General features: G+C 44.2%; 1 long non-coding RNA gene across 1 annotated transcript; it reads right to left on the bottom strand.

The window, feature by feature from the left end:
• Positions 1-60307: 60307 nt before the first annotated feature.
• LOC122482683 lies at positions 60308-63114 on the bottom strand. The gene is made up of 2 exons (XR_006297207.1): positions 63001-63114; positions 60308-61216 (listed from the first exon to the last, which is right to left on the bottom strand). It is a non-coding gene; the product is annotated as an uncharacterized LOC122482683 (long non-coding RNA).
• Between the last annotated feature and the right edge of the window lie 8975 nt (positions 63115-72089).

Below are 72089 nucleotides of genomic sequence, written 5' to 3'. Positions count from 1 at the left end.
CACTAGGCAGCTGAGTGAAGCCATTTCCATCTTTCCCACGCATGGGCCACCTCACCACACTGATCCACCCCAGTAAGCGAAGCAGCACCACCTAATGGAGGAGCCCTCCACCAAGCCCTACCCAAATGCACCCTCCAAGCACATCCCCTAGAAGACTAGCACAAGTCCCTCCACCTGCTTAGTGTACGAATTACAGACTGCTTCATAGTGTGAGATCTAGGGGAAACTGGATGTAACTGCATTCGGGTTTCATTCTGTTTGTTGGTTCATTTATTAGTTCAGGGGTTTTTTTTGGTTTTTTTTGCTTCCATTTTTGTTTACATTGTTTTTGTCTTTCCCTACTTTCTTTTATTTTTCCTGGATACAGAAAGAGAAAAATCTGTTTTTCTTTTCTTTTTTTAATTAAAAAAATTTAATGTCTTTTATTTTTTTATTTTTATTCTATTTCATTTTCTTTAATTTTATTCTATTTTATTATATAAACTTTTTTAATTTTTAAAATTTTTTTTACCTTTTTTCTTTTCTTTCTTTTCTTTCCTTTTCTCTTCTTTTAACAAGCAGACTGAAACACACCTAGTATCTAGCTTCCTTTATTTGATTTCTAATATTGCTTTTAACTTTTTATTTTATTAATTTTTTTCTCCCTCCAAAATGACAAAATAAAGGAATTCACCCCAAATGGAAGGAAGAAATGACAGCCAGGGGCTTAATCAACACAGATATAAGCAAGATTTATGAACTAGGATTTAGAACCACAATAATAAGAATACAAGCTGGGGTTGAAAAAACCATAAAGACCCTTTCTGTGGAGATAAAAGAAGTGAAATCTAGTCAGGACAAAATGTAAAATGCTATAACCAAGATGTAATCTCGAATGGTGGCCACGATAGTAAGAACAGATTAAGCAGTGCATCAAATCAGCAATATGGAAGACAACATTATGGAGAATAATGAAGCAGAAAAAAAGAGGGAAACAAAGGCAAAGAAAACAATACAAGATTTAGAGAACTCAGTGACTTATTGAAAAGAAATAACAGCTGAATCATAGGAGTCCCAGAAGATGAGGGGACAGAAAAAGGGGCAGAAGGTTTATGTAAGCAAATTATAGTAGAAAACTTTTCTAATCTGGGGAAGGACACAGACACCAAAATTCAGGAAGCACAGAGAACTCCCATTAGATTTAACAAAAACCGACCATCACCAAGCCATATCATAGTCAAATTCACAAAATAAACAGAAAGGGAAAGAATTATGAAAGCAGCAAAGGGAAAAAAGTCCTTAACCTATAAGGGAGGACAGGTCAGGTTCTCAGCAGACCTATCCACAGAAACTTGGCAGGCCAGAAAGGAATGGCAGGATATATTCAACATGCTGAATCAAAAAAAATATGCAGCAAAGAATTCTTTAGCCAGCAAGGCTGTCATTCAAAATAGAAGGAGAGACAGTTTCCCATACAAACAAAAACTAAAGGAATTCATGACCACTAAAACAGCCTTGCAAGAAATTTTAAGGGGGACTCTTTCAGTGGAGAAAAGACACACACACACACACACACACACACACACACACAAAGACCAAAAGCAACAAAGACTAGAAAGGACCAGGGAACATCACCAGAAACACCAACTCTACAGGCAACACAATTGCACTAAATTCATATCTTTTAGTAGTCACTCTAAATGTCAATGGACTAAATGCTCCAATCAAAAGACAGAGTATCAGAATGGATAAGAAAACAAGACTCATCTATATGCTGCTTACAAAAGACCCATTTTAGACCTAAAGACACTTGCAGATTGAAAGGAAGAGGATAGAGAACACTCTATTATGCTAATGGTCATCAAAAGGAAGCTAGAGTAACCCTACTTACATCAGACAATCTAGATTTTAAAATAAAGATTGTAACAAGAGAGGAAGAAGGGAATTATATCATAATTAAGGGATCTATCCACTAAGATCTAACAATTGCAAATATTTATGCACCCAATGTGGAAAAATACAAATATATAAATCAGTTAATCACAACCATAAAGAAACTCATTGATAATGACAGTATAATAGCAGGGGACTTTGAATGACACACTGGACCAGATGGACTTAACAGATATATTCAGGACATTTCATCCTAAAGGAGCAGAATATACATTCTTCTTGAATGCACATGGAACATTCTCCAAAATAGATCACATACTAGACTTAATCAGCCCTTAATAAGCACAAAAATACTGAGATCATACCTTGCATATTTTCAGACCACAATGCTATGAAACTTGAAATCAAACACAATAAAAAATTTGGAAAGACCATGAATACTTGGAGATTAAAAAACATCCTACTAAAGACTGAATGAGTTAACCAAGAAATTAAAGAGGAAATTAAAAATATGTGGAAGTCAATGAAAATGAAAACACGACAGCCCCAAACCTTTGGGATGCAGCAAAGGCAGTCATAAGAGAAAGGTGTACAGAAATCCAGGCCTTCCTAAAGAAGAAAAAAAGATCTCAAATACACAACCCAACCTTACACCTAAAAGAGCTGGAAAAAGAACAGCTAATAAGGCTTAAAACCAGCAGAGGAGGGAAAATAATAAAGATTAGAACAGAAATCAATGATATCAAAATAAAAGTAAAAAAACCAGTAGGACAGATCAATGAATCCAGAAGCTGGTTCTTTGAAAGAACTAGCAAAATTGATAAAACCCTAGCCACACTGAGCAAAAAGAAAAAGGGAAGGACCCAAATAAATTAAATCACGAATGAAAGAGGAGATATCACAACCAACACCACAGGAATACAAACAATAATAAAAGAATATTATGAGCAATTATATGCTAACAAATTGGGCAATCTGGAAGAAATGGACAAATTCCTGGAAACATATAAACTATCAAAACTGAAACAGGAAGAAATAGAAAATTTGACTAGACCCATAACCAGTCAAGAATTGAATTAGGAGTCAAAAATCTCCCAACAAACAGTAGTCCAGGGCCAGATGACTTTCCAGGGGAATTTTACCAAACATTTAAAGAAGAGTTAACACCTATTCTTTTTTTTTTTTTTAATTTTTTTTTCAACGTTTATTTATTTTTGGGACAGAAACAGAGCATGAACGGGGGAGGGGCAGAGAGAGAGGGAGACACAGAATCAGAAACAGGCTCCAGGCTCTGAGCCATCAGCCCAGAGCCTGACGCAGGGCTCGAACTCACGGACCGCGAGATCGTGACCTGGCTGAAGTCGGACGCTTAACCGACTATGCCACCCAGGTGCCCCAACACCTATTCTTTTGACGCTGTTCCCAAATAGAAATGGAAGGAAAACTTCCAAACTCATTCTATGAGGCCAGAATTACCTTGATTCCAAAATCAAAGACCCCACTAAGAAGGAGAACTACAGACAAATTTCCATGATGAATATGGATGCAAAAAAATTCAACAAGATACTAGCAAACCAGATCCAACAATACATTAAAAGAATTATTCACCTTGGCCAAGTGGAATTTATACCTGGGATGCAGGGCTGGTTCAATATCTGCAAAACAATCAATGTGATACATCACATCAGTCAAAGAAGGGTCAAGAACCACGTAATCCTCTCAATAGATGCAGACAAAGCATTTGACAAAATATATCATCCTTTCATAATAAAAACCCTCAAGAAATTAGGGATAGAAGCATCATACCTCAAGATCATAAAAGCCATATATGAAAGACCCACTCTAATATTATCTTCAATGGGGAAAAACTGAGAACTTTCCCCCTAAGGTCAGGAACATGACAGGGATGTCCAGTCTTACCACTGTTATTCAACATAGTGTTGGAAGTCCTAGCCTCGGCAATCAGACAACACAAAGAAGTAAAAGGCATCCAAATCGGCAAGGACAAATTCGAACTTCCACTCTTCACAGACAACATGACCCAAAAAACTGCTAGAACTGATACATGAATTCAGCAAAATCTCAGGATATAAAATCAATGCACAGAAATTGGTTTCATTTCTGCACACCAATAATGAAGCAGCAGAAAGAAAAATCAAGGAATCGATCCCATAACCATAAAATACCTAGAAATAAACCTTAAAAATCTACACTGAAAACTATAGAAAGCTTATGAAAGAAATTGAAGAAGACACACACACACACACACACACACACACAAAAGGAAAAAAAAATTCCATGCTCATGGATTGGAAGAACAAATATTGTTAAAATGTTGATACTACTCGAAGCAATCTACATATTCAATGCAATCCCTATCAAAATAACAATAGCATTCTTCACAGAGCAGGAACAAACAATCCTAAAATTTGTATGGAACCAGAAAAGACCCGGAATAGCCAAAGCAATCCTGAAAAAGAAAACCAACACAGGAGGTATCACAATTCCGGACTTCAAGCTGTATTACAAAGCTATAATCATCAAGAAAATATGGTACTGGCACAAAAACAGACACAAAGATCAACGGAACAGAATAGAGAACCCAGAAATGGACCCACAAATGCATGGCCAAATAATCTTTGACAAAGCAGGAAAGACTATCCAATGGAAAAAAAGACAGTCTCTTCAGTAAATGGTGTTTGGAAAATTGGACAGTGACATGCAGAAAATGGACCTGGATCACTTTCTTACACCATACACAAAAATAAACTCAACATGGATGGAAGACCTAAATGTAAGACAGGAAGCCATCAAAATTCTAGAGGAGAAAAAAGGCAAAAACCTCTTTAACCTTGGCCACAGCAACTTCTTACTTGACATGTCTCTGGAAGCAAGGGAAACAAAAGCAAAAATGAACTATTGGGACCTCATCAAGATAAAAATCTGCACAGTGAAGGAAACAATCAGCAAAACTAAAAGGCAACCTGTGGAATGGGAGAAGATATTTGCAAATGACATACCAGATAAAGAGTTAGTATCCAAAATCTATAAAGAATTTATCAAACTCAATACCCAAAAAAACCAAATAATCCAATGAAGAAATGGGTAAAAGACATAAATAGACACTTTTCCAAAGAAGACATCCAGATGGCAACAGACACATGAAAAAATGCTCAACATTTTGAGCACAACAAAAAATGCATCATCAGAGAAATACAAATCAAAAGCACAATTAGATACCAAATCACACCGGTCAATATTGCTAAAATTAACAACTCAGGCAACAATAGACGTTGGTGAGGATGCAGAGAAAGAGGAACTCTTTTGCACTGCTGGTAGGAATGTAAACTGGTACAGCCACTCTGGAAACCAGTATGGAATTTTCTCAAAAAATTAAAAATAGAATTACCCTACGACCCAGAAATTGCACTACTAGGTATTTATCCAAAGGATACAGGTGTGCTATTTCGAGGAGACACATGAACCCCAATATTTATAGCAACGCTATCAACAATAGCCAAAATATGGAAAGAGCCCAACTGTCCATCGACTGATGAATGGATAAAGAAGATGTGTGTATATATACACACAATTTATATATACAATTTAATATTACTCAGTGATCAAAAGGAATGAAATCTTGCCATTTGCAACAACGTGGATGGAACTGGAGTGAATTATGCTTAGTGAAATAAGTCAGAGAAAGACAAATATCATATGATTTCACTCATATGTGGAATTTAAGATACAAAACAGATGAACATAAGGGAAAGGAAGCAAAAATAATATAAAACCAGAGAGGGAGACAAACCATAAGAGACTCTTAAATACAGCGTACAAACTAAGGGTTGCCAGAGGGGTGTTGGGTGGGGGGATGAGATAAATGGGCAAGGGGTATTAAGGAGGACATTTGTTGGGATGAGCACTGGGTGTTATGTATAAGTGATGAATCACTAAATTCTATTTTTGAAATCATTGTTACACTATATGTTAACTAACTTGGATTTAAATTTTAAAAAGTTATTGCAAAATGGCTCATAGACCTGAATGTAAAATACAAACTATAAAACTCCTAGATGATAACATGGGGAAATCTAGATGACTTTAATTATGGCAATGACTTTTTAGATACAACACTATAGGCATGATCCTTGCAAGAAACAATTGATAAGTTGGACTTGATTAAAATTAAAAACTCTGATCTGCAGAAGATAATGTCAAGAGAATGAAAAGACAAGCCACAGACTGGTAAAAAATATTTGCAAAAGACATATTTGGTAAAGAACTATGACTCACAGTGTAAAAGAACTCTTAAAATTCAACAGTAAGACAAGAAACAACCTGATTTTAAAAATGGGCAGAAGACTTTTTAACAAATACCTCATCAAAGAAGATAAGCATATGGAAAATAAGCATATGAAAAGATGCTCCATATCATACATGATAAGGGAAATGCCAATGAAAACAACATGAGATAACACTCCATACATATTAGAATGAGCAAAATCCAGAACACTGACAACACCAAATGCTGTCTTGGATGAGGGACAACAAGATTTCCCATATGCCGTTCATGGGAATGTAAATGGTACAGCCACTTTGGGAGACAGCTTAGTGTTTTCTTGCAAAACTAAACATACTCTTACCATATGATGAAGCAATCACACTCCTTGATATTTACCCCCAGGGAGCTGAAAACTTATGTCCACACAAAAACCTACATATGGATATTTATAACAGCTTTATTTATTGTCACCAAAACTTGGAAGAAACCAAGGAAGAAACTAGGTAAATGGATATACTGCGGTACATCCAGACAATGGAATATCATTCAATACTAAAAAAAAAAATGAGCTATTAAGCCATGAAAAGACATGGAGGAAATGCAAGTTCACTTTGCTAAATGGAAGAAGCCAGCCTGATAAGGCTACATACTGTATGATTTCAACTATATGACATCCTGGGCAAGGCCAAACTATGGAAACAGCAAAAGGATCAGTGGTTGCCAGGGGTTTGGAAGGGGTGGTTCGCGGTGATGATGGCAGGATGAATAGGCAGAACATGAAGGATTTTTAGGGCACAGAACATACTCTGTATGATACCATAATGATGGATACATGTCATTATACATTTGTCCAAACCCATAGGATTTATAATACTAAGAGTGAACCCTAAAATAAGCTATGAACTTTGGGTGATTAGGATGTGTCAGTGTGAATTCATCAATTGTAACAAATGTGCCACTCTAGTGGGGAATATTGATAATGAGGGAGGCTATGCATATTTGGGGCCGAAGATATATGAGAAATCTCTATTCTATGCCCTCAATTATGATGTGAAACTTAAATTGATTAAAAAATAAAGTCTTAATTTTAAAAAGCTAGCAAATCAAATATAGTAATATATGAAACATATAATCCATCATGTCCAAGTGAGATATTTCCAAAAATGTAATAAAGGTTTAACATTCAAAATTAATCAATATAACTCATCATATCGACACATTAAAATAGAAAAACCGTATGATGGCTTTAATAGATGCATAGGAAGATTTAACCAAATTCAATACCACTCATAATTTTTAAAAATACCTTCAGTGTCAGTTTATTTGGAGTACTATAACAGAATACCATAGATGTGGTGGCTTAAACAACAAACATTTATTTCTCATTAGTTGTGGGGGCCTGGAAGTCTAAGATCAAGGTACCAACAGGTTCAGTGTCCGGGAAGAGCCTGTTTCTTCCTGTGTCCTAATACAGTTACAGAGGAGAGAGAGTTTCTTTAGGATTCATTTATGAGGGCAGTAAATGCATTCATGAGGGATCTGCCCTCATAACTTAATCATTCTCAAAGACCCCCACCTCCTAATACCTTGCATTAGGGATTAGGATTTCAACATATGAATGTTGAGGGACAGAAACATTCAGTCCATTGTACTCAGTAAACTAGGATAAAAGGAGAGCTCAATAGAAATACCCAGAGCTAGCATAGTATTCCGTGGACAAAACTAAATACATCTCCCGTAAGGTCAGGAATAAAGCCATGAGATCTGCTTTTGCAGCTTCTGTTCTCCATTTTCTTGGAGTTCCTAACCAGTGCAAAGGAAAACAAAATTCATACAATTTGAAAAGAGATAGAACTATATTTATAAAACGATGACGTGATTATTTACGCATACAATCCCAAGGAATCTGAAAAAAAAAAAAAAGCCCCTGAAAATAATAAGTGAGTTTAGCAAAGTTTCAGGATACAAGATCAATATACAAAAATCAGTTGTAGGGGCACCTGGGTGGCTCAGTCGGTTGGGTGTCTGACTTGATTTCGGCTCAGGTCATGATCCCACAGTCGTGGGATCGAGCCCCACATTGGGCTCTACACTAGACATAGAGTCTGTTTAAGATTCCTTCTCTCCTGGGGCGCCTGAGTGGCTCAGTAGGTTGAACGTCCAACCTTGACTCAGGTCATGATCTCACGGTTCATGAGTTTGAGTCCCGCATCAGGCTCACTGCTGTCAGTGCAGAGCCTGCCTTGGATCTTCTGTCTCCCTTTCTTTGCCCCTCCCCTGCTTATGTGCTCTCTCTCTCTCTCTCTGTCTCAAAAATGAATAAACATTAAAAAATTCTCTCCCTCTGCCCCTTCCCTGCTCGCACTCTCATTCTCTCTGTCAAAAAAGAATCAATTCTATTTCCGTACACTAGAAATGAATAATTGGGAATTGAAATTGAAAGCAATATAATACAGTAACAACAAAACCCTGAAAACTTAGAGGTAACCTTAACAAAATATGTTCAAATCTGTGTAGAGAAAACTATGAAACATTACTTAGCAAAATTAAAAAAGGCCAAATTTCCAGAGATGAAGCAAGAGAGGAAGGGCAAGGAAGAGAAGAAAACAACTCAACCCTTAACTCATGTCACATATCAAAATTTGACACAAACTGGATCACACATGTAAATGTCAAAAGTAAAACTATAAAAGCTTCTAAATGAAAACATAGCAGAAAATCTCTATAACGTTGGCGTTGGCAAACATTTCTTAGAACATAAAAATCACACACGCACGCACATAAAAAAGATAAAATCTCAATGAATTGTATTTCAGCTGCATTTAAAACTTAAAAGCTTTGGGGAGCCTAGGTGGCTCAGTCGGTTAAGCGTCTGACTTCAGCCAAGGTCATGATCTTACAGTTTGTGAGCTCGAGCCCCACATCAGGTTCAGTGTTGACAGCTCAGAGCCTGGAGCCTGCTTTGGATTCTGTGTCTCCCTCTCTCTCTCTCTCCCTCCCTGCTCACACTGGGTCTCTCTCTGTCTCTCTCTCTCTCTCAAAAATATATGAACATTTAAAAAATGTAAAAAAAATAAAAAATAACCACAATTTAGATAACATCATTCCCATGCTCCAAATCCTTCAATATCTTCCTATCCCACTTATAATGAAATCCTAAGTCCTTGCCCTGGTTTATAATGCTTGCTCCTACATACCCCTCTAGCCTCCTCCAACCTCTGCCCCTATGTGTTTTCTGCCCCAGTCACACTGTCCTTGGGGATCCTAACACACACCAAGCATGTTCTTCACCAGAGCATTTTCAGGAGCTGTTCCCTCTGCCTGGGATTGCCCTCCCCCTCATGTTGATTCCACGCTTCTGTTTACCTGTCAGCCCAACACAGGGCCCTTCCCTCATCATCGTTCTTAATGAGACCACCTCCTTGGGGAGTCTGGGTGGCTCAGTCAGGGAAGCATTCCACTTCACCTAAGGTCATGATCTCGTGGTTCGTGGGCTCGAGCCCCACGTCAGGCTCAGTGCTGATGGCTGGAAGTCTGGAACCTGCTTCGGATTCTGTGTCTCCCTCTCTCTCTGCCCCTCTCCCACTCACGCTCTGTCTCTCTCTCTCTCTCTCAAAAATGAATAAACATCAAAAAAATTTTTTAAATAATAATACCACCTCCTTCTTCATCACTCTCTTTCTTCTGCTTTATTCTCTTCGTCGAACCTATCCTCAGTGACATTATTTTATTCACTTATTCATTTTCTTTTCTTCATTGAATTAATTCCATGAGGGCAGAGATTTCTCAGGGGCATATGTCCAGCCACTAGCACAAAACCCGGCACAATATAGGTCCTCAATAAACACAGGTTATCCAATGAATGAAGGATAGTGAAATCTCTCCATGTTGGAACCTATGCAATGCAGCCAAGAGAGTGCACATAGAAAACTCATACTCATAAAAACTTACATTATTAAACAAGAATGAAACTGAATGAGTTAAACAGTGGGTTAAAGAAATGGAAAATTAACCGAAATAATCCTAAGGGAACCAGAAAAAGGGAACCAATAAAGTCAAAAGAGCAATAAATTAGAAAATGGACTAGGAATTGAAGTAGCAAGTAAATTCAAGAGCTATTTCTTTGGGGAAAAACAATAATGAAATAGGCAAATCACCAGCTTATTTGCTCCTGAATAAAAGGGATAAAATAGAAAACAGAAATAGAAAAAATTAAAAGATGAAAACCAGGGGAATGAGAATAGATAGAAGGGAACTTTCTTAATTATAAGAAAAATATTTGCTCTATATGAGACAAACATGTTTGAAAGTACAGAATCGCTTTGCCCCCCACACTCACCCACTCGGATGCACATTCTCTGGACCTCTTCCTAACCGCTGGCTCTCACGCGGCTTCGTTCTCTTCTGTGGTCCCTGGGCCCGTCTCTGAAACGTGGACCCAAGAGGGAGGGAGCTTAGTAACAACCGTCTTCAGTCAGGTGATGCAGGAATGGAGGATCTCGGTCGGGCTCCTGAGTCAGACCGTCCACACTCTGCCACTGACTAACTGCACGACTTTAGGGGTAGCTCCAAACCTTAGCGTCCTTATCTGCAGATGAGGTCAGAACACCTGCCTCGCAGCTGTGTGTCAGTGAGGTGGTGCAGGTAAAGCGTGTGCACGCAAGTGCTCATTAAATGGTAGCTGGAAGACAAGTACCGTGTGATATCACTTACGTGTGAAATCAGAAAAAGTGAAACCTATCACAAGCAGAGCGGAACCGTGGTTACCAGTGGATGGTGGGGAGGGGAGATAAGAGTGCTGGGGTTTAAGGGTAACTTAAACATGTACCTACTAGTGAATAAGCCACAAAGATCCAGTACACAGTATAATAAATATGGACAACACTATCGTACTATAATGGTGCATAATTATGGTGATAAATACCACTGTCTCGGCAAACATATGACAACATACAAATGTATCACAGTAATACACTGCGCACCAAAAAACAACGTTGCGTATCAAATTTATTCAGTAAATTTTAGTTAAAAAAAAGAAAATGAAAATGAAAACCTAAACGTGAAGGGGTGGGGTGCAGAAACTGGACAGGGCGGTTTGCCAGAGCTTTTGGAGCCCGTGAACAATCACACCCAAGGGGAAACCAGCGGTGTAAATGGGCAGGTCCTAAGGCTGATTCGCAGACTCCCAGCATCCTCCTGGGCCTGAGGCAAATGAAATGTTGAAGGAAAGTGCTTTTTCCATCCCAAGCAGTTTGCTGCCCCCGGGGGTTTCAAGTAGGAGTGGGTTGACTGTTCTCCGAGCAAGAATGCAGAGCAGAAGCTTCCAAAGTGACACAAGTTTGAGTGCAGTCACTCACTTTTGAACTTGACATACGGGTTCTCAGGGATGTTGGTCTCGCTTTAAAAATGAGAAATGAACTAATGAAAAAGAGAAAACAAAACAGTCGTCCCAATCCTTCCTGGAATCCCTACCAAGGAGCCTGGGCCTCAAGAAACTAAGACGCGCAGCCTGTCAAAGGTGGACGTGTCCTCAGGAAGCACCTCCTTGACGCCTCTCATTGTATAGCAGGGAGGCTGGGGCTAGAGAAGCGGGCTGTGCAGGGTGTGTGGCCGGTCAGGGACGGGACCGGGGGGGGGGGGGGGGGGGGGGGCGGGGGGGGGCGGAGATCCTGGGTCTCCCAACCCCACCGCACTGCTTCTCCAGAACGCCATTCCACAGGCCTGAGCTGACGTGGCTCAAAAACTGCAAACTGTGAAGTCAAATGACCTGAACGACTTGGGAACTTGAGGATACCAGATGTTTTGATCTTGGCCAGACATTGTCCGCTTGTTAGAGGAAGTTCTCGGTTAATCTTGTGGAGGCGCCTTGAGGCGAAATTGACAAGTGAACTGGGTGACGTTGATGGCCCCTGTATTTCCGGTGGTCCTGTACCTCAGGAGTCGGGCAGTTTCTGGCTTGCCTAGTCTGCTGTTAGCATGCTGGTGTCAGCCACCGTCGTCATTAGCCTCGGTGTCTTACTAGGATCCCACCCACCTTCAGCCGGTGCTGGACACAGTCATCAGAATGGTCCTTTTCCGACATAAGTCAGCTATGCCATTCTTCCTCCAGGAATGTTCTTAGAGAAAGAGCACTCTTCTGTGGTCATGTTTATCCTGGTGGCAGCCACACTCCCTTGTTAGGATATACCCTCTTCTGTGGTAATAATTCGCATGTAAAAGTCAGATGCTTTCTGAGCCTGAGTGGGCAATCACGTCCTTCGCTTCCTTTCCCGCTCGTTCCCTCATGTCTAAGCAGCCTGTCCTCAATGAGCTGAACGGGGGTTGGGAAGGGTTGGGGGAAGCCTGGGCTCCAGCTTTCTGACCATATTTAATAGTGTTTGGAACCCATGGCATCTACTCACTGGAGAGAATTTTTTGGATACTGCTCCATCTCGAGGTTGTCCTCTTCTGCCTAAAAGTCCAGAAAAACCTATAAAAGTTCCACCAGCACAGTGCAGCACATCGCAAAGAGAGACCCAAGCCCAGACGTGGACTTGGACCCAGCTGATTAGAGGGAGTGGAAGAGAGGGAAGGACAGAGATATTCCCATGACCATGATAAGCAGACATTTATCAGGAGATGCCCTACAGAAGAACAAATATAGTTGAAATTCTAGCATTGCTTGGATCTGTGCAGCAGAACAATCCAGAGTAGGGGCAGCCACAGCCGTTGCTAGAAAGGTTAAGCTATGCATAAATTGAGAGGTTGAGGGCAGAAAAACTGAGAATTACCTGCAATTAATAGACAGCCATGTCAACTACAACGAAGCAAGACATTCAGCTAATTTGGTAGGTGATGTGGATCAGGAAGAAGGGCTAAAGTGGACTAAACAAGAGGGAGGCAGACTGATAAGGTCAGAGGGCACACGTGGTAACGGACCAGAGCTAGGCTTTGCCCAGCGTTAGCTAAGGGTTCCACCAATACTGTGATGAGGAAGGATCGGGGGTATAAACCAGAACCACCTTAAATTTCTCCTTAAGGAGTCCCGATCCTTCCACTTCAGAGTTCTGTAACACGGTCACTGGAGATACTTGAAGAAATTCGAATTCTGGGTCTAGCCCAGAAAAAACAAATCAGACTGTCTCCTGGAATCTGTCTTGTTAACAAGCAAACCAGGTGTTTCTGAGGCAGCTGGGCTTTCAGCGGGTTGTTAGTAGACCCCCCTTGAAGACCTCTGCTCCTTGGCGTTTGTCGTCTATTATATAAATAACATGGCCCTGTGTGTGTGCTCTTACACAAATAATTGCTTTGGGGGAAAGAATCACTAAATACACCGTTTTCAGTGATGACCTTTGGGGAGATGGCATGGGGTGCAAGGGGGAAATGGCAGCGTTTTCTTTTCATCGTTTCTGTTTAGTTTGACTTTTTTCACCGCATTTATATACTCCTCACGTGGGGACAGTAGGAAGTATCTGGACAGGGAGCTTAGGGCCATCGCTTTGTTTGATTTCCTCTTTATACTTCACAAGTGGTAAAGCCACTCTAGACAATTGCTATCGTTGGGTTTTGTGAGAAGACTGTAGTTGTCAGTTTATTTGCTAGCCAGACCCAGAGGAGTCTGAATTTGTTTTTCGCAATCCAAAGAACAGCCACTTTTTCATCTCCAGTCTCTCTCTCTCTGGGTCTCTCTCTTGGTCTCTCTCTGTTTTTTTCTCTCCTCTCTCTCTTTTCTCTCCTTTATCCTCTTTTCCATTCTTCCTGTTTTCAAGGATGAAAAAATACAGGTTAGCAAAAGGTACTTAAATTGTAGATTTAACGTTTTCAAATCAAATACACCTGAATTCCCTTTTGCCTTAGAAATTTTTACCTTTTTTTAAATTTAACTCAGCACTTCCCAAATCATCATATATGAAACACTGTTCCAGTAGATATCTCCTAGAATGACCCATAATCAAATAAGTTTGGGGAGGAGGGGGCTAAGTCATGCCAGGGTCTCCTCTTGGAGCTATACTATGTACATGAACAATAAGACTCTGAGAAGTCATGTGGTAAAGAAAACTACATTAAACTCAACACTTAACTTCAAAACAAATATTTTTGGTGCCTACTATGTGCTAGGCACTCTTCGCGCTGGAAACACAACAGTAAACACGACAAAGTCCCTCTTTCCATGCAACTTAATTGTACACTAAATTTTTTTGTGATATACGAATATCTTGGCAGATGTGTTCCATTGGTCACCAGTTTTGTAAATGTCTTTCTACAAACATGTAGTATTTATGTAATCTGAGTTTAACTCTCGTGATGCTCAGATGGGGAAAAATGTCCATAGATACAAGAGATATCTTGGTTCTGTATTTATGTGGAAGATTTTTATGTGCTCATGGATAAGTACCATGTTCCACAAAAGTCAAAGAGCTCACACAAAGAAAATGAAAATTATGGGTTTTTTTTTTATAAATGAATATTAGGGGCAACTGGGTGGCTCAGTCAGGTAAGCATCTGACTCTTGGTTTCAGCTCAGGTCATGATCTCACAGTATGTGAGTTCAAGCCCTGGGTCGGTCTCTGTGCTGACAGTGTGGAGCCTGCTTGGGATTTCTTTCTCCCTCTCTCTGCCCCTCCCTGGCTTGCTCTCTTTCTCTCTCTCTCTCTCACTAAATAAAAATAAATAAAAATTTTAAATGAATAAATAAATAAACATTAAGAATAAAATTAGTCTTAAAAATAAAAATTATCAAATAAGACCTCACTGAAAAAAAATGTTCAGATGAAGGACAAAAATCACATTTGTAGCCATGCCTCATTTGTCTCTCCCTCTAATGCCTTCACTAGATGCCATGGAGGCATCTTTTTTTAAAGTTTATTTATTTTTGAGACAGAGAGAGACAGAGCATGAACGGGGGAGGGGCAGAGGGAGAGGGAGACATAGAACCCGAAGCAGGGTCCAGGCTCTGAGCTGTCAGCACAGAGCCCAATGCGGGGCTCAAACTCACGCACCGTGAGATCATGACCTGAGCCAAAGTCGAACGCTCAACGGACTGAGCCACCCAGGCGCCCCAGGAGGCATCTTATATAAGCTTTTTTTTCTAAAGCTACTTTGCAGAATAAGACATGACATTGAGTTCTTGCTTCACGATCCCTATAGGTATCATAAGGCCAATAATATTTCCTAAGAATCTTTGGATTAGACTGGCCTCGGTTTTTCTGTTATCCTTTATCTGGAAAAGTCTTTCGTTTCTAGATTGGATAATGAGGAACACTTTCCTCCCTGCTACTCTGCTCTTATTGGCCAGAATTTGTAAATCTGGGACTCGGCAGGGGCAGGTGGGTGTATAAGTGAACTATCTCTGACAACTAGGCAGAAAAGAGGATCAACGTCTACAAAGAGAATGGCCAGGAAGGATCAACAATTGATTAACAGGGCAGCCAACACCTTTTCACCTCCACCTGACGGTAACCCAAGTACATTACCCCAGGCCAGGATCCCAGTGTTCTCCAATGAGGGGCAAGCAGGGGATTTTCATGGTTGCATTTGCTTTGAAAAACGATCCTCCAGCACTTCCTTCATCAGAGGGACAGAGTGAACCTTAACTAGAGCGGTACAATGGAAACAGAAGATTCAGAATAGAGGCAGGAGGTATTTCGGTTCATTCATTCAGCTTGGAAAGCACAAATGTGTATAATGCACGACTGCCTAGTGAATATTCCTTTCAGTAAACCCTCTGACATCCAAGTCTCAAATTTAAGGATGAGAAATGCTCCTTCATATCACAGTCCCCAGAGTTCTAAACACCTGTTCTAACCGGATTCATCTAGCCTTAACCATCTTCCGAGCCAGGTTTCCATGACCCACATAGCACTCGCTCTTACGTGGTCAGCCAGTTGGTAATCCCTCCCAAGTTTAATTAGAATGCAAAAGGAAAAACTAGACCAGGAAGAGCCCAGCAGATGGGCTCAGTTTTATGTTTATTCGTTCAGTCATTCAAAAATATATATGAGGCACCTGTTAGCATCCAGATACTCTGCCAGGTGCTGGTCATGCAGTGTTAGATGAGAGAGAGGAGACCACCCCCCCCTTCTCATGCTGCTCACGTGGAGGGGAGGGCAGACATTAAACAGATGAACAAACAAGACAATTTCAGAAAGTGATGAAAGCTCTGAAGACCATCGAACATGGAAAAGTGAAGCAGAGCGTCTGGATGGGAGGCTCAGAAAGGAGGGCGCCAGTGCAGGCGGCAGGACCAGCAGGTGCCAGGGCTCTGAGAAGAGCGCAGGCTCCTTGTGCCTGCAGACCAGGGTGCAGGGTGGGCCCGAGCACATCTGAGGCTGGTTTAAGTTTGGGCTGCGAAGGCGGGGGCCAGACCACACAGGGCTTTGAAGGCCACAGTGATGCTCAGGTTTGGATTTTAGTCTGAGTGCAGGGGGTTGTTAGGAGAAGATTTTTAAGGAAGGATAGGATATAATCTATTCTTTATTTCAAAAGACCACTCTTGGGGGGGGCCTGGGTGGCTCAGTCTGTTGAGCATCTGACTCTTGGTTTGGACTGAGGGCATGGTCTCGCGGCTTGTGAGTTCGAGCTCTGCATGGGGCTGTGCGCTGACAGCATGGAACTTGCTTGAGATTCTCTCTTTCCCTCTCTCTCTGCCTCTCCCCTGCGCTCTCTCCAAATAAATAAATAAAACCTTAAAAATTATTTAAAAAAAAAAAGACCACTTTGGTTGCTTCGGGGGAAGGGGATATTAGTACTGGGAGGGTGAATGTAAGAGAAGTCAGAAGGCCATTCTTTGTGTCTCCCATAACCCTCAATGAGATAAGGTTGCCCTTAAAGTGAAACTGATTCATTAATATCAACACTGATAAGACATTTTAAACATCAGGGGTGGCCGCTGTTCTTTACTTCAGGCAAAACTGTAGCCACAGAGGCCATGAGGATAAATCTATTATTTCCTCAAGAATTTAGAGGAACTCCAAACTGGGATAACTAAGGCCTGCCTAACGTGGTTCCTTCCCAAACCTGCTTTAATGAAAAAAGAACACATTGAGTAACTTTGCTGATTTGATTCCATTATTTCCTCCTTTTCAAATAAGCATTTGAAGTGGCTTTTAGTAGTTTGTAGAAAAAAAACAGTGTTTTGCAAATCATGAGACTGGATCATTTTAAGGTGGTTGACGGGTATCTTCTTGAGCCCTTTCACGATTTTCACATGCTTGGTCATTCTTCAGGAACAATGCCGATGCAAAATTCAGCACTATGGGAGAATAAACTCAACCGAATTCTGAACTCTTTGAGTCCCAGTGAATGAGACATGGCATCCTTTACACTGGTATGGCTACATGTAGTTCCCATAGATTAGAGGCTTAGAATTGCTGGGAATGTTTCCGAAGCATTAATTAAGCATAATGAGGCTGGCACATAATCCAGGAAGGAAGATGCGTCCAGTTAGCTGAGGAACCAATCCCTTGGTGAGAAGGACAGTCAAGCCCAGAAAGAAAAATGGAGGTGAGAGGAAACTCAGAGATGATAAAATCCAACCACCTCCTCTCAAGAACAGGGAAATTGAGATCCGGGTAGCAGAAGACCCTTGCCCAAGGTCACACAGGCTTAGGGACACAATTAGGCCTATAACCAGGACCTCCCGATTCTTGGGTCATTTCGTGGCACGGCCTTCTCTTCGTAAATCCTGATTTCACACCCCACGTCCTCTTAGACTTGACCCATCCTGGGGAAGGTAGGACCCTGTGAGGATCCTTTGAACAGACGTGACAAGAGACAATCACAATCCTAAGACATGTGGGAGACTGGAACAGATTTCCGCAGACGAGAGGAAGTTTGCTACCCCAACGCAGGGCTCCCCAGCCCCCACAGATCCACATGGAACCCCTGTGAGTTACCACAACTCACCATTACCATTCACCGAGGCTCCCTGTGGAGACAACACCGCACTGAGTGCTCTTCATACAGTGTCTAAGTTAATCTTCACGGAAATCCTACAAGGTCAGACAGGTTAAGAGATGGGCTGTGGGGACAGGCAGGCTGCGTTTGAATCCCATCTGCCCTGCTTAATAGCTCTGTGGACTTCATCCTCCCGCCTCTGCTTCTGTCTGTAAAATGGGAACAATGTTACTAATTCCAGGAAGCAGTCTTGACAGTAAATGAGTGGGTTCTTGTAAAATACTCAGGAAGTTGCCCGACACATGGTCCATGCTCTGTCAATGGTGTGATTATTCCTGTTTTATGGATAACGACGGAGAGGCTAATAGCAACAAGTTCAAAGCTACACAGTAAGTGGAAAAGACGGGTCCGTATGACGCCAAAGCTTGTGTTATTAACCGTGCATCTAGACCACTTCCCTCTGGGGAGACTCACGTGTAATTGTGCTCTAGCCTATCAATCCATAGCAAGCAGCAGGGAGTGGACCCCGGGGTACCCGAGTGGCCCTCTCAACCTGGCCCAGCTCACCTTTCAGCTTCCTTCCAGCCTCCACTTCCCTCACCTTCCATGAGCTCATGTTCTGGCTTCGTTGGCATCACCTACCTTGAATCAGCAGGTCTCATATTTTCATAACTCCATGGCTTTTTCTCAAGAGATTCCTTCTGCCTAGAGTTTCTTGTCCACTTTATTTTTCACCTGAAAAACTCCCATTTATCTCAGCCCCTTTCACGTACTGCACACCCACCCCCGCCACCCTAAACAGAATTAGTTGCCCCCTGGACACGGCAGATTGGCAATGAAAAGAGAACTCCTAGGGTCCACAGAATGAGTGTCCGAGGTCTTTTCCTGACACTTCCAAGTGAGACCATTAAAGCAAAATGCTTCATCTCTCACAGACTCAGTTTTAGCATCTATAAAATAGGGCTGGTATTTTTCTTCCTAGATTTTGTGGAGATCAATGAATATTCTGTACATAAAACTACCTGGCATATGACAGATTCTCAAAATGTGATGGGCGTTATGTGCAGAGTTTCTGTAGAATTTTGCCCGAATGCCTATTAGAGACTTTGTATGTTGCTCAATCGTGTTTTTGTACTGTTTCACACACCAGACCATGAACTTCTCAAGGACAGGATGGTAACATCTCCAGGACAGAACGCAATGCTTGGCATAGAGTAGAAGCTCCATACGTGTTGATTAAATTGTTTAAAAAAATTGATCAGCTCATTCATTCATCCATAAAGCAGCCGTTCAGAACTATAGGGAAGAATGGTTTCAACGGGACTTGTGTCTCTATAAAGAATTAGAATAGACATGCAGTTACTTTAAAAAATTTTTTTCTTTTAATGTTTATTTTTGAGAGAGACAGAGACAGAATGCGAGTGGGTTGGGGCAGAGAGAGGGAGGCACGGAATCTGAGGCAGGCTCCAGGCTCCGAGCTGTCAACGTAGAGCCTGATGCGGGGCTCAAGCTCTTGAGCTGTGAGACCGTGACCTGAGCCAAAGTCGGACCTCAACCGACTGAGCCACCCAGGTGCCCCCGACGTGTGGTTACTTTTTAATGAATCCCCTAGGTTAGTGGCTTTCAAACTTTCATGGGGATTGGAATCACCTGGAGGGCTTGTTAAAACACAGATTGCTGGGCCCCAACCCTAGACCTTCTGATTCAAGAGGTCTGGAGTGGAGGCTTGCTAATTTGCATTTCCAGAAGTTCCCAGGCGATGCTCGCTCGTGCAGCTGGTCCAGGGACCACACTGTGTGAATCGCAGCCTAGCCATTATGCCTGATGTTATCTTTAAGCATCATCTGATAAAAGCGATTCAATTTGGCTCAGTTGAGTACAGTTTCATTGAGAACCTAAAAGGTGTAGGCCAAGTGCAAAGGGCAGCCTTCAGGCTTTGCTAGTGCAGTAAAAAGAACAAATCAATACACAAATGAGATTAGCACCATAATTTTAAGAGGCCCCTCTTGAAATAAGAGATTGCCTCTAGAACACCACCGCCACCATGGTAATAATTGCTGCAGGCAAGATCCACCGATTAATGCTAAAAATAGCAGGTGAAACATTAAGGAAAAATAGGATATGTGTGCAGTCTCAAAGTTTCTCCTCCACGTATTTATTTATTGCTGGTGTGGTTTTAGCATCTGTTCACAAATTGTTTGATATTCCTCCCTCCGGGAGGTAGGGCTTAATTCCTGCCCCCGCCCCCCCACCTCCGAGTGTGGGCTGGATTTTATGACTCACTTCTAACAAATAGAGTATGGAACGGGAAATGCAGTAACTTCATAGTGGAGAAACCCGGCAGATGACGCCCTCATCCAGGAGTCAAGATTAAACCAGAGAGGAGTCATGTTGATCTCATATGCCTTCTGACATAATGTGCTGAGGGTACTTCACCTCTGTGGTACTCTTCCCCCCCCTCCAAACCCATAACCTCAGTCTAATCAAAAGAAAACACAAAGGCACCCCAAACTGTGAGGCATCCTACAAAATAACTGAGCAGTATTCCGCAAAACTTCTAAGGTCAAAGACAAAGAAAAAAGAAACTGTCACAGGTTAGAAGAGACTAGGACACATGACAACTAAATATAATATGGCATCCTGAACTGGATTCTGGGACAGAAAAAGGACATTCGTATTAAAACTGGTAAGATCCCAATAAAATCTGTAGTTAATAGTATTGTACCAATGTTAATTTCTCAGTTTTGATAAATGTACCATGGCTTTGTAAAATGTTAACTTCATGGCAGGACTGTCTACTTAATTTGGTAGGTCCAGTGTAAAATGAAAATGTGGGGTCACTTGCTCAAAATCATTAAGATTTCAAGACAGCAATAGCAGAGAATAAAACCAAGCGTGGGACCCTTCTGGGCATGATGCCTTTCTGGGCATGGGGTCCTCCTGGGCATGGGGCCCTTCCGGTCATGGGGTCCTTCTGGGGCATGGGGCCCTTTTGAGCATGGGGCCCAGGGAGACTGCCCATGAAGCTGGTCCTGCATCTGGGAAGCAGAGTGAAAATTATGGTCAGGAGCTCAGCTGAGCTGGGAGACAGAGCAGAGCTGTCAGGTGTCAGAGCCATCGATTAGAGTTAAGCTTTTAGTCACTTACTGTGCTGATATCAGGCAAAACAGTGACTCCCCCTGTTCCATTTTGCCCTGTGGAACATTGCACTGGTTTAAGGTCAGGTGAATCAGTGCAGCAAGTGGGGGTCATGTCACTGCTGAAACCAAAGTCCCAGACAGTTTTATGGACTCTGGGGTCAGAGGGAGGGTTAGGAGTAAGAAAGTACTGGGTACTGAGTCCACGTGCGGAAGAGTGTCAAGTTTCTCCTTCTTTCCTGGGATAAAGAGCATTTCCATGACTAGGAGCGAAGGTGTCTGGGCTAGGAATGGAAGCGTGGGAAAGATCTCAACTGGATGGGCAGAAAGTGCGGTGAGGGCGGTGCCCAGCCTGTGACACCTGCCCAAGAAAGTCTTTGTAATTGCCTGTACTTGGCCTGAAAAATCGCACACAGATATTTAAGCAGGAGCTGAATTCCTCATCATATGAGAATTCTTCATGCCATTTTTTGCAACTCTGCTATTACTCTCTAATTATTTCAAAATACAAAGGTTATTTTTAAAAGTATTTTTAATGTTTATTTTTGAAAGAGAGACTGAGCACGAGTGAGGGAGGGGCAGACAGAGAGGGAGACACAGAATCCGAAGCAGGCTCCAGGCTCCGAGCTGTCAGCACAGAGCCCAGTGCGGGACTCGAACTCTCGAACCACGAGATGGTGACCTGAGCCGGTCAGTCGCTCAACCCACTGCACCACCCAGGCGCTCCCAAAGTTTTTTTTTTAAAAAAACGCCCGTGTCACCATTCTATCATTCTTCATGTCTGAAACCTACAACCAGTGCTGTTTGTAACTAAGCCTCAAAAACTAGTTTCTAAAACCTAGTTTCTTTGTCTTTCTGAAGGTGTTGGGCATGGATCACTGAGGCTGGGCCAAGAGTTTTGGCAGAAGAAGGTTTACTTTGCCTCTTCCCGCGCCCCCTCCCGCCCCCCTTCAAATGCAATCGGAAGCCCGTGAGCTGACTGCCCTCTCATTTCATCGCACATACCTGGACAGGTGGACCTCACCTCAAAGTCAGCCACCAGGTGCTCAGTGTGGGGCCTGCGTTTGCTTCTCTCCACTCAGATGTCTTTCTCCACCTGTCACTTCTCCCCTGTGTCCCCCTGAGTACCTCAATGTAGGGAACTCACCAACAATGCCTCAGTATGCCCAGAAAGGTAGTTATCCTCTCACTACCCACACAAACCTCTTCCCTCCTGATTTCTTTTTTTTTTAATATATGAAATTTATTGTCAAATTGGTTTCCATACAACACCCAGTGCTCTCCCAACAGGTGCCCTCCTCAATGCCTGTCACCCACCCTCCCCTCCCTCCCACCCCCCCATCAACCCTCAGTTTGTTCTCAGTTTTTAAGAGTCTTTTATGGTTTGGCTCCCGCCCTCTCCAACTTTTTTTTTTCCTTCCCCTCCCCCATGGTCCTCTGTCAAGTTTCTCAGGATCCACATAAGAGTGAAAACATATGGTATCTGTCTTTCTCTGACTTATTTCACTTAGCATAACACTCGCCAGTTCCATCCACGTTGCTACAAAAGGCCGTATTTCATTCTTTCTCATTGCCACATAGTATTCCATTGTGTATATAAACCACAATTTCTTTATCCATTCATTGGTTGATGGACATTTAGGCTCTTTCCAGAATTGGGCTTTTGTTGAAAATGCTGCTATAAACATTGGGGTACAAGTGCCCCTATGCATCAGTACTCCTGTATCCCTTGGGTAAATTCCCAGTGGTGCTCTTGCTGGGTCAAAGGGTGGTTCTATTTTTAATTTTTTGAGGAACCTCCACACTGTTTTCCAGAGCGGCTGCACCAGTTTGCATTCCCACCAACAGTGCAAGAGGGTTCCCGCTTCTCCATAGTCTCCCACTTCTCTGTAGTCTCCTGATTTGTTCATTTTAGCCACTCTGACTGGCGTCAATTCCATCGTCCCAATCAGCTGGGGCTTAGAACCCTACCTGCACCTTGACCTTACTCCCTTCCCACCACGTTCATTCAACTATTTGGTAGTCTGTACCTCATCCAGGTCTCTCATCTGCTAAAGCCCCACGTCCTTCCTATGTCATGGTTTTGGATATTTCTCTCCTGTCCTATTGCAACAGCTTTGTTATTCATTCTATCATCCAGCCTTTTATGCTATACATTTTATATCCATGCCTTTTCTTGCTCTGAGCCTTTGTATGGACTGTTACCTGTACCTGTCACATTCTTCCCTCTCTCCCCATAGCCCTCAGGGGAGGTAATTCTCATTCATCCTGTACACATTTGTTAAACCACCACTTTCTTCCCTGCTCCTTCCCAGGTATGGGTAGGTGACACTCAGCCCCTGGGCTCCCCTGACATTTGGTACTGGAGCAGCCTGCTCTGTCTCTCTCTTCAGGCTTAAAGTTCTGTGGCAGTAAGGGTTATCAGACCATGCAACCAGCATGGCGTGTGGTACAGAGTAAGTCTCAGCTAAGACTTACTGAGTGGGGAAATGAATGAAGAAATGAGAAGAATGAGGTGCGTCTGGATGGCTCAGTCGGTTGGGCTCAGGTCATGATCTTGCGGTTTGTGAGTTCGAGCCCCGCATCGGGCTCTGTGCTGACAGCTCCGAGCCTGGAGCCTGCTTCGGATTCTGTGTCTCCCTCTCCCTCTGCCCCTCCCCTGCTCATGCTCTGACTCTCTCTGTCTTTCAATAGTAAATAAACGTTAAAAAAATTAAAAAAAAAAAAAAAGAAATGAGAAGAATGAATGCTAGGCACTGTTCTAGGCTTGCGGGTTATAAAGAATAAAACAGTTGTTATTTTCAAAAACTCATGCTCAAGTGGGAAGACGAAAGTACAGCACACAATTTTAAAATAGTGGCATTTCGGGGCACCTGGGTGGCCCAGGCAGTTAAACACCCGACTCTTGATTTTGGCTCATGGTTCATTAGATCAAGCCCTGTGTCAGGCTCTGTGCTGACAATAAGGAACCTGCTTGGGATTCTTTATCTCCCTCTCTTTGCCCCTCCCCCACTTGCGCATGCATGTGCTTGCTCTCTCAAAATAGATAAATAAAAACATTTCTAAAAAACAGGGGCACCCGGGTGGCTCAGTGGATTAAGCATCTGACTCTTGATTTTGGCTCACGACTGGGGAGGTCAAACCTTTCATTGGGCTCTATGCTACCGGTGAGGAGCCTGCTTAGAATTCTCTCTCTCCCTCTCTCTCTGCCCTTCCCCTGCTTGTGCTCTCTCACTCTCTCTCTCCCTCTCAAAATAAATAAATACAAACATTTTTAAGAAAATAAGGGCGCTTGAGTGGTTCAGACAGTTGAGTGTCCAACTCTCGATTTCAGCTCTGGTCATTATCCCGAGACCATGAGGTCGAGCCCCACATTGGGCTCCTTGCAGAGTGTGGAGCTTGCTTCAGATTCTCTCTCTCCCTCTCTCTCTGCCCCTCCCTTACTCATGTGCATTCTCTCTCTCTCTCTCTCTCTCTCAATATAAATAAACTTAAATTTTTTATTTAAATTAAAAAAAATAGTGGCATTTATGGAGTGCTTGCTATGTGCCAGGGCCTAAGAATTTTGCCCATATTAACTCATCTGGCCAGCACAATCATTGTATAAGCTAGACACTATGTGTCTCCCCCGTTTTACGTGGGGAAACCGAAACACAAAGAAGTTAAGTTGCTTAAGGTTGTACAGCTAAAACAGTGCAGACTGGGGATTCATAGGAGCAACAAGTTACCGATACGACACCCAGGATGAGTCACACAAGTTTTATGCCGAGCAAAAGAAACCAGCCACGAGAAAGCATGTGCCCTAGGATTCCATTTATGTGCAACTTCAGAAAAGAATACTAATGTACGGCGTGAGAAAACAGATCACCAGTGTTTGCCTGGGGCCAGGGAACGGAATGGATTGACAGGGAAGGGCCACAAGGGGGCTTGGCAGGGATGGAAATATTCAATATTTAGGTTGTGGTAGTGGTTACAGGGGTGTATGTATTTGTCAAAAGTCACCATATCATACCCTGAAAGTTAGCGAATTTTATTTGATGCAAATCGTATCTCCCCAAAGTTAATTTCAAATTTTTTGACAAAGTAAAATTTAAAACTCAAGCAGCCTAACTTCGGATTCCTTGTATTTCACCACTCTGCCGTCTAACCGGTGTGGCCTGTGTTTTAAAGAGATCATATGAAGGATCGTGATACATCAAATTCTGGTTGCCGCCCAAATAGTTGACTGATTTTCTCTCCTTCCGCCAAAACGAACACTGAAAAAATTTGTAGAAGAGGGAGATATAGATGCCAGGAACTAACAATCATAATGATAACGACAAAACGTGAGCTCCCTGGGAACAGTGCCTGGAACTTCTGTATGTGGAAGGTGGGTAGCTGCAGCTCGAAGCTGAGAGCACACAGAGGTGGTAGCAGCCAACTCATGGGAGGAAAACTTTGGAGTTCTGCCCTCACTTCCCTCCACCCTGCCTTGGACAGACCATCACCTGACCTTCACATCCCAGCCAAGCCAACAGCAGGGCAGCGGGAAAGTCCTGCTGTGGTAACGAGATGAGACAAACCTATTGGAATGGCCAAAGCCCAGAACGGTGACAACATCAAATGCTAATGAGAATCTGGAGAAACAGGAACTCCCCCACATGGCCGGTGTGAATGGAAAATGGCACAGCCACCGTGGAGGTGACTTTTGTGATTTATTAACAAAACCAAACACAGCCTTACCACATGACTGAACGACCACACACCTTGGATATTTATCCACGGTTTTGTCCTCACAAAAACCTCCACACGGATGTTTATAGCAGCTTTATTCATAATTGCCGAAACTTGGAAGTAACCAAAATGTTCTTCAGTAGGTAAGTGGATAAATAAACTGTGGTACATCCAGACGGTGGAATATCATTCGGCACTGAAAAAAAAAAACAAACATGAGATAAGGGGCTCCTGGGTGTCTCAGTCAGTTGAGCGTCTGACTGCGGCTCAGGTCGTGATCTCATGGTTTCGTGTGCTTACAGCTCAGAGCCTGGAATCTGCTTCGGATTCTGTATCTCCATCTCTCTCTCTGCCCCTCTCCCCCCTTGAAAATAAATAAATATTAAAAAAAAATGAGATATCAAGTCATGAAAAGGCATGGAAGAACTTTAAAAGCGTATTGCTAAGTGAATGAAGTCAGTCTGAAAAGGCTGCATACTGTATGATTCCAACTCTATGATATCCTGGAAAAGGCGAAAGTATGGAAACAGTAAAAAGATCAGTGGTTGCCGGTGGTGAGGGGTAGGGAAAAGGGATGCACAGATCATTTTTAAGGACTTGAAAATACTTGGTATGATATTATAATGATGGGTACGTGTCATTTTACATTTGCCCAAACCCATAGAACGTACAACACCAAGAGTGAACCCTGAAGTAAACTATGGGCTTTGGGCATGACAATGTGTCAAGGTAGGTTTAGCAGTCGTAACAAATGTACCATTCTGGTGAATGATGTTGATAATGGAGGAGTCTATGCATATGTGGGGGCAGGAGGTTTATGGAAATCTCATATCTTCCTCTCAATTTTGTTGTGAACATGAAACTGCTGTAAAAAAAAAGAAAGTCTTAAAAAAAAGAGTTGATGCAAACAGATTAGATCTTCTCTGCTGGCTTTAGGCTTTTACACCTCCAGTCATCTCCTCCCAAACCCATTCCTGGTGGACACACTTGAGGAGACCACTATCTCTCCATGCCTCTTCATGCTACAGGTCTAAAAGCAAAACTATGGGACCCTGAGCATTCTGCCCTGGGACTCATCTATTCCCCTCTCCTTAAACCCATGGAGACAAACACAGGAACTTGCCCTTTTTCCCCAGTATGTATTACCAAAGAAAGTAGATGAGTGTTAACCTCAGGGAAACATGACTTCATAAGCCAAAAAGAACTAGATTGGAGGACATAACTACTATAAAGAAAGGCAACACACAGGACAACGCTTAGTGCAGATTTATTGAAACAAATGACCCCAAAATGTAAAATAACCAGGCCAAATACACTTAAGGAGACATGGGGGGTGGGGGAATATTAGCAGTATGAAGCAAGAACAAGAAATCATTAAGAGATACCAAGTGGAAATGGAAGTGTGAAAAAAATAAATAACTGAAGTAAACAATGAGATAAATGGCGAAATAAATTTGAAGAAAAATGAAGTGGTAAATTAAAAAAATCAGACTGGGGCACCTGGGTGGCTCAGTAAGTTAAGCATCTGACTCTTGATTTTGGCTCAGGTTCCACGATCTCACAGTTTTTGGAACTAAGCTGAGGCAGGCTCTATGCTGACAATGCGGAGCCTGTTTGGGATTCTCTCTTTCCCTCTCTCTCTGCCCCTTTCCTGTTCATGTTCTCTCTCTCTCTCTCTCTCTCTCTCTTTTTTCTCTCTCTCTCTTATTCTCTCTCTCTCTCAAAAATCAGACTGAGGAAAAAGAAAAAAATAATCAGACTGAGGACACAATTGAAAATATAAAAGGAAAGCTAAATGATATTAAAAATAGAACAGAATATAGGTAGAAAAGTACTGTAAGACAGTAAAGAAGAAAGCCCCTCAACTTTGTCTGGGAAACCCAAGAAAAGCTTAAGGAAGAGAGTTCTTGAACGGAGACATAAAGAATGGTAGGAGCTTGCCAGGTGGGCATGGAAAAAAAAATATTTCAGGCAGAAAACACCAATGTGTGCAGATGCACGGAGGCATGAACGAAGGTAATCGCTGTGATTTTGGGAAAAGCAGGGGCTGGTGTGTCTGGAGCAAAGGCTACTTGAAGGCAAGTAATGAGGGCTAATGTTGAAGGGCAAGCAAGAGTCTAATTGGGAGGATTTTTGGCAGATGTATAGTATAATTGTCCCCCATTTTAAATTTAAGGAAAATAAGTCAAGCTCAGACCATTTAAGTGAGTTGTCCCAGGTTAGGCTCTGACGAGGGGGCTCACGTTCTTTCACTGCATCACATGTCCTGAGGTTACTTAGCTTGGATGTCTCAGCGTTTGGCAAAGTCAGTTAAAACACACACACACACACACACACACACACACAGTAAATGAGGCTGAGAAGTAGGTGAGCCATGAGTTCAGGAGCCAGTGGGTTGTTCTGAAGTGTGGGGTGTCCAGCTAGTGACTAGGAAGTTCAGGGTTCAAAGAAAGAAGACCAAGGCCAAAGATACAAATTTAGCAACCATCAGCGCATGGAGGGAGGGGCGTTCATGGGAGTGGGTGGGGTTCCAGCAATAAGCCCCCTAGTAATGTTGGCAAACATTTTCTCAGCACAGAAACATCTCACTGATGAACTAGGACATCACCGGCCCAGAGAGGAAAAGCAAAAGAAAGGCCCATGGTCACACTGATTTGGTGCTTTCTCTGTGGGGCCCCCAGTTCAGTTGTGGCATCTTCTACCAACTAGATGCTGCTGGCACATCAGTCACCCCTGGATGGGATCTGAATCTGATGTCAAATTGCTTCCGTCAATCACCTGGTGAAGATAAACCATCCTTAGACCTAGACTGTCAAAAGTCTAAATGCTTTTGAGTTACACCCCATCCTGGGATGCACGATTTCAGGAGTACTAGAGTCACTGGGGAAACCCAAATCGAGAAGAGGTGTCTCTGAATCCCACGTAGGCAGAGAATCATCCTTTTATCCAGAAGGTAAGTATCATGACTTCTACCCTGTAGGTAAAAAAAAATAACTTGAGTTTACGTATCTATTTATTTTGAGAGAGAGAGAGAGAGAATGAGCATGAGTGGGGGATAACCAAAGAGAGAGAGAGAGAGAGAGAGAGAGAGAGAGAGAAGCCCAAGCAGGCTCCACGCTGTCAGCGCAGAGCCGGACATGCGGCTCAAACTTAATAACCGTGAGATCGTGACTGAGTCAAAACCAAGAGTCAGATAGTTAACCAACTGAGCTCCCCAGGCGTCCCCCAGAAAACTCTTGAAGAGTTTAGGAGACCTGCCCAAAGTCATGCAACTATTAAGGGATAGAGCTAGGATTTAAATGGAGGGTATGTTGGCCCCAGAGCCTAGTAGAAGGAAATGAAACAAGACTGAGTGCTGAGCGTCCCCAGCACATGTTCTCACTCTTGCTTTCTCAAAACCCAGCACTCAGAGTGGGTCAGGAGGGAGAGTTCCATGTCCTCGGTTCTAAGAAGCTCGAGAATCGAGGTCACCATCTGATGAAGAAAGAGCTTTGATCTTTGAATAAGAAGAACTGGGTCCCGACGTGAGCTTTGCCACAACTTGCTGTGTGACCATGGCCAAGCCACTTCCCATCTGCGCTCCCCATTCTCTCTGTATATAGAAGACTCTGGAATCCCATGTCTCCGTGACTGGCAGGGGGCTTCCCTTAGACCCTAAGTCCCATCCACCAGGGCTGGCAGTACCCAATTCTCTCCTCCCAATGCCTTTCCTCCTCTCCATTCATACCAGCCATTCCAGCTCAAGCTTCCCAGCTGAGGGCCGGGTGTGGATTGTTTGAAAAGACATATGGCATCCCCGTGCAGCCGAGAGTCCAATCTCGAGGGGAAACCATTGTTCATTCATCTGGACCGAGTGACATTCTTTATGCAAGAATAACTCTTGATTAAAGGGTGAGTTTTAATGGAAACTAATTAGGCAAACTCTTTAGCCTGGGCATAATGATCAAATGAGCTGTCACACCGTACCTGATACAATGATCTCACTCGCTACAAGATTTTATTCCTTAGCAATTACACTCCCACATGGCACTGCGTGCCGTTATTGCCTGGAGCACACATGTCAAATTAAAGAGCAACTTATGCACCTGATATTTAATTATTGCCTAGTACTACAGACACCCGGGGAATGTCAAAGTGAGCAGTCCTGCTTGGGAGAAACGAAAACTGAAATCTTCTTCTGCAAGGGAGTGAAAAAAATAGGGATAAAATATGTATAGGCTACTATAGTTTCTTATTCAGCCGTCTTACAATTCACAGTTACAAAACCTTCTCTCCCCAACCTTGAATAATTTACCATCTTTTTTTCTTCATCCAGAAAAGCCGGCGGTAGGAGAGTTGTAGGTAAAGGCATGGGGGCCCTATTGGTATTTGTTTACCTATTTGATTGATGCGGTCCGGATCTGGTCAAAGTTGAGCCCTTGGTGCAAGTTATTCTTTCCCTAATGGGCTGTGACAGGAAAGACGGTGCCTCGTGTGCCTCTTGAGCCCAAAGGGAAATGGTGCCTTCAAGGCTGAGCACTCGGGAAGTCCCATCGTGCACTTCAGTTACACTCAGTAACAAATTTGAGAAGTTGACCGAAGTTTCTCCCCAACACCTGTGTGCCGAAGCTGGGACAGAGAGAAGCCACTGGGATGTAAGGATCGGTCTCTACTTTGTGTGTTAGAAAGAGTCTGGAGAACTTTTCAAACATACTGATGCTTGAATCCCATCCCAGACTAATTAAATTAGGATATGGAGAGGAGGACGGGGCAATTTTTTAAGGCTCTTCCAAAGATCCCAGTATTCAAGTGGATCTGAGAACCACCGGTATAAAGAGCCACCAGGCCTGACAGTAGCCAGTGCTGAGTGTTATGGCGGCTGCTTTCTGCCCTCAACAAGACAGACCCCCATGCCTCCGTTCTTTGCACATGCCATTCTCTCCTCCAGAATGCCCTTCCCTGTCCCTTCTTACTACCTGGAAAACAAGGACTGTCTTCCAACATCAAGTGCAAATGTTACTTTCCTATGACGTCTCCTCTGGTATCCCCAGGAAGACTTGCTTCAGCATCCACCGGGAGCCAGACCCCGAGCTAAAAGGATCCTTGATCCAAATTGTTTCCTCAGTGGGGGGTTCAAGAAGAGAATCCCCATGTCTCCGGCAACCATCTGTGTGTCCCAGCTGAGCAAATTCTAAGAATGTCTTGGTCCCTTTTGCTCCAGATAAAGAAATTCAAATTACCCATTATCAGAATTGCACAGCCTAATACTAAAATGCCTTAATGTGAGTGCTTTTGTATTTAGTAAACTGCACAGCTTGTGAAAACCCCCTCCAAACATCTGGCAGGAGGCCCAGCAGAGGTAAGGCTGGAACCTCTAATGATGGCAACATGTAAACAAGTGTTTTGTCTCGACGGATAATCATTAACTTCCAGTGTCAGGCTTACCCCCAGAGGTCTGGTTCCTCAGCCTTGCAAAGGCCTCTGGGAAACAGCAGCTGGGATGGGGCCTGTGCACAGACGCTGGGGAGGGAGAGGGTGGGCAGGCGTGTCACTACCAACGTGGAGAGGCAGGAGGTGATGGGCAGTTGCTTCTATGAAAAGCAGCGGAATCAGAGAAGTCTGCTCTCCTCTCGGGGACTCTGGCGCTGGGCAAGAATTTACTCTCAAGTATGCCATTGGCTGGCCATGTGACCTCGGGAAGGAAGCCTCAGTTTCTCTATCTGTCAAGGAGAGTTAACACAGGATCCTGCTTTATAGGCCAGTTGTAAGAAGTAGGCAGGAAAATATGTGCCAACCAGGCTTCTGGCACAACACTGGCTTCCAGAAAGCAGTTGACAAAGGGAAATTCTTTCTCCATTCTTCCCTTCAGTCATTCCCAACTGGGACCTAGGTCTGTCCGATGATCCTTTTCCTAACTCAGTAAATAAAGGATTTGACCCCACCATCGCTGGGCTGAAGTTTGTTGGGTCTGTGCACATGAATACTGAAACACACACTCAACAATAAGAGAACAGATGGATTTTTATCCCCTCTCACTATTAACGAGTACCGGTGCTAAGTAATCTTTCACAGTGTATTCAAATCTAAATAGGAATTCATGCACTAAATATTAATTAATTGAGTAACTACTATGTTCTAGGCACTATGTGCACTGAGATGATTTAGGAGTGTGCCTCTGCAGCTCGGCTCCCTCAGAAAGCAAACAAGAGACAGACATCTGCAGGAGGAGGTTATTACGAAATGTAATTCTGGAATTTTAGGGTCTACACCTGTAAAAAAGAGAATTATGCCCCTCCAAACTTCATACGTTAGAGGCCCAACCCTCAACCTGACTATTTTTGGATATACGGCCTTAAAGGAGGTAATTAAGGTTAAATGAAATCGTAACGATGGGACCCTAACCTGACGGGCCTGGTGTCCTTATCAGAAGGGGAAGAAACACTGGAGCTCTCTCCTTCCATGTGAGCACAGAGGCAAGACCATGGGAAAACATGGCAAGAAGGTCGCTGTCAGAAGCCAGGATGAGACGCCCCACCACAAACTAAACTGCCGGCACCTTGACATTAGATATATAGCCTAATGAAATGTGAGATAACAACTTTGTGTTGTTGAAGCTGGCAGTCTGTGGTATTTCATTAGTCGGCCTGAGCTGACTGATATAGGAGATGAAGGACGTAGGAAGGGGAGGAGGCAGACACTGAGCTATAACGCAGGCCTGATAAAGACTTCAAATGAACCCATGAGGAGCTCTGGCGCTGGACTGGCCCTTCAGAGTCAGCTTCTTTCCAATGAGGCAATCCTCAAGAAGGCTCAAGAAGGCAGGACTCAGGGCATCACATACTCCATTGCAGCGAGTGTCCCTATGGACCTAGTGAGGTCCCTTTTCCCAGCACCCACATGTGTCAGAAACGTCACAAATGTCATTTTATTATTATTTTTTTTTATCCTCATGGTACTCCTGTGAGATACCTAGTTCACAGAGAAATGAAACAATGTGTCCGAAGCCACAAAGCTGGTAAATAATGAAGGCAGAATTCCAGAAGAGGCCCCTCTTTCCCAGTGATCCTAGTCTTGCCCTGACATCATGCTGCCTCCCCCTTGGAGGCTTCATCTTCTGCAAGAAGTAACCCCTGCCCTCTAGCACTTACGTGCCCCCAGAGCACCTTGTGCCTCTCTCTTCAAAGCCCATAGCACTTTGCCTTATTAGAGCTATATCAGTATATCAGTAGTATATTTGGCATTTACCACGTCCCAAGCCCTGTTTTAGCACTTTCCAGGTATTAATTTATTTAATCTTTTCAAGAGGTATTTCCTCCGAGGCATCAGTTTCATCACCCTTATTTTACTGATGAGAAGGCTAATCAGACACAAAGTCGGTAGATAACTCTCCCAGAGACACCCCGCCAGGGGTTGAACCCACGTGATCTGGTTGCACATCTTATACTGCTCTGTCTTGGGGTGATAATGGTCACATCTGCCTCCCTCTGGTCTGCAAAGATTTGGAGAGCTTGATCAAGTCTCGTTCACCTTTTCCATTCCAGCACCTTACTTGTGACGGAGAAACACTACGCTCTTTGTAAGGTCTTCCTAAACGACTGAGTGATGCCTTGCACACGAACATTTTGAAAATTATTTGACTCGAAGTATAGGGACAGATCCTAGAAGAAAAACAGACCAATAAAATCTGTTGGTTCTGTGGAGACACTGATATATCACGGGCGAATTTTGATTCTTTTACTGCCTGGATGTTGATAGAACATTGGTTTCTAGGAGCTCAAATGGATGATGGCAGACTTTCCCTACATTTCCTATCGCGTCATAAGAGCATCTATTACATTTCTGAGAGCACTGCTGCTGGGAATGCAGGCTTCCCCAGGTCTCTGAGAATCTGACCCAGATCACATCTCAGGCATCACAACATGGCAATGTCCTCCCAAGGATCCCATGACCAATTCTAACATGAAGGGATCAAACCTCCCACCATCTCAACTCAGAAATGATTCATACCCAGCGATCGTGTAAATAATAGCTCCGTGGCCATTTAAGCCTACTTCTAAGTAAACGTAATAATTGCACATATTCCCGAATGCTTCAGACCTTCTATCCATTAGGATGTTTAGATAAGCAGAACCTTCTACACACTTTGCAGCTGATAATGAAAACAAGCCAGTGGCCAGAGTGGTTCTTTGACAGAAATTACATTGAGTCCTCTCATTTCACTCCCAGACCTGCTTTTCACCTTACAGTCATTCATTCATTCACTCATTCACTCAACAAATGTAATTGGGATTCTACTGTGTGCCAGGTAGTTTTCTAGGCTCTAAGGATACAGCAATAAACCAGATGAGTTCGTTTGTTTCATGGAGCTCATAGTCCAGTGAGAGGATATGAACAATAAACAAACGATATTATTTCGTTCTTTTTTTTTTTTAATTTTTTTTTCAACGTTTATTTATTTTTGGGACAGAGAGAGACAGAGCATGAATGGGGGAGGGGCAGAGAGAGAGGGAGACACAGAATCGGAAACAGGCTCCAGGCTCTGAGCCATCAGCCCAGAGCCCGACGCGGGGCTCGAACTCACAGACCGAGAGATCGTGACCTGGCTGAAGTCGGACGCTTAACCGACTGCGCCACCCAGGCGCCCCCAAACGATATTATTTCAACTCATGATCATTTCAACAATGCAAACAAAACAGGGAAGTGTGATGGAAAGTAAGTGAGCTGCAGGGAGAAACTGGTTTTGAAAGGATGGTTGGGAAAGGATTCTCCAAGGTGATATTTGAATTGAGACCTGAATAACAAGAGGTAGCCAAGCTTTAGAAAATTTAGGAGGACAGCATATCAGGCAGATAAAACATGAGTGCAGAGTCCCCGAGGCCGAGCTAAGTTTGCCAGTGTTGCAGGGAGACAAAGCAGGCCAGTGTCCATGGGGAAAATGGGCAGCAAGGACTGTTAGATACAAGGCTTCAGAAGCAGGCAAAGGACAGCCCATCCAGGCCCTTAGAAGCCAAGGCGAGTGGTTTAGATTGTATAACTAGCTTAAGGGGGAAACATTGAAGAGCTTTACCATACGATTTAAGTATTTAAAATATCACTCTGGTTACCAAGCGAAGAATAAACTATAGGTAACACATGGAATTTTGGAGACTCAGTTCGCTTTCTCCTGGATGTCTGGTCTGCTGATTTGGCTCCTGGTTCCAACCCCAGAGTCCCTGCTGAGCCGTTCACATTCTCCAGTACCCACCTCCGCCCCGCTACCCCTGCCCCTCAGTACTCAACTGTTGCCTCTAGCCACTTCAGCTACCAGCCTATCCGCCCAGCTGGCTCGGCACAAGCAAGGATCAGACAGACCTTCTGGATCCCAAAGAGCATTGGGTTGGCTTATAAATGCCACTCGTAAGATCCAGAGGTGCCCATTGCCAGATCCATGGAAGCAGAGAAGAGTTGATACCGTTCATCAAATTTTCTCCAATGCTATACAGAGTGGGTGCTCCAAAGATACTGGTTGGGTCAATGGATGGGTACAGATGTGCTGGAAGTTCATTGTTAGCCTGGGATGCAGGGAGCCTCCGTTGATGGAAGAATCTGGGGAAGAAGTCAGAAGGAAGCTGCAGCCCAGCAAATATCACCTTATGTTAAAAGCTCCACACCGGCTGGGGTAAAGCGGTCCAGAGGTCCCCCCTTGGATTAGGTGGGACCCGCCAGACTGCCAGCCTGGTTCATTAGTGGCCTGACATCACACATCTGCAATTGGGTAATTTTTATATTAACTACTACCTCCCGCCATAATGAGTGCTCATAACTATGTTTTATATAAAGTCGACCATGCATTTGCACAGAGCCCATAAAGGGGCAGTGATTATGAACTATGCCGGGAGTCTGTGGGGCACCCACCATCCCCTACCAAGTCCAGACCCTTCCTGTGCGATGCATTTAAGTGACAAAGGATGGGTAGATTGGGAGAGGTGAGAGCTGGGAGTAAAGAATTCCTAGCAGGCCAGGAAGGGTTTCTGGGATGTGTCCCTCTCCTAAAACACCTTGGTACCAACCTATTAGTATTCAAGATAGACTCGGTGCTTGATGAAAACATTAGGTCTAGAAGAGGGCCACTTAAAAAAAATTTTTTTCCCCTTAACTTTCCTATTACTCTCTTACGATTATATATAAGTGTATAAACATGCAGTACTTTATTCTGAATTTGTTGAATTTTGTTTTAGAAAGGAGCCCCTCTCCTTGTGTCTGCGCTTAGTTGATGGGACAATTACGGATCTCAGAGGACTGGCCTAAGGTCTGAATCCATAGACTTGGCTTCCGTTGTAACTTCCACACTTACCAGCTGTGTCACCACACACGTTACCACCCTGGGCCTCAGTTTCCTCTTTCACAAAGTGGGATCACCAGACCTGGCAGTTTGGGCAGGGGTGTTTTGAGGATGAGAGCATAACACCATGTACTGAGATTTGTTAGTTTCAGGTCCATTCGCTATGTCAATTCATTCAAACCTCTCGACAACCCTTGTGGTGGGTGCTGACACTTCCAGTTTTAGAATGCAGAAACTGAGAAGATAGGAGGCTCCGAAGTTAGGACGTTCACTCCGAAGTTAGGAGGTCATGGAGCTGGTTGATGGAGCCAAACTCCAAGCCTGGGGAGTTCGACTCCACAGCAGAACCCAGCACAGTGCCTGGAGCAAACACTGGAAAAATACTGTAAAAAAAATTTTTTTAATGTTTATTTATTTTTGAGAGAGAGAGAGAGAGAGAGAGAGAGAGTGCAAGTGGGGGAGGGGCAAAGAGAGAGGGAGACACAGAATCTGCAGCAAGTTCCAGGCTCTGAGCTGTCAGCACAGATCCTGATGTGGGGCTCGAATTCAAGAACTGCGAGATCATGACCTGAGCCAAAGTCAGACGCTTAACCGACTTGGCCACCCAGGTGCCCCTTTAAACACTGGAAAAACAAATGACAGTTCTTATGATTGTTTTGACCAGCTTCAGGCCAACTCCATGTACAAATCTTTATTACCATCATCAGAACTTGGATGGGATTCCAGGTCCTTCTTAAAGGGGATAGAGACACCCTGAGGGGCCCTGACAAGGTAGAGCTAGAGCTGCCTGGTGCCCCCAGAGGGTTGGTCCCTGGGCCACTGAGGGAACAGATAAGGGGACAGACTGAGGGCAAGACTGCCCCGGGAGTGAGGCAAAGACAAGGATGTCAGGAAAAGGACACAGGGTAGAAGACCAGAAATCTGGCCTCTGGCCTCTGACGGTTGCTTGCCTACCATGGCACCCTGAACAACATTAGCTGCCCTCAAATGGATGGTAGGGGCTGTCAGGGCTGGCTCTGGGCCCAGATGTAAGGAGTGAAACAAACGCAGGGTGGAGAAGTCCAGGATGCTCATACTGAATTATGACTTAGACTGAGCAGGGGTCATGGACTCCATCTTGCTGAGTTTTCTTCCTAGAGGTCAGCCATCTTGTTTGGATGGTCCAGCATCCTTGCCCTGAAGCAGCCAGAAGCTCAAATGTGGAGACCTTGGTAGGTGGGGTCAGGGAGCTGGAACTCTGGCCAGCCCACCAAGGATCTGTAGCATAGCCCAGCACATTTATGGCTTCTTCTGGCCTCAGTTTTTCCCATCTGAGAAATGAGAGTGTGGATAAAACAAACTGTAATGGCTCTAACATCTTGAAAATGTCACATCCTGAAACCTGAGTTCATCCACAGCCTAATACTAATATCCCTGGGGCTGAGTGATTTCATTTAGGTCAAATGATTTCCCTGCACATAAACAGGAGAGAAACAAAGGACCCCTTTCTCCAAGTTGTTAGCTCTCACACAGAGGCTCACACACACTCACACACATGCACATACACCCTCATAATGCTTATACAGCCCACCCCCCCCCCAACCCCAGTTGTGCACAAAGGCACACACACACAGACTTTCAGAGGCACAAACACCTGGACTCTCTAAGCTGCTCCTTCCCCCACCCCACTCTTGCTTGCTCCCTGCCCCCCCAACCCTTTTCAACACCCCTGCTGGGAAGCTGAGGCCCTGGTGACTCTGTGAGCTACCTAACCTGATAGACTGGTGCCACCCAATGGTCAGGATCAGAAATGCATCCTTCGTTCCAAGAATCAAAAGGGATTGGAAAGGTCCGGGTCACTGGGTCCATCCCTCTCCTAACAAGACTGTATCCAGAGCTGCCATAGACAGACGAGGCTTCCATGGTCTTTAAAACCTTTCTAACAATGGTTTCCTCACATTATACCCCTATTTTTTCCCCCAAAGATCAGGAGATTGCCATTGACACTCTGGGTAACCTTGCACTAGAGCTTAAAAATTATTAAGCACAGGGGCGCCTGGGTGGCGCAGTCAGTTAAGCGTCCGACTTCAGCCAGGTCACGATCTCGCGGTCCGTGAGTTCGAGCCCCGCGTCGGGCTCTGGGCTGATGGCTCAGAGCCTGGAGCCTGTTTCCGATTCTGTGTCTCCTTCTCTCTCTGCCCCTCCCCCGTTCATGCTCTGTCTCTCTCTGTCCCAAAAATAAATAAACGTTGAAAAAAAAATTTTTTTTAAATTATTAAGCACAAACTATGTGTTCAGCACCATTCTAGAAGCTTTAATGCTCACAACAGCTGTCTTTTCAGGGCATATATTACTGTTTTCATTGTGAAGAGCTGCAACCAAGAAGGAAGGGCACTAAGATAATACTCTAGCTCTAATTCAGCAGCCACTTAGCCATCCTGGACCTCAGTTTTGTCATTTGTATATGATTGGTTCCATTCATTCATTCATTCATTCCATGAGCATTGATTGAGATCAATTATGGACTAGGATATGTGTTTGTGGATGATATTCAGCAAGTACCCATGTGTGGCCTTTGCCCTTAAGGAGGTCCCAGTCTTCTGGAATCAGTGACAACTTATATCCTCCTAAGTCCCTGACTTTATAACCTTAGTGGCTCTTTTTTTGCCAAATTGGACAAAGACCCTAAGGAGAGGCCAAGGCGAGGAGCATAAACAAGCTGTAGCCCAGAGTGACAAGGTACCCAGGCCATAGAGCAGGAGGGAGATGAGTGTCCTTGTCCAAGAGTCCCCTGATAGTCTGGGACTGGTGAATCTGAAAGTGCCTTAAACCTGCCAAGGGCCCAGACCCACTTGAGAAAGGAGGAGAAGGAACTGTGGTTATCCGGCTTCAGAGTAGGTGCCCTTTGTGCCACACCAGAGGCTTCTGAGAGTACACCAGACAGGTTGGAGCCAGAAGAAGGGAAGCACGTCAGAAGCCGGAAGATGAACTGATGGAACAAAGCTTTAATAATAACCATGCTAACTATAGCATCTGTCTCCACTATTCTCTCATAGATTCACACTGCCCCAGACTCACTCTTTTGCCGCCTAATCCACCTCCCCCAGTTTACCAGTTCTTAACCTTCACTCTTGCTCTTTGTAAGTAATAGAATAATAGAACCCTAGAATGGCAAGCACTGGAAGAAATCATCAAGTCTAACCTTTGTGAATGAGGAAAATAGCACCAGAGAGGGTTAGAACTTGCCCAAGATCACACAGTCAATGAACAGTATGGTTGGGCCTAGAGTTCAGGTGTTAAGACTTTCTAGTGTGAAGTCTTTTTCCTCCTTTTCCCACTTCATTTCCACTCACATGTATTTAGACATTGATGAGAGCCTTCTACAATTCTGAAACATCTCTTTATCTTTCCTCTCTTCTTAACTTCCCTCATTCAACCATATTGGATCATAAGCCTCTTGAAGATAGAAAATGTCTTTCCTTTGGGGCACCTGGGTGGCTCAGTCAATTGAGTATCCAACTCTTGATTTCAGCTCAGATCATGATCTCACGGTCCCTGAGTGCGAGCCCCGTGTCCATCGGGCTCTGCACTGACAGTGCGGAGCCTGCTTGGAATTCTCTGTCTCCCTCTCTCTCTGTCCCTCCCCTGCTCACTCTCTGTCTCTGTGGCAAAATAAAGAAAGAAACATTAAAAAAAATCTCTTTCCTATTTCCAAAAACTGAATACTTAGCACAATGATTAGCATGTAAATGCTTAAGATTGGATGAACGGATGGATGGGAGGAAAGAAGGAAGGAAGGAAGGAAGGAAGGAAGGAAGGAAGGAAGAGAGGGAGGGAGGATAAATAGAAGAATGGGTGAGTGAAGTGTTTTACATGGAATTTCCGCAGTCACCTCTTACCTGGTCTCCCTGTCTCCAATTTCCCCACAATCTGGGCTACCCTTTACAGTGGTATTAGAATAGCCCTTTCATAAAAATTAAAAAAAAAAACAGAATATTTCTATTTATTGTGCAAAAGCATTTGAAGACTTTCCTATCATCTAATGAATAAGTCAAGACCAGTTATCTTACAATACAGTATAAATGAGTCTTTCATCTATCACACCATCCTCATAGGTGATTAACCACATAAACACATATACATCACACACCCTAAACTCTAAAAACACTTAACAAGTCATCGTTCCATAAGGGAAGCATGCATAGCCTAATTTCCAGGACTTTGTACTATTCCCATATTCTCAGATTCCTTTCCTGTCAGTAATAGAATCTGTTAAAATCCTAACCAATCTTCAAAACCCGATTCAAATGCCACCTCCATGAAGTCTTCCTTAATTCCTTTGACGAAATTGCTATACTCAGAGCATTTGTTCCTTCAGACTTTGGTAAGCGTGGTACACCTCATTCTGCCCCTCTTAAAATGACCTTTCAAGACCTTTATAGTGGACATTGTAGTTGGTGGTTTTTATGTCCATTGCTCCCAACAGACTCTTGGCCACGGGTCTGAGGATCTGACACAAAGTAAGCGCTTATCTGGCATTTGTTGAATGGACCTCCTTCTCACTACACCATATGCTCCAATTGTCCCTGAGGGGGCAGTTATATTTTATTCTAAAACCACTTAAGATATTTCCTATGCCATTATAAGCAGGAGCTCTACAGGAGCAGAACACAGTGTCTCCGACGAGCCACAGCTCTAGGGCAGGGACAGAGCAGGATTAGAGAGCTCAAAGTATTGTGGAAGCAAAAACCGATCTCTTAGGAAGGAGGCGTGTCCAGGGAAAAGAACTGAATTCCACTGGTGGAAGACCTGAGGAGTCAAATCTTGTCTCAACCTGGAATTTTGTCCACAATAAGAGCTAAAAAGCCATGGGTCAGCCTGCCTCAGGAGTTAGTGAGCCCTCTGGTCTGCCAGTATCAATGTAGTGGCCCTGGATGACCACGGAGGACAAATATGAGGATATGGGATATTGTATAGGGGACTATAGCGTAGGGAGTAAAGCCAGATGACGTGACTTGTAAGGTCATCTCCAGGACCGAGAATCTGGGATTCTATCACACCTTCCGAGAGTGGCCCGACCAAAATTACCAAAGGCTCGAATTGACTTCTATTGCTCTTTCCCACCCTTAATTTCAGAGCTCACCTCGACCCTCCGAGAACTGCCATAACAGAGTTTCCAGGAGTAGGAGAGCCTCCTCTTGATGCCCCTGGAATATCCCTTCAGCTGACCCTGTGCCTTGGTGGATGGTTCTCATATCCACTGATAACTCAAGCGGCGCTGGTGGGATTGGGACCCAGGTGCCCACAACAGTGACCCACTCACTAATGCCGCTTTCCTTGGTCTCTCTCCTTTCTTTGTCACCCACTCCCTCGCTGCTTCCTGGAATCACTTTCTAAATAGTCTACTTGTACCCAAATCTTTGTCTCGGCACCTATATTGAGGGATACAACTCATCCTGGCGAGGGGCTAAACCACAGACTTTGTGGTTACTCAGCTTTGCATAGAAAACCCAGTTCGGTGACCTTGAAAAAGATAATAAACCTCTCTGAACCTACTTCAACGTGTAAAAAAAGTTGGCTAAGACCTGCTTCCAAATTTCATAATGTTGTGTGTGACACAGCTCTCTGTCGTTGCATTCACTGGGTGCTTACTACGTGCTAAGATAAATAAATGCCACGTATATAATCTCTAATCACTAACCTTCCCACCAAACTAAAAGTACAATAGAGATTGTAGTGGGATGATGGTGCCCCCCCCCAAAAAAAAAGATACGCCTCTGGAACCTGTGATCTTATTTTGAAAAAGGGTCTTCCAGATGTAATTAAGTTAATGATCTTGAGATGAGAACATCCTGGATTACCCAGGTGGACCCTAAATTCAACGAAGAGTGTCCTTGTAAGAGCCAGACTAGGAGAAGACACAGAGGAGAAGCATGAAGGCAGAGGCAGAGACTGGAGTGATGCATCCACAAGCCAAGGGATGCTTGGAGTCACCATAAGCTGGAAGAGATAACGAAGGATTCTCCCCTCGAGCCTTTAGAGGGAGCTCAACCCTGTTGACACCTTCATTTTGGGTGTTTGGCTTCTAGAACTGTGAGGGAATACCTTTCCTCTGTTTTAGACCACCATGTTTGTCCTGAGAAACTAATAGAATAGTATTTATTGTACTTGTTTCACAGATAAGAAAACAGAGGCTTACCAAAAAAGTGGCCTACCCACAGTCACCCAGCCAAATATGGCAGAGCTGGGATTTGAACCCCAGCCTATCTGACCACACGGTGGCCCCTCTTAGCCACCATATCAAGGGAAATAAGTTGTGCGATGTGCCTAGGACCATGATTACAGATGCCCAGAGACTGTTACTTTCCTCACTCTCAACTTTTCCTTCCTGTTGCCCATGTTACCCACTGCCCATTGCTAGGCACTCAAGAGTTAATCAGATAACCCAGTTCCTGCGAATCCATGAGCTCTCCTGGAGAGGGTTCCACCTGGGATACAATTACACACACATCCAGAAGGTCCTTAAGAATCAACTTGTCTGGTAAGCATTTCAGCTCCACGGCAGCCAGTGGAAAAGATAGATTGGGGCCTGTGCCTTGAGTTAATGTCAGTCTGAACTGAAGATGTGCCAGCATCATCAGAATAGATTCTTTAATTAACCTGCTAATCCTGTCAGGGATTGGGTTCGCTCTCTTCTTCCAGAAGTATGTTAGGTGTCTCTTCTTTCACCACTTTGTCATTTGCTCTATTTTAGATTCAAGGTGCCCTTTAAGCTGTGCTTTAGAAGGCTCTCTGTCCTCCACATCAACCGCTGTTGACAAAGTGGCCCCTCAAGCAGCATCTTTTTTTTTAATTTTTTTGAATGTTTATTTATTTTGAGAGAGAGAGAGAGGCAGAGCACAAGCAGGGGAGGGGCAGACAGAGAGGGAGACACAGAATCTGAAGCAGGCTCCAGGCTCTGAGCTGTCAGCACAGAGCCCGACGTGGGGCTCGAACTCACAGACTGTGAGATCATGATCCGAGCCGAAGTCGGACGCTCAACCGACTGAGCCACCCAGGTGCCCCTCAAGCAGCATCTTGTTGCTTTCCCGCCACACCTCTCTCCACAGGGTCTTCAAGAAGCAAGACGTCAGCAACTATCAGGCAAGAAATACATTTTGAGCAACTATTTTGTGCTTGGCCCTGATCTATGTGTGGCAGAAGACCAGGGAGTGACACCCAAGTCCTGCCTTCAGGCACTTGCCTTCAGAGAGGGAGAAAATAAAGCAGGTGACTGTGGTGTTTCCCAGTCTTTTCATTTGATAGCAGGCGTAGAAAGTGGTAATAAGTTGAAGGGAAAACTAAGATAGATTCACAAAGCTGCTAGTGGTCAGAGGCGATCAGCCTACAAGTCACCCCACAATACGAGGGGACCAGTATTCCCCACTTTCCCTGTGCCTTTTGGGAAGGTATGCTGGTAGAAAATTACAGCTTTCATCTTTGCTCATTGCAGGGTGACAACATCCCACCAGTTGAATGTGGATTCTGCAGTTAACCTTCAACGTTGTCAGTTCTTCCTCAATTTGTCAGAGATGTGATATTAACAAGGAACATTTCTTTAGCTACAACTTTTTCTGTGCCGCTCCCCCCAGGTTTTTCTCTTTATAATTTCAGATCCAGCTACCTCTAAACTTCTAGACTGGGCTCACGGGAAACAGAACAAATGGGCAAGGACCAAGTTATCAACAGGAAAATTCAGAAACAATTGATAAATGTTTAGTTCAACAGCTTCTGTTGGTTCTTGTTTTACTTGAAGACATGGCGGGGGTTGGGGGGGTGTTTTTACAGTTTGTTTTCCGGTATTTGCATTTAGAAAGATGATCTTTCAAAAATCTGTAGAAAGGGCCCCTAATCCAGGCATTCTGCGACCTGAGCAGTTTTTGAAATTCACCGAAACAAAGTAAGAATAAATCTGTCCCCCATAAAAGTACAAATAAGTGCTCCAGAGACGATAAAATTCCTCTGTGCGACAAAGAAATGATGTTTCCTCTTAAAAGTTATCCTTAGTTGTACTCCATATCACCCTGTTGCTTTTATCTACATAGTAGAGTGTGTTGGGGGAGAGGAAGCCCGTGAGACAAACCAGAATCACGTGTGATGTATTGAGAAGAACATGCCAGGACCTCAGTGGTTTCCTGCCAGAGACGTACGCTTGAATCTAATCATGAGGAAACATCAGGCAAACTCAAAGTAAGGGACAGTCTACAAAACAGAAGGCTTACACTCTTAAGAATATGTCAATATCTTCAGACTAGGAAATCTTTCCCGATAAAAGGACACTAAAGACTCATGAAAATTAAATGCAACCTGTAGTCCTGAATTGGATCCTGATCCACGGGGGAAGAAAAGTGCTATAAGAGACATTGTCCTGATAAGTGGCAAATTTTAATAATTTCTACAGATTAATATCAATATCAAATTTCTTGATTTTGATAATTGTACTGCAATTACATAAGGAAAAACCCTCGTTCTTAGGAAAAGCACACTGAAATACTTTAGACAGATGGATAGATAATGGATTATGGGAAAACGTGGCGATCGTTAACAATTAGCAACCCGGGTGTTTGGTATATGGGAATTCATTCAAAATTACTGAAACTTTTCTGTAATTTATAAGGACACCAGCTACGTTGGGTTTGAGCCCACCCTAATGACACCATTTTAACTCGATTACCTCTATAAAGACTCTCTCCAAATAAGGTCACATTCTGAGGTATTATGAATTAGAATTTTAAAATAAGAAGTGGGGGCACACAATTCAACCCATAACACGCACCTGTGAATTTGGAGTCCTGGACTCCGTTATTTCTATGAGTCCTTATGACATTAACGTTTTACATTTCCAGAAGTCCAAGACTCCCAATGTCCAATCAATGCTTATTGGCTGGCCAGGACTCAACTCCAACCCATTACAAAGATACAGAATTTCACATTCTCAAACCTACAATGAGAAAATAAATCAAACTTGGGAGAACACACATTAGCAGTCCGTCTCTACCATCTTCTGAGTTTTCCAAGTAGTATGAAGGTATTTGAACAAGACCTTGGGGCCTGATAGCTACCACAGTCTTCCTAGTATATTTCCTGTGGCTGATGGTTGAAAGATCGGTAAATCCTTCCAATCATTTTTTGCACAAAAAATTACCAGGTGCCTACTATGAGTCAGGCACTATATGAGTGCTGCAGCGAAGGTGAACAACATTCCATGCATGTTAGCATGGGTGCTAGCATGGGTGCTGCATGCTAGCAAGGGTGAAAGACGGTCATGCTTGTGGCCAACTAGATCCTTCTGTTGGGATGCAATGGAGAAGAAGAGAGAGGAGGATACTGAGAGACAATCACTTCAACACGAGGCTATTCCACTCACAAGGTGTGCCCTGTAGGGAGCTTGAAATGGGAAATTGCTGGGAACCTACTACTCCCTCGATGAGCTCAGTTCCCGTGGCTTCTAATAATGGAGTTTCTCAACTTTCTTGAGCGGCACTGTGTATAACTTTCAAGGATAATTTTGCCTGAAATTGTTGCCTTACACTTTGGAACTGTACATGCACACTCCCTAAGGTACAATCACTGAATGTGCTCAGTTTACAGAGCTGTGATCAATCACCAAGTTTGGTGGTTAAGAGTGAGAGAGAGAGAAAGTGGACAATTTACAAGAAAGACATAGCAAACTAATAAACGCTCCTTTCTGTTCCTCAATCCCACAAACTATTCCTGTTTGTTTGTTTGTTTGTAAAGGAAGCAAAGACCCCATGCTTAGAGTAGAAGCTCCAGATTCGGTGCTGAAGGACGTGACATCCCCAACAACAAATTACAAGGTGTATGAGATGTAAGCCTAACTGTAAAGTCATAAAGTTTGGACTAAAATAAAGTCCAGACTTATATCTCAAAGGCATAAGGGTTGTGTCCAAATTCTGAATCCACCGTAGGCCCTTGATTAAAATCTGTTGGTTAAAAAAATTACCTTTCATTATGATGCATTTCCTCATTTTTCTTCCATATTGAGAGTGACAATTTCCATTTGTGATGATCAGCCACAACACGGATGCAAATGTGCTAAGGAAAATTAGGTGTATGAGAGCGAATGTCTTATAAAAGACCATTTTACATCCTAACCCAGCAAGGGGAGAATTACTCCTGCTCTCTGTACTATATGCAAATGCTCAGATTATAGCTAATTATATTGTTGCAAAGCAGAGCCAAGAAACTGCTACAATACTTCTAGCCTCCTTGGGGAACACGCCATGAAAAGAACTTTTTTTTCCTCCTTTGTAAATTACACTATGATATAATTGGGTCTCACTGTTCATGTAACACCCCGCTCAGGGATAGCGCAAGAAAAACGAACAATGTCTTACTAAGTCCCTGTTAAGATCATTAAATGTAGATCATAACACACTAGCAGGCGCCCCAATCTTAATGTGTCACAGTAACAAAACCGGGAAAAGAAGAAGTGACAAGTTGCGTCATATTATTTCTCTCTTACAATGGAGTTTAAGGTAATAAAGTGTTAATGAATTCGGCCCGGCGTAGTTGGCATTGTGAGAGAACTTCTTTTTATTTTTTACTACATTGTAGGAAAAATTGTCATATTCTGTTAGGCAGCTGTTTAGAGAAAAGCTTTGACAGTGTATAATTGACTCTATTTTTACTGCATTTTCATACGGCATTGTTAGAATTATATACTGTACTGGGTTCTGCTTTTCAGTTTTACACACTGAGAAATTTTCCCCTTAGACAATTTTTCGCTGGGGATGAAAGAGAGCCCAGCTAGCCAGTTAGAAGTGGCACATCCCAATTTTCTCCCATTGGACACCTTTTTAGGGAGTTACTGAATTATTGTCGGAATGCTTTCCAAGAGAAGGGACCGCTAAGATCGACCCCTTCAGCCTACAGCTGGAGGAATATAGAAGTACGTTTCTAAAATCACACACACACACACACACACACACACAGTGCACCAAAGTGGTAACCGTAGTTCCTGGACATTTTCTCTAGGAAATAAGAATCTGAGAAGTGTGGGTGATTTTTCCTGTATGTTCGTATGTATTTTTGTCAAGAGCCTCTTTCTCCTGGGGAAGGGCATTCACTAAGGCAGCCCTGATTCCTACCACAGTGTGTTTTCTCTACGCCAGGCTGATTAGGTGCTGCAGACACACTTGATGACTACTTCATTCCCATGTTAAAGTTTAAATGACTACTTCATTGTGTATTTTAAAGTTTAGTTTTATTTCTGATTCGATTCAAGTCAGCGTGCCATGGATTCTAAGATATGTCTCTCCCTTCCCCCTACCTCCGACTATAGCAATGTAGCATTTCCTCTCCAACTGTAACAATGTACCATTTCCTCCCAGGTGAGAGGAACAGTGATAGAAGAAAGAGTGGACAGCCAGGACAGCAGGAGCAGAGGGGCACACACATCAGGAAGGACAGTGACTGCAGACTTCTTGTGCTGCTGTCCTAGCATGTCCTGGCTGGACATCAGGCCAAGTTAAGACGGTGACCTTTTGGAGTCAGAAAGCCCCGCGTTTTAATCTTGGTCCCATCGTATCCCAACCGTGTGACCTCAGGCCAGCTCATCTCTCAAAGCCCTTTCAAAGGGTACCGACCACTGAAATACTCACTGGGGTATTATAAACATTAAATGAGATAATGCATTTATAAAGCACTTAGCAACACGCCCAACACATGGTGAGTATTCAATAAGTGATTGCTATGGCTGTTATGATCCATGACAGACAAGGACCCAGTGCATTAATTTTTTTTTATATATATAAAATGGGGACATTCATACTCTGGTCTTGACAAACTGTAAATTGATTCTCTGACTCTCCCAGCCCCACCCCCCATTTGTGCACCTTCCCCCTTGTCTATTCATATTTTTCTGTGCACTTGTGGTTACTGCCAAATGAGTAGAGCAAAATGGGAACTCAACTGAATTGAAAATACATACGTCAGTGTCACAACGTGAGAAAGGTGCCATCGTTGGGCCATCACTTCCCATCACACACACACACAGCCCCCACAAGTGCCTGAATTGTTCTGTGGGTCTTCAATGAAAAAACACCACTATTTCTCAGTGTAGGGGTGATCATGTGTGGAAATAAAATGATTGCCTTTCTTTTTTTAAGTTTATTTATTTGTTTTGAGGGACAGAGAGAATGCAAGCCAGGGAGGGGTGGAGAGAGAGAGGGAGACAATGAGAGAATCCCAAGCAGGCTCCGCACCATCAGCAGTGTGGAGCCACACATGGGGCTTGAACTCATGAATGTGAGATCATGACCTGAGCTGAAATCAAGAGTCGGATGCTTAACTGACTGAGCTACCCAGGCATCCCGCATGATTGTCTAACAGCGATAATAATAGCTACAACTTACATAGCACTGTTACGTGCTTTTTATACGAATTAATGGATTTACCACTCATGGCAACCCTACAAGATAGGCAGTATCATGATACCTATTTTACCGATGAAGAAATTGAGGCACAGAGAGGTTAACCTGCTTGCCCACAAACACACAGAAAGTAAGGGACTGAGCTGGGATTCACACCCAAAAAAATTGGCTTCAGGGACCATACTTACACCGTTCTGTTATGATCTAACATCTACCACTTATCTAGCATTTCCTCTGCCAGGAACTCTGTGTTTATGGTATTACACTCGCCCACCCTTAATATCATAGATGAGTTAGAAATAGAACCCAGATTCCAACGTAGGCCCATCTAACCCCCAAACTCATGGAACATACAAGCTCCCAAGAGAATCGTGACTTTTCAGGAAACTCCAGGCAACCCGACTCAAGTGCCACCTCCCTCAGACACGTTCCCATCCACACCTGCCTATACTTGCCTCACCTTTTTGGGAACCCACGCAACACATAGCACCTGCTTATTCAGCGTTTGAGTTCCATAATTGTGCCACATGAGTTACTTGAAGCTCCCTGAAGAAAAACGCATGCCCCTTGAGAGCTAGTTTCCTATCTTTCCCTTCTTACAGTCCCAGAGCATCTGGCCCAGAGCTAGGCATATAATGGACACTCTCTCATATTGGTGAAGACTTTACATGAAATCTGAAGAATGGAGACACCACAAAAAAAATTGGGGCAATTCTTGTGCCTAAAATTCGCACCCTCTGTCCATGCTCCAAGCATCCTTTTAATAAGATGGAACCTCATCGCTTTGTATCAACAGCAAACTCACAGAGCAGCAGACAATGTCCTCCTCAAAATAACTTCTAGTGAGGAAGCAAGAGCAGAGTCAGAAGGCATCTCTGATGCAAGTTTCATGGTAATTTTATTAATAGACCCATCAAACCAGTATGTTATTACCTGACTTTAACTTCTGGGTTTGATTATAGTCAGGTCCAATTCTCTTTCAACAGACATGGCCACTGCTTTTACCTTGGTACCGGTGCTCATGGACCAGTGGTCTCCCTGCCTTCGTCCATGACCTCTCCCTTCCATCCCGTCTATGGCAAAACCAAAAAGCTGTGTGATCACCAAATTCATTTCCTTTTCCTCTGGGCAACATAGATGGATAACATTCCCAGGCTTTGTGGTTAGCTGGGACCATATGAGTGGGTTGTGACCAATGAAACGTACACCAACATCACACGTGGCAATTCCTATGGCCCATAAAAATCCCCCACTTGGGATCTTTCACTATCCTCCCATGGGAGGTTCATGGTGCCCACATTCTGACGTTGACAAATGGGATCACAAAATGGAAGACCCCAGGTTCCTGAGTCACCATTTGGCCAAGAGCTGCCTACCCTCATTGAACTGTGAAGAAAGAAAAAATAGACTTTTGATTGCATTATGTCACTGATGTTTTTTGGAGTTGTGTGTTAGTAGTCTCTTACGCTCATACTCTCTCCATGATGGCAGATGAGTCAACCTCTAAAGGAACTCCAGTGGTATCTCTTCCAGAAGTTACTAGGAGTTTTCAATCCCACATAGGAGAGTCTTCGAGCCAGAGACCACATCTTGTTCAGCTCTGAATCCCCAGTGCTGATCACAGGGCCTGGTCCAGAATAAACCTCTTTATCCAGTAAATATTTGAGAGTGCCTGCTGCATACCTGATGTTCTTACAGGCACAGGGGAGACCAGGTGAACCAGACAAATGTCCTAGTTTCCCAGAGCTTGTATTCGAGTAGGAGACATAGACCGTAGCATACAAACAAAAAAAAATATCTTAATAAAATTTCAGATACTTATAAGTATTTTGAAGGAAATGAAATGAGGCAAGGTGTAGAGACTGGGTTGGAATGGAGGAGTTTGGTCCATAAGATGGTCTGAAAGAGGCTTCTCCAAGGACATGACATTTAAGACTTAAATTCATACATCTATACACTCATTTAACAAATGGTTCTTGAGCATTTAAAATGTGTTACTTTCTATGCTAGGAACTAAAAATTGGTGGATGTTTGCTGAGTGTACTGCTGAATAAATTTAGCATGAAATCCAGTTCTTTAACGTGGCATTCATGACCTGGCTTCAAGTCACCTTCAACAAAGAAAGAAGATGAAGGCAATGAGAGGGGAGAAAACACCAAGGATGAAAGGTCAGAGTCAGAGACAGAAAAGGGAAACAAAGAGAGAGGGGACACAGATGGAGTGGTCTGACCGTGTGTCATTCCATTCTCTATGATCTTCTGCCCCCACAGCCCCAGATGACAGGATGCCTCCGGCGAGAACTGGAGGTCTCCATCTAGGATTGTGAGGCAGCTCTTGTCTCATCTGACTCGTGAAGGCACCTGGGATCCCATTCCAAATGACCCCTTTCATGCTAGACCAGCACGCCCAGCAAAGGGTTCCCTAGACCCACCCATCCCTTGGGTCCAGATGCGCCCTTTTTACCTGACCGCCTTCAGAGATCTCACTCCCTACACCCCTCATGTGTCTTCCAAGAACTGGCTGCTTCTGGATCCATCTTGAAACGTTCCCAGAAGGCTTTTGCCCATAGCTACTAAACAGGAGGGGAAGCTCCCAGCAACCTTTGTTGAGGAAGTGAAATTCAGCCTTACCTTAGAGAAATTCTCAAACCTCCAGACAATGCTCAGGCTAAAGAGAAAGGAGTAGGGTCTGATACCGAAGATGTTCATACCAAAGCTTCCTCTATGCCCTGTAGGGTCCCACTGGAAGCTATGGGCTATGACTCTTAGAGATACGACTTCTAAATTTCTGGATGACACACAACCCGTTCCAAAAACAATAGAAATATCCTGAAAATGCTATTGTGTGAGAGTCCAAACCACACGCCCCAGCCTTTACTCTTAGAGTGAAGTATTCCTCTCAGACCATGGATTGCTACTCAACTCTCCTGTTATCCTTTCCTGCCTGAGACTTTGTGTTCCCACCACAGTAAACTTCCCAGAAGCTCCCTTTCCCCTCTCCCCTGGCTCCTGTTTTTGTTTTCCTGCACTCACTCCATTTCCAAGTATTTGAATAAACTGTCTCTCTTTTTGGAGAGTCTGCCTCAGATGCATTCTTTATCCAGTTGATTTTTCATCCTTATGGACACAACTCAGTATCTCTTCTTTTGAGAAAGTTTCTATAATCCCTCTAGGTCAAGGTTTCTCAATAGCAGCATTTGTAACATTTTGAGCCCCATTATTCTTTGGGGTTTTTTGGGGGGGGGGGCTATCTTTTATATCATAGAACATTTAGTGGCATTTCCAGCCTCTCTCTTCTAGATGCCAATGGCAAACCATCACCTATGTGACAACAAAGTATGTCTCCAGACCTTGTCAAATGTCCGCTGGGGGGTAAAATTGCCCCAGTTGAGAATCACTGTTCTTTTTGGAAAAGGATTGTCCTTCCCTATATCCCCATAACATAGGAAGCTGCCGTGACATCCCTTCCCCATGTTAGCATTCATTATACTGGTTTGTCAGCAAATTGCCCCCCACCTGAGAGCCGAAAGGGAAGGATCTATACCAACATGTCACATATGCCTGGCACCTAGCAGTCTCTCAATGAATGTTTAGGAATTAATGAATGCATGAACCAGAGTGAGATCTGCAGGAGCAGACTTGATGAAACTCACCTCCCCATACTTCCCAGTCTGAGCTGACAAGAACTAGCCATTCTTCCTGATCCAGGTTCTCTCCTGAGAAATTGGACTTCTCAGCTGGTCTCTCTGAGAAATTGGACTTCTATGACTATAGGCTACCTCTGGTCCAGTTTGGACCATTGTCTTCTACTAGTTTTCCAGTCACGAAAGTCAAGGTTTTTAGTTTCTTTCTAGGACTTGGTGTCAAAGTTTAATTTGAGCTTAAAATTTTAGTCAGCCCCCTCCCCAACCCTACAATAACATAGTGTTGCTCCTGAAACCACAGTTCCTTGAAAGAAATTGCCCTGTTTTATTTATTTTTGTATCTCTGTCCACACCCAGTTGCCAAGCACTGTCTCCTGTGCGTGCAGAAGCATGTGAGAGGTCAGCAGGGCAATATCTGCTGAGTGCATGGCAAGTATGTGCCACTCTAAATTCTGGAAGGGCAAGAACTCTGTCTGCCCCGCAGTGAACCCCCAAAACTCTTAGCACACCGAATAGATGAATGGATAAATGAATGGTTCATTGGATGAAGCGTTGTTCTAAGGGTTTCACACATGTGGTTTCATTTAATCCTCATGAAAAACCCATGAGTTAGGTATGACAGCCCTTTGTAAATCAAATGAGAAAAACTGGTGCTCAGAGTGATCACTCCCTGCTACTAAATCAGATAACTAAAAAATTATGGACCCAGAGCCAAATTTAGGTCTGCTTGACTACAAAATCCATACTTTAAATGTTTGCCAAATGAATTGAGCTGCACCAAACTTTCCAGGACTAATGATACCTGGTCGTCTTGACTGGATTCGAGGCCTCCGGTATCTTCACAAAGGTCCTCCTGGGTTATGAGACACTTCAGGACAACTGGAGCATAGCAAGTCTTTCTCGAAGGGTGTTTTCATGTTTGGGTTGCTGCCAAACTAATTATACCCCGGAAGGGAGGACAGAGTCAACAACTGGAAGCCATGCTTAAAGAGAGAGCTCAACAGGCTTGATTTGGAAGACAGGATAGGGAGAGGGCTTGGAACACAGAGTCGAAGCCAAAGGATCTGGAGAAGACACCACTCTGGGGGCCACAATACCTGACTTCACATCTCTGCAGAGAAGTCCCACAGAAGAAGGTTTGGACACGTTTTGTATTGAGCCAAGAGACTAACAAAGATCAAAAGATATGGGTCGAGGATCAGGAATAATAAAAAGCTCCTTATAGTTAGCAGTGAGGAGGGAGGGGGGAAAGAGGGAAGGAGGAAGAGGAGGGAGGGACAGGAAGGAAGGAGACAAAAGGAAGGAGAAAGGGATGAAGGAGGGGGAGAAAAGGAAGGAAGGAAGGAAGGAATGAAGGAAGGAAGGAAGGAAGGAAGAGAGGGAGGAAGGAAGGAAGGAAGGAAGGGAAAGGGAGGAGAGGAGAGCTATCCTGGGTGGGTCTCTATTCCCTGAACCCTATCAAGCCTGACTAGAACAACTTCCTGGAAGGCTAATAGGTGTTCAACATAAAGTAGCTATTATTAGAGTCATTACAATTAATATTTACCCAGAGAATTTGAGCATAGGGGTGGGTTGGACCAGCTGATCTTTAAAATTCCTTTGAGCCCCAGGCTCTCACTCAGAGAGCCCCCAAGTGTAATGCTTCCCTTCTTTGTAGCAATCTTGCCGTCTCGGCTCCACTGCCCTTCACTGCTGTCTCTTCAATCTTTCCACCTCACCAATTCAAAATACTTTCCTAACACATGACAATAACGTGAAAACAGCAAAAATCAAGTCCCAAGTTTCTGTCAAACCACCTAATCATAAAACTGCCAAAGTCAAATGCAGAAAGTCTGTTGATTAAAATTCCCTGTTATAACAATAAACACCTGGCCCCGAGCTTCAGCAGATGGCTGGGAGTGACATCAGTCCTCTTGACTCTGGACCTAAGTGATCTTCCAGAAATGCCTCCTGAAACTGTGGCCTTTCCTGGGCCTCCATAGTGGCTGTCCCAGCACCACTGGAGACTGGCTGGGTAGGCCTGAGCTAATTGTTTTTCCTGTCAAGGGACCAAGATGAGATAAAGCCCAGCCAGATAGAAGCCCAAGGAGCAATCTGTGACACCAACGTGTAAATCCTTTGGAGAGGAATAAAAGCATGAGAGTAGTTCGTGCCCAGAGTCCAAGTATAGCCAGAGATGTCCCAGCGGAACATTGCCATGCATGCTCAACCCCTCCTCCCCATGCTGTTCCTTCTAAGCCACTGTTTGTGCAACAGGCACACCTTGTGTTAAAGTACAACATACTTATTCAGAAAACATTCATTTGACACCTACTATGTGTTAGCAGATCTGTGCACATACCTCTATGCCATAAACATATGGCTGCACATGATTACCAGGCCCCGCAAAGATACCCAGACACACACCTTCCACAAACATGGCACATACATGCACAGACACAAACACACGTGCAAACTCATAGCAGTGCAACATGCACACGTATGAAGTCGTAAGAAAACATGCATATTGCGTTAGAGCCTTGGTGCAAGGGACAGAAACCCAACTCACACTGGCTTTCATTAAGAGGGGACTAGTGAAAGAATTCAAGAATTCAGCTGGGCCTCAAGAACAACCAAACTCAGAACCATGGACTTCACCAAGTTCATCACCTACTTTGGCCTCTCTTTCTCTGGACTATTTCTCTCTGTGCTGGCTTCTCACAAAAGCTCGTGTGTAGCTAACTGTGGGAAATAAGTTGTTTCTCCATGTATGGGAAACAGGGTACACCTTCCTAACCTCGGGCCACAGATCACAGTAGATAGAAATGACTACAAGTGTTTTCTGGTTCCAAGACCAAAAGTCCAAGGGATGTGACAAGTGATCCCAGGCCCCTTTGTTTGAGTTAGCCTAGGGTAGGTTATGCTGCGGTAACAAACACAACACAACACAACACAACACAACAAAACGCCAAGGTCTCCATGGTATGCTCCCAGAAGGTTTATGTCTCACTTGTGTTATGTATTTATCACGGGTTGGCTGTGGCTCTGCTCCCTGGTATTTCCTTTCTGAGCCTCGGGGTGACAAAACAGCCTTTCTCTGCATGTCACATGGCCGAGGGAAAGGAGGGGGAGAGGTGGCAAGCCATGCAAAGTCTCTTAGAACTTCTGTCCAAGTGTGGTATGGGTTACGTGAGATCTCATGCCATTGGCCAAAAGAGGTCGTTCAGCCATTCCTGACATCAGAAGGGGGAAAGGAGACACTGAACGCTTTGAACAGTTACCCAATCTATCGTACTGTCTCCTGACCATCCGTGACCTTGTGAGTAGAATTGACTCATCCCTTGACAGATTAAATTGAGCCAGGAGGCAGGACCGGGTTGTGCTTCTGCCGTGGCTCCAGCAGTAATACTGTGAATAAGGAGTAATGCTGTGAATAAATTGTCCCAACTGGGGATCGCTGGGCAGATAACATCGTTGTGCTATAAAGATATCTTGGATGAGCTAATGTGTAGACATGGGCTCAGGCCAACAAAGCCACATGGCACACACAGGCACACACACAACTCCCATACACGGATATGGGCACACATCTGCAGACTTATGAACACACACGAACCCGTAGCGGTACCTGCGTGTGCACACATATGTGCAGCATGCACATGTTGAGGTCCAGTCTGCCCTCATTTACATGTTAACCCAAACCCACATGCCACCCTCAGGCCCACATGCACACTCCAGCTCAGCAGGGAGTGGCTGCTTCTGCCGCTGGAGAGATCAAAGGCAGCTGCTCCGTCTGCATATTTAAGGAGCCCCTGCTGCTTCCCTGTAGCTCTCAGCTGAGCCCCCTGCCTAGGCAAAGCCCCACTCTGGGAAATACCCCCCCCCCCCAACTCCGCCCCAGGAGAAAGGCTTGGAATCTAATCACTTCCTTCCCCAAGCCTTTTAGGAAGGACCCAGAAAGAAATCCTGGGTAGCATGGAAGAGCAGCCCGGCGCCCATCTCCAGAGGTCAGTGCTAAAGCCAGGACTATCAGACAGAACAGACAGCCCTCTGGGGACAGCCAGGCTCAGTCCCAGGGAAGGAAGGACTGACATTGCCCCTTCACGGAGAACTTGAATTTCCTTTTGAGGAACACTCACGCTGCCCAGACTCGATGTCGGATTCGGGTCTTTGTGAAAAAGTCCCAGACAGGGAGCTGAACCCCAGGGCATAGTACTGGCTTTGCCACAGATGCCTTTGGACCAGTCCCTTTCCCCTTTGGCCCTCGGCTTTCTGGAAAAGCAGAAATTTAGAGCTACTGGAAACCATCCAATCCAGGAATGACAAACACCTGGCACACCTACCATTGCCCAACCCCTTCCACACCATGGGAGACATCTCTAGCCCACCACAGTACCACGTGAGCCCAGCCCACATGCAGCCTTGGAATACGTTTGTGCAAAATACTCTTTGTTGAGATACTAATTCATCAAGGTAGACTCGTGAAAGGAGACCTATCACCAGCCCTGATCTAACCCTAGGACTTCACCGAGTAGAGGAAGAAAACACAGGAAAAAACTCTTCTCCTAATCTCCCAGAAGCAAATTAGGAGGCGAAAACAGGTGAAGCCGCAGCCCCTGCCGCCCCTTCCTCACCCACCCAGGTTTCATCCAAAGAAGGCAAGTGGTTTTCATCTCGTTTGCAACCTCTGATCAATTGGCAAGAGTTGAACAAAACACCACGTGGAGAAGACTCCCCACGACTGTGCCCGGACTCAGTAGGAAAGGGTATCATGATCAGTTACCAACATCTGCCGTCAGGACAGGTGTGCAGAGCCAGCACCAAGCCTCATTCTAAGCTAAGCCACGTTTATAGTGAGGGTGAATTTCGCACAGTGCTACACACGCGAGATGATGATCCTGACCTGCCCATAAGAGGAAATACGCTTCTGCCCAAGAGCGGAGATGTTTTGGTTGAGCCTCGGGAGACATGTAGGAGCCTGTTTAAAATGCCACTGCTGAAAAAAAAAAAATTAAAAAAAAAAAAAAAAGGGGGGGCGCCTGGGTGGCGCGGTCGGTTAAGCATCCGACTTCAGCCAGGTCACGATCTCGCGGTCCGTGAGTTCGAGCCCCGCGTCGGGCTCTGGGCTGATGGCTCAGAGCCTGGAGCCTGTTTCTGATTCTGTGTCTCCCTCTCTCTCTGCCCCTCCCCCGTTCATGCTCTGTCTCTCTCTGTCCCAAAAAAATAAATAAACGTTGAAAAAAAAATTAAAAAAAAAAATAAAATGCCACTGCTGTGTGATAAGTGATGGGAAAAAAAAAGAGGCGCAGTAGGTAGGGAGATGGGTGAAATGTGTTGAAACAAACGAACAAAAAAGCCACTGCCATGGAGGAGAGAAGTCCTGGGTTCAGGAGGCAACCAGCACTCCCTACTTAGGACCCTGCAAAAGTACGTTGCTGTTGCTGATTCCTTTTGCCCACAAGAGAAATAACGGACCTAGTATCCCTACTGTATGGCTCCTTTATCGAAAATAGCACCAAAACAAACACACTTCCATAATGATAATTTATTGAACACCTACTATATGTCAGGCACTATGCTTGGCTTTTTACACAAAGTGGATCTAATTCTCTCAACATTGCTGCAAGCTAGATTGTGTATTCCCACTTTGCAGATAAAGAAACGAACGCTTGGAGAAGCTATGTGACTTGCCCAGTATCATTCAGGCAGCAAAACGGTTGGATCTGAGCCCATATCTGGCTGACACCAAAGCCTCCCCTCTTTGTACTAGATAAGTTTTGAATCAAAATAAAAGCAAACATGAGCTCTGTAAGAATTGCACATAGCTTTGGGATGGGGGCGGAACCAATGGGATATTGGTACCCAAATCTGATGGCATTTCTCTCATCCCTCACTTCTTAAATTGCGCATCTTCTTGTCTATCAAATTCAAAGCCAGCGCATGGGTGCTGCTCAGATTTCCAGGTTTTGGCAAACAGATGCTGTGAAAATTTTATTTACACTTCTGAATGCTCTTTATTAAGACTTTTATTCTCTTTTATTTTTTTCACCACAAAAGCCTTAAGCCACCAATGAAGAAAATGTAAAAAATACAAATAAACATACAGAAAAAATAAGAAATACTCCTAACTTCATAATCTATCCCCAGAAATAAACATTGTTAATACTTTAGGATATAGAAATTCCTTTATTTGTACTCCAAGACCCACAGTAGATGCACTGAAACCACAGACAGTACCAAACCCTATATATACTTATATACGATACATACATACATACTTACTATGTATACATACCTACTTATGATAATGTTTTTTAATGTTTATTTATTTTTGAGAGAGAGAAAGAGACAGAGAATGGGGGGTGGAGGGGCAGAGAGAGAGGGAGGCAGAGAATCCGAAGCAGGCTCCAGGCTCTGAGTTGTCAGCACAGACCCCGATGTAGGGCTCGAACTCACCAACTGTGAGATCATGATCTGAGCTGAAGTTGGACGCTTAACCGACTGAGCCACCCAGGCGCCCCAGATAATGTTTATAAAGTAGGCACAGTCAGAGATTCACAAAAGTAAATAAATAATAAAATAGAACAATCACAATAATATACTGTAATAAGTTATGTGAACATGGTCCCTTTCTCAACATATCTTATTGTATTGTACCCACCCTTCTTATGAAGCTATGAGAGGATAAAATGCCTACGTGATTGAGGTGAATGACGTAGGCATTATGACATAGCATTAGGTGACTATTGACATTCTGACTATGGGTGAGAAGCAGGATCATCTGCTTGCGGACCAAGATGGACCACAGGTAACTGACACCCATGGGAAGGGAAACTGTGGATAAGGAGAGTGACTGTATAACCTTGCAGAAGTTTTCCGTATAACTTTGTTTACATGGTGAATCCACACTGAAATACAATCTATTTTATTATCTGCCTTTTCCTCCACGATATCTCATGTTATTCATCTACTACATCATTTGAACTTACCGGTTAATAGTGCAGTGTGTGGATGTATTATATTTCATTTAACCAATAACTGTTATTGTATATTTAGGTTCTTTCCAATTAAATGTTATCATCCTAAAAATATGATAGCTAAATCTTTGCATATCTTTATGGTTGGTAATTTCCTTAGAATAAATTCCCAGAATCTGAGGGTCAAATATATGAATGTTTTGTTACCTAATCCAAATTGCCCCCCAGAAAAATGTATATCGATTTTCCAATTCTACCAGCTTCTCCAGACCTTTACCAATACTGGACATTTCTGTTTTAAATCTTTGACTGCTTCCTAACACTTGTGAACATGAAAACAGAGCGATGCACTTTGGAGGGGCCCCATGGGGCACCCAAGGGTCACAGGCCGTGACTGTGAAAATGGATATGTTGATTTATTTAAGTGGACATGTGTTAGCATCACTTGAAAAGAAGGCATCAATATACCATATCATGTGATGATACTCTACCACACGATAGCACTACATAGACCCGGATATTACATACTGTGGAGTGCTGTCTCCCCAGCTGGAGAGCAGGGGACAAGACCTAAACCATATTTGTCTCTGCAACCTTCCAGGACCTAGTGCAGAGACCTGCGCTCAGGTGATATCTCTGAATCTATTGTCTTCATTTCTGTCAATGGCAAGGTCATTGGAGGGTAAAGCATCCAGCCTGAGGTTCCCCGAGAAAAACTAGAAAGAGAGATGGCTTGGCTTAGGAGAGCAGGCATAGGGTTTGGATTTAGGAGTTCTAAGTTCATGTCTTGGGTCCTCTGGTTACTTGTGGCAAATTCCTTAACCTCTCTAAATCTACTTGCCTATTCTGGAAAAAAAAAAAAAAGACATGAATACTGATTCCACAAGGCCCAGGTTAATTAATTAACGAGATAATACAAGTAAGGAGGCCTTGCTAATGGCAGCACTGTACTGACGTTCCTTGGACCATCATCATATCAAACACTTGGAGTTGTCGTATGGATGTCCCTCGCCAGGGCAAAAATGCAAATTCAGAATTAATCGCTACAAGCTTTTCTCTGCCTTCTAAAGATCCCAATAAATGTTCACGGTTAGGATGTTCGTGCAGACACATCTGAGTTGGAATCCAGGCTTTACTGCTCATTGGGCTTATGATCTTGGGAAAGCAAACTAAATATTCTGAATCTCAAGTCTCCTGGACTATAAAATGTGGATGATAACAATGCCAACTTCACAATGGAAATAATATACCCAGTGTGAGGACCAAAGGAGATAATATACACATAAGTGCCTGGCCCAGGCTGGAGGTACAGCAGGAACTCGAGAAATACCTCCTTTTCTCCAACAACTGTGGGTAGGACTCCCCTGTAAGTCAACTTCAGCCTTCTATCTGTCATTTTTTGTTGTGTAACGTATCACCACAAACATATCGTCTTTAAAAAGCAGCCATTCATTTAGCTCAAAATTCCATGGGTCACCACTTAGGCTGGGATCTGCTGGATGGTTCTTCCAGGGACCCATGGGGCTCATCCACACGAGCAGTGAGTGGCCTCACTCACATGTCTGGCAATTGGCTGTATATCAGTAGGGGCAAAGAATGTAACTGGGCCACTGGTCTCATCTTCTCACAGGCTGTTTGGGGCTCACACACATGAGAGTAAGTGCATATTTCCAAAAGTAGTAAGAGGGCAAGTCACCGTGCACAAGTTTGTTAATGCCTGTGTGGCCAAAGCCAGACACATGGCCAATCCCAGATTCAAATGGTAGAGAAACAGACTTCACCTTTGCATGGAAGAACCTCCAACGTCACATTGCATGGGTGCGTACATACTGGGATGGGAAGAATCGTGGCCATTTTTACAGCTACCTCAGAAGTGAGTGCCTCTTCCGTGGCTGTCTGTACCCTATGGCATTGCTCGCACAAAAAGTAAGTCTCCTCCATGAATGTCAAAAAGTCTTCCATAACTTTGCCAGCATTCCCGCAAATCAGTGCCACGATGGTGCCATGATCTCCAGCCTAGAAGCTTGCAAGCAGGAGACAGAGACAAAAGAACAAATGCTTAAATTATCTGATGAATGTCAGATACATTAAACTAATTTATGTAATAATGTAAGCACAGTGATGGGAAGGTAATATGAGAGACATAAATTATACATTATTATTGTCAGTTCTAGCACTTATCTTAGTAGTGTGTCAAAATACATCCTGATACGTTAACATTTATAGAAATGAACAACAAGTGCTTGTGCTCAGGGATCTGGCAGTGAGAAGCTGGATGTCATTTGCATGTATGCACCCAGCCATCGTTGTCTTTCCAGGGAATGATAAGGTAAAAAAAGAGGGTGCCCAATGTTCTTGGCTCCCTTAGAGGGCCTTGGGTTCAAATCCGCCCGCCCCGGGCATGCATTTCAGGGTATGGTCAGCATGGAAAGCCATGGCCGAGCATGGTCTTGGGATCAGACTGACAACCTTCTGACTCTTTGATCCAAGTTGTCTCATCTCTCCAAACCAAAGTTTTCACATCTGTGAAATGGGAATGATAATTCTATCTTCAAAAGATTGCCGTAAGGACAAAATGATAATATTTTGGTTTTCTTCTCACTGAGGTACGTCTTGGGTAGTGGCAATAAGAGATGTATCTGAAGCAATCTTAAACATTGGGATTCCGAAGGAAAACCGTCTTACTTGTCTGGAGCACAGTTAACAACTGCCCGACCATAGTTTTGTTATTTTCATTCCATCCATAAGATACTGTCTGATATCCCCCCTTTCCCTGTTGTGGAATGGCCAAACTATAATTCTCTTGCCCAGAGTATAACACCAGAGTGTAACACTAGTAGTAACCTCCTAGAGCTGGTGAGTTCTGCAGAGAACTGTGGATTAATCTTGGACACGTCCGGGGACTGGCCTCTAAGGCTGGTAAGATTCAGGGTCTGAATGACTCAGAAGTGTCCAGACATTAAAGGAGCCCATAAGCAGGACAACTCCTACAGGGAAATATGGCCCTGGGGAGGGGAACCCAGCATACAGGGTCAGGCAGGTGGGCAACCATCCTCTGGGGTGATGACCCGAGGATGATGGCCCATCCCAAGGGAGTCAAGGGTAGACCTCCATCTGAGCCAAAGCCAAACTCTGAACACAGACAACCCCAGGGGAGGGGAACTGAGTGAAGGAGCAGACAGAAGCTTTGTAGAGAGTTCCAGAGGGAGCACCATGTACAGCCCACAGAAGCTTATCATGTCTACCCAGTAGAGGTGATCCAAAGCCGTTTCAGTCCTGCCTGCCCAGTGTGCCTCTGGTCTTGATGCATAGGCAGGCTGAATCTACAGCAGGGACTCAAGGGCACTAAGCCCAGAAGTGGGAAGCTGGAGAAGAAGAATCTAGAGGTGGGGGAGCAGCGATGGCCCCGGACCCCTGAAATCGATCTCCTTTCCTTTCTCCTTCCTTAAGAGCCCCACTGCCTGGCCCTACTATTCTTTCCACGGTTCAAACTCAGGGAAGTCCAGTTTCCCTTCTAGACCTCTACTTCTCCATTCTGAACAGATGCCAAAAGTCCTGGCCACTTAGCCCATTCTCCTTCTGGACCAGCTGCCTCCCCAGGCTGGGACTAGGCCAAGGCAGGCAAGAAGCCCGAAGGGCAACATATAAGAAGGTGCTCTCCTTGGGTTTGTGTAGCTGCAGGCCCAGCACCTAAGGGAGTGCCTTCTTCAGTAATGCATGCTGGCTTCTTGCCTCACCCTGGTCCTGGCCCTAGCATCCACCCCCAGGCCTGTGTGTATAATCCTGGGGTGGCTACAGTGAACATACCTGGAGGGCAATCTTCAGGGACACAGCTTGCTCTGTTCCAGCAGGCCACGCTGGGAAGAGGAGAGCTACCCAGATCCCTGGTGGATCAGAACACCTTCTCTTGGCCTCTTATAGACCCTGGGGAAATAAGCAGAGATATTTATGCATATCCAGTCCTCCTCCTCCCCTGTCTGGGAGGCCCCCATGGCAACTCCATCACCCATGGAAGAACATCCTCAACTTGGCGTTCAAGGTCATTGCCTGTTCTACTTTTTTTTTTTTCCAACGTTTATTTATTTTTGGGACAGAGAGAGACAGAGCATGAACGGGGGAGGGGCAGAGAGAGAGGGAGACACAGAATCGGAAACAGGCTCCAGGCTCTGAGCCATCAGCCCAGAGCCCGACGCGGGGCTCGAACTCGCGGACCGCGAGATCGTGACCTGGCTGAAGTCGGACGCTTAACCGACTGCGCCACCCAGGCGCCCCCTGTTATACCTTTTAGTACACTCTGCTTGACCACTTAACGGTATAGCTGGACTGGATGGTGAGCATCTCCAGGGCAAACATTACCTCTCCTCCCAGTGCCTGGCACATAGATATCTGATGAATCACTGGGTACCTGTTCTGTGCAGATGCTGTGTGGGTACAGAAATCACCACGGACCAAGGCCCTGCTTTCTTGGAGCTTATGCTCTGGTTGGGAGATACAAACAAAATACAAATTAAAAACATAATACACCACATGATACATATGCTAAGAAGAAAATAGAGCCTGGCAAAGAGACAGTGAGACAGGGTGAGGGATGCTGTTTTAAATATAATGCTCCTATTGGTAGAGAGGAGACCCCCTTTTGTTGAATGTATTCTGGTTGGTGCAGCCAGACCAACACATGACATTCAGCTACAGCAGGTAGCAGGTAGCAGGTGTCGGCAACAACAACCCCAGGCCAAGGATGGCCCCCATCTCCTGTTTTTGTACGTGAAGTTTTATTGGAACATAGCAATTCCCATTTGTTTACCTATTGTCTCTGACTGTTTTCAGACTACAATGGCAGAGTTGCACAGTGGTGACAGAAACCGTATGTCTTTTGCAGAAAAAGTTTGCTGACCTCTGAATTAGAGACTCACGCAATACAATGCATCATCAGTTGCAGATTGCCATGTGAACAGACCCTAAATTCTATGGTAGTGACTCTGTGTCATTCCCTTCCTCTGCAATAGGGATAGTGCTTTCTTCGACTCAATTTTCCTAGGCACTGTGTTGGTACATGGACGCAGATCCCTCAGTTCCTGAGGGGGCGAGAAGGTGGAGGTGCCCAGAAAGCAGGCTTCAGCTGGTAGGGATGCCAATTCTCTTTTCATCTGATGTACAACCCCCCCGACACCCAACCAGCGATATCATTTTCCCCATCTCCCTGCAAAGCCAAGCAACTTTGCCCACCCATTTGCCATTCGACAAAGTCTTTTAAACAGATGACTTTTAATAAGTTAATCCATTCATTGTCTGGAGCTCTGAAAACTGACATAAAAGCACAATGACGCCTAATTAAACTTGTTCTGTGAAAACTAATTTGTCAAACCCAGAAGCACAGTTCATAGATAAATGCTAATATTTGAAAGTCAAATTAAAGTTGAAAAGGTTTGTAATAACAGTTAATTAACTCTTGTTTTGTTTTCCTTCACTGCAAACTGGAACCAACTGCATTGCGGGCGCCTCTTTAACATTTTGGACCACAAAGATAAAATTCAAAGCTTTGAGATACGCCTTTGATGTTGGTATTCTCTGCAGATTCGATATTATTTTAAGTCTCTTTGTTTAAAAATTCATTTTTATTATCCCTGCATGAAATGCATGGCAATTCCCCAAATAACGAGCCATCAGTGCAATTAACATCGTCGATCGACACCAGCGTCCTGATAATTAATACAGACGCGCTGCCTCCCCAGCGAGAACTGTGAGGGCTTGATTTTTCAGAGCAACTGTTCATTTACAGACTCAGCTTCAACCTAATGAAAATGGATTGTGAAACTTTAATGAACAAGACTTTGCTGTCATAATAATAAAGACTTTGAAACAACGCGGAGGCCTCCATAGCAAGCGTCTGGCGCCGTGCTTGTTGCTACGGTACGTCAAACCAATTAAGCCGTATGATGAATATTTACACCGAGGTTTTTTTCAACTCTATGACATAAGATAAACTCGTAAAAGTGAGCATTAATTCTGCATCAACAGTTTCTGACATTACATCGCAGCAAAGATGCATCCGCCCAGCCAAAAGGCTGCGTCTGCCCACCTCTGTTTTGTCTTAATAAATGTCAACAAAGGATTAGAATGCTCCGAAAATCCAATTTGCATGCACAGGTTGTGAATACAAGTGCAAAGAAAATATCTTCCTTGAGGTGCGTGCGTGTGTGTGTGTGTGTGTGTGTGTGGCTGGTGGGTATGTGTATAATAGTACCCAGGTGGGCCCGATCCGTATGTTTGCATCTCTGTGCCTGGGGGAGTGTGTGTCTGCCTTATGCACACGGATGTGGGGGGTGGGGGGAGTGGAGGAAGGTGTAACAGTGCATAAACTTGTTTGTGCATATGTCATATTTGTGTACACACATCTTTGAGAATGTACATATTGGGATGATTTTGTGGGTTTGTTTGGGTTTCTATGACTATTCCTTGTATCCACTCAATGATTTTTATTAAACATCTGTTATACTAGACAATGTGAAGTTACAGTGGTTATAAAATCTTTCAAAGGCATCTTTACTCAGAGAACTATGGTCTGGTGGGGGACTCTACACATCAATTAGTATCCAATCACAATAAAGCACGTTAAGTGCTAAGATGGGAAAAGGAAAGAGTATGTTGGGTGCAAATAGCAAAGGCACAGAAGACAAATTAAGAGAAATTAGGAGAGACTTTCTGGAAGAAGGGGAACTTAAACCGGACTCGAAGATAAGAAGTTAGCCAGGCAAAGAAAGGGAACCAGATGAAGAAGACGCATCTGGGGGACTTTGTGTATAAATATGTACTGCGCTTATGGCAGCTGGATTTTGTCTAGGGTCTGTGCGTGCACCTGTGTGTGTGCTCGGAAAAACACAGAATGCATGTACCTCTGTACCTCTGTATGTCTGAGAATCCTAGCACTCCGTGGGGCAGGAAATATCTCAAAACCAGACACCGTTCCTCTGGATTAGAATGATGCAACACGAGAGCAAAGGGCCATGACTTTGGAAGGCTCAGGATTCAGTGACTCTGGATTCCAAGATCTGTTACCCCCATTTCTACTCTCACCCGAATTTGTAAGTCAAGCTGTCACGTACCCAGGACTGCCTGAGCTTTGTATTTACAGATGCACGGGACTTCCCAGAGGCTAATGGAAGATGGATTTACCCCCTGATTTCACAAGCACAGTCGCGTAGCAATTTTCAGGTCGGGGATTTGCAAACAACCTTATCCTAGAAGGAAGAGTATCAGCCATAGGTGAGTCAACCATATTACAGTAACTTCTGAATCTAGCTCTAGTTCAGCCATACACAATTGTGCACAGGGGTATGGATATAAAAGCACAACTTCTGACACTACTGAGGTTAAAATAAAAATTCAAGAAGCTAACGCTTCGCCACAGCTGCCCCTGTGCTTCTGAGACAAGCTGTATCCAGGCAGTGCAAGACTCCGCAGTTTGTTTTCCACTTGGACAATAGGTCATAACTTACACTATGTGCATCCAGAGCACATCCAGTTTCAAGGGGAAAAGCAATCTAGATGGGAGCTGGCCCAAAGAGCTGTCACAAACCCATGTACTTTATCCATGGGGAACCCCCTGTCTGGCATTTGGAAACTCATTTTACTCACAAAATTCCTGGACGTTCTGTTCCCAAACTTCTACTACTACTGCCTAGGCAGTCAACTAAAACTGTAAAGAAAGCTACTATTCACAGACGCCTCACCAATCACGATGACGTCGAAGTTTGTTCTGGCTCCATTCATCATGGCGGCAAACAGTCCCACCCATTTTCCCAGGGGCATGTCTGAGCACGGGTTGGTGTTCCTAATGAACGACTTCAAGTCCCCAAGACAAGGTTAAACTGTACTGTTTCCTCGGGTGAAGAAAGATACAAAGATCTGCAGTTAAATAATTTTTTAAGCCTTTGAATAGTTAAAGGGTTAGCCCTTGGCCATCCCGAAAGTTTAACTCTCCAGGTTCAGATTCACAAGCATATACTGAGTGCCAAGTAGGCATTAGGCTAGATATTTCCACTAGTTCATCTCATAGAGATCAAAATCCTAAGAAGCAGAATTTATTGCCCCTATTTTAGAGATGAGAACATTGAGGCAGGGAGGAGTTGGGTTGTAAAGGGCAGGGACACTTCTTTTGGTTCTCTTTCTACTTCTAAATACTTCATCCAGAGACATGAGGTCTTACAACAGATACTTACAATGTCCCCGTACATGAATCAACAGGCAATGTCATCACTATTTGGAGGGCTCTCTTCCCTTTGCGTTTATCCAAATCCTCTGTCAGCATCATGGTCCCAGTTTGGCCTCCCTTTGAGGAACAACAGAAATAGGTACTTCTTGAAGAAAGATATTAGTTTACTTGGAGTGACACGTCGGAGGACACAGAACCCCTTGACACACCTGAAGGGCTCGAGGAAAGGAAAGTGACATTTGTGCTTTCCCCTGTGTTCTCTCATTTAGTCTGAACCACCTCCTTGCAAATGTGTGCATGTATAATGCACATATTACAGAATTCATCTATGCTGTGCCAGTCACCGCACAAGCATTATCTCTACTATTCATGATGCAGCAAGTGGGTAACAGGACCCCAAGAAATCTGAGGGGCTGAGAGGTTTAGAAAGCTGCCCAAAGTTATAAAACATGAGTGGTAGGGTTGGGATTTGAGTGGAGGCGGTCTGACTCAAAGCCCAGTATTCTTTCCCTTACGTTATGCCCCCTCTGAGAATAAGCCCCGTGGTCCAAAGGGGCCAAGCCTGTCACTTCTGTGAAGGTCCCTCCAGTTTAGCGTTCATGATACAGAAAAAAAGATTGATTTTGTCTTATCAGGGCTATGGGGGCAGTTCAGCTCCCTGAGACTGGCCTTTCCTGAATCTTATAAGGTGTAGGGAGAAAACCTGGTTCTGTGCCTCCTGAAGGCAAGAGGGCCTCATCACTTAGCCTGGAGACTTAGGCCAGAGACTTCCAAGGATCTCTGTACCTTAAGCCTCATCTTGTCCAACCTCTTTGCAATATCCCAGGGGCCTTTATTGAAAAACTATCAGTGTCTTCAGATACGTCTCAATGAAGTCCGTTCTATCTTTATACAGAGTTATTCTACAGAATGAAACTAGAGCTAAAATCTGTCTCTAGAGTTTCCACCCACTTGTCCAGCATCAAGCCCTTCCTCCGTGGGTCCTCTTCTCCATTCAGAGAGTAGAAGCAGTAAGGACACATGCTCCTTTTCAGGATGCATACCCGGGGTCTGTCGGTGGCTTCCGTTCTCCTCAGTGAGCTTCCGTGGGTCTCCGACTTGCAGACTGCCAGACAGACTGGCACCGAGCCCTTGGATGATCAAGCAGCCCTCTCTGCAGTTAGGCTGAAAGAAGGATGTATGCTCTGGTCAAGCTCCAGCCTCTATAGCCTCTGACTATCAGACCTTCTGAGAAAGCCCCATCCCATCAGACATCCTAAAGTCCTCCTCTCCATCCTCAACATCAGAGTCCCGGACTCTTGTGAGTCAGCACCCCTAGGAGCCTAAATCTCTGTTAAGTGCTTAGCAAAGTGCCTGGGGAGGCGTGCCCACTGAGTATATGGTTCTATTATTACTATTATCAGTGTTGGTACCTGGCAACAGTATCTCAGGGTATTTAGCAGGAGCAGGAACTAAGGCTCACAAAACATAAATGGTGCTGATAAAGGAAATCTGGGTTCTCACCACAGTTCCACCGTTCAAGATGAGAAGGAAGAGGAGGAGGAGGAAGAGAAAGATTTTTATCCTAAGGGCCACGAGAGCAAGCACCAATTCTTCCATGCTTAGAACCACCAGACGCATTGAATTGAACGTGTGCAACTACCCTGTGAGGTGGGTGCTATTATTTACTCCCATTTTATAGATGAGGAAACCAAAGCTTTGAGAGTTAGACACCTTGACAAGGTCGCGTAACAGGTAAGCGATGGGATTCGAATCTTGGTAGCCCAAGAGTCCCTAAGCCCCTGCTATTAACCATTATGGAATATTTTCCTGTCACTAACTTGCAGTGCGAGTTTGGGCAAGACACTTCCCCTCCCTGGGTCTCGATTCCCCCTTGCCCTGGGTTTTCATACTCCAGTAAGCCAAAGAATTGACTTGCGAAAGGCAGTGGAGGTTCCTGGGGAAGCCGAATCTCCCTCACTGGGTGCGCCAAGCTCCACCTTCCTGCATCTGAATTCCCTCCTGGCTGCCAGGGCAGCTCTCAGACTCATCTGAACATGCAAATCAGAATTAATTATTCAAGACTGGGTCTACTTTGCATACCAATTCCATTTTCTTCTGTGTGGGAAGGTTCTCACCCCTTTTAACAGTTTAGAATAATGTGCATCAGACCTCAAAAATGAAAACAAAAGTTTAAAAAAAAACTGGAGGAAGAGGGATAAATTGGTTTCTTTTGCTGGTTGCTCCCCCTGGCCAGGGATGGGCAGGGCTGGCTGGAAACCAGAAGGACAGAGGAGCCTGCAGGCTGGGATGCTCTCTGCCATTAATGGTGGAAAAAAGGGCTCGTGAATTTCTTGATCATGTATACCTTTGAGAATCTATGGAGTCTCTCTTCCGAAAACAAAAAAGGTGCAAATCTACAAAATGTGGCCTACAACCACAGAGTGTACCCTGAGAATGCTCAGCCCTGAACCCCTTGTTAGGAAGACAGGAATGGCTCAAATCAGAAATATTGAGAGGAAGGCCCATGGGGTTCCTGGGCATACAGGTGCATCAGTGAGACTTAAGGAAGATGCCAGAGACATTGGCCCCCACATAGTCCAATATAATTTACCTGAGATGCTTAAAGACCCTTGGATCCTTCTCTGAGACCAAAGTGAACAAGGCCCATTTCAAGGCACCAAAGCCTTGATTGGCTAATGCAAGAGTATGTACTTAAAGGAAGATATCTTCAGGGGCCCTGAGTGGCTCAGTGGGTTAAGTGCCCAACTCTTGATTTCCACTCGGTCATGATCTCATGATCTGTGAGTTCAAGCCCTGCACCGGGTTCCATGCTGACTGTGTGGAGTCCACTTGGGATTCTCTCTCTCTCTGTCCCTCCCCTGCGTGTGCTTGCTCTCTCTCTCAAAATAAACAAATAAACATAAAAAAAGACACACACCTTCAACCACATTTCCGCAGAAGATGTAAAAATATTATTTCTAAATTACACTATTTCATTTGATCACAACTCTAAAAGTCACCACACAGAAACGAAGATCAGAGGAAATGAAGTACAATTTGCATGGAAGTTATCGTTGAGTGTAACCGTAGGTAATCTTTTTTCTTTTTGCTGATTTGCTACATTTTTTCTCTTTATTTTCTACAATAAAAAGTGTTGCCTCATGAAGGAAGAAAACACATAAAGTTTACACTAAAAGTTACAAAGGAAGACCAAAAAGATTAATAGTCTCTGCCCACGGGGACAAGTGGACTGTATCACGGTATTAACAAATAAATAATAAAAGGCGGGTTAACTTGCAGGAATGGCCATGATGGCCTGAATGCGGGCAGAGGAGAGAAAGCAGGTCGGAGGAGAAAGAGAAGGATGAACCGAAAGCTCATAGAGAAGCAGAGAGAGCTTCCTCCCCATGAAAAAGAGAGAGAGCGAAAAAAATCCCACCCTGGCTTCTGACTCCCTCAGGGGATCCTGCTGAGTTCTGTGACATAGATTTAATCTTTCCACACAATCCTCTCCTTGCCTAGGCAGGCTTAAGTGGGCTTGGTCTCACGTAACCAAATAGCACCGAAGACAGCTTGAGGCCAAACAGAATAAGAGTGTCTACTCTGTGACCAGGTGTCTGTGACATCCGGGTGAGTGCGGGTGACATCTGAGAAATTATGTGTAACATCTGCATGGGTGTGGTGTTTGTGTAACAGGCCAAGTGTGTGTAACATCCAAGCGTTTGTGACATGTTGAGAGAGTGTGTGTGTGAGATCAAAGTAAGTGTATGTAGCCCTGGAATAAGTGTGCATAGTTAGCTGGAGTCAATAAATGTTTAAATCTGTGACCTGTCAGTTGTAATTTCTATCAATTTCCCCTCCACAATCTGGGCTTACACTCAGCCCGAGGGTCTCATCTTTGCAAATCTCACCTGGGGCCGGGGCAGACGTTCTCTGGATGCTTTTCTGCCGGGGTCCACAGGCCTGCAGAGAGAAGGGCAGCCAGTCACGTTCACCCCCTCCCTGCTCCTCAGGCGATGTCAGCTGACTCTCCACAACCCCTTTGGAAAGCTGATGTTCAGGGCCAGGGGGCAGGTCCCCCTTGATCGTAGCATCAGGGCAGGATCTCATCCAATGCTCAAAGCAAACTTTGGGGGTAGTCAAGACAGAGATAATGATTCCTCCATCACAGACAAGTAGAACTGAGGTCCACGGTGATCAAAAGGCTCGTCCAAGTCACATGGGTTAGGAGCAGTGAAGATTTGAACTCAATTCTCTTGACTCCACAGCCTGTGTTTTTCCCAAAATGTCACACTCCTCCCAGCTAGACCCAGCCCTAATCTGGTCTCTGTTCACTTCCTGTCTCCCATCAAGAGCCCCCCAAGACGGGCATCTGCTTCAACAGCAGGAGTGACATCAGACCCCACTTGCCAGTGGCTTTGAGCCCACAAGTGTAGGGATTGACACAGGGAAAACGGACACTGAGCCTGAAACTGTGCAAACTTACACCTGAGCAGTGCTGGGAAGGCAGATTCATTCTGCTGGTTTCCTGGCATTGATCTTCCTTGGAGTACTGATGACATAGAATTGCTACATCACAAAGCCCCATTAAAAATGTTTTGCCAAGGCTGAAGCAGAATCCAGAAAGTCCAGGAGATTTGGCCTGGTTGAACGCTTCCTGTAACGGGGGTATGTTTCTAAAGCTCTACTGTAGCAGCATCCA

The sequence above is a fragment of the Prionailurus bengalensis genome, chromosome D1 (genome assembly GCF_016509475.1).
Source record: "Prionailurus bengalensis isolate Pbe53 chromosome D1, Fcat_Pben_1.1_paternal_pri, whole genome shotgun sequence".
NCBI classification, from domain to species: Eukaryota; Metazoa; Chordata; class Mammalia; order Carnivora; family Felidae; genus Prionailurus; species Prionailurus bengalensis.
This window is presented reverse-complemented; position numbering and strand designations above follow the sequence as displayed.